At 40.1% G+C, this 60,948-nt stretch overlaps 3 protein-coding genes across 4 annotated transcripts; 2 read left to right on the top strand and 1 right to left on the bottom strand.

Annotated features, from left to right (window-relative positions):
- The first annotated feature begins 2,852 nt into the window (after positions 1-2,852).
- On the top strand, positions 2,853-3,299 carry LOC102709342 (uncharacterized protein YpeP-like). Its single transcript, XM_015833103.1, has one exon. The coding sequence runs from the start codon at positions 2,853-2,855 to the stop codon at positions 3,297-3,299; it is 447 nt and encodes a 148-aa protein (XP_015688589.1).
- A 1,950-nt stretch (positions 3,300-5,249) lies between these two features.
- Positions 5,250-8,130, bottom strand: LOC102709627 (calphotin-like). The gene is made up of 5 exons (XM_006648571.1): positions 8,083-8,130; positions 6,113-6,406; positions 5,819-6,013; positions 5,617-5,745; positions 5,250-5,552 (listed from the first exon to the last, which is right to left on the bottom strand). The coding sequence occupies exons 1-5, from the start codon at positions 8,128-8,130 to the stop codon at positions 5,250-5,252; spliced, it is 969 nt and encodes a 322-aa protein (XP_006648634.1).
- A 24,998-nt stretch (positions 8,131-33,128) lies between these two features.
- On the top strand, positions 33,129-37,542 carry LOC121053580. 2 transcript variants are annotated; one of them, XM_040521134.1, is made up of 3 exons: positions 33,129-33,389; positions 36,362-37,240; positions 37,357-37,542. In XM_040521134.1, the coding sequence occupies exons 2-3, from the start codon at positions 36,427-36,429 to the stop codon at positions 37,410-37,412; spliced, it is 870 nt and encodes a 289-aa protein (XP_040377068.1). In that variant the 5' UTR covers positions 33,129-33,389; positions 36,362-36,426; the 3' UTR covers positions 37,413-37,542. The 2 variants fall into 2 exon arrangements, with proteins under 2 accessions (XP_040377068.1, XP_040377067.1); XM_040521133.1 differs by lacking the exon at positions 33,129-33,389 and adding an exon at positions 34,780-34,822.
- The last annotated feature ends 23,406 nt before the right edge of the window (positions 37,543-60,948 follow it).

Raw genomic sequence — 60,948 nt, forward strand, 5'->3', positions numbered from 1 at the left:
ATTGCCAGATCTTCCGGTGGCAAATCCAAGCGGCGGTCGAACAAGGTCGCATCAAGTTCGAGGAGACCAAGAAGCCGAAGAAGATTGACGGATATCCGTTCCCCGTCAACATGGTCTAGCCTGAGTTCAGCTATGGGTCAAGCAGTAGCTCAAGGAGACGTCCAGGTATTAATAACATCACCTCCACTTCAATGATGAACAGGTACCATCGGCGCTTTGAGAGGAGCCAAAGGCATGACAGGCCATCCTGGTACGATGATCATTGGGATTGCTCGTTCTTCCAATACTGCTGGGAGGAAAGGATACGACTGCCATCCAAAAGAGACTGCCAAGAATGCAACCCCGAAGAGCAGGATTACACCAGCCGACAACCACGACCCAGGAGGTCAAGAACACCACCACGACGCCACGTGCCAGTACATGACAGGCTGGGCCCTCGGGGACAAAGCTACGAAGATTAGGATGAGGAGGAGATCGGCCAGTACTACGACGATCAAGAGTGGCTGCCGCCAATGAAGCCCAACCAATGATGTCCCAGCGGCTTATTCACGAAAAATCAGAAGAGACGACTGCAACGACTCCGCCAACGTGAGCTTGAACAGCAGCAAGATGAGGAACAGCCGCCGGCCCCCAAGAAGACGTGAAAAGAATGGCGCATCAAGTCAGAAATCCACAAAGCATCGGCCAATGTTAATATGGTAGTTATCCTACCAGCAGAATTCAGAGCCAATTGGTCTGACGACGAAGTACAAGAGGCAACAGCCTAGCTCGTGCTGCCCTCACAACCAGCTGTCTTCGAAAAGCTGGAAGAGAAGGACCATCGGCACCTTTGACCGCTCTATATCCAGGGGCATGTCGATGGAAAGCCGATGGCGAAGATGCTAGTCGATGGCGGCACGACATTAAATTTAATGCCGTACTCCAGTTACAGAAAGCTGGGAAAAACCCCGGAGGATCTTATCAAGACTAACATGATGCTCAAAGACTTTGGGGGTAACTCTTTGGAAGCCAAGGGGTGTATCAATGTTGAACTTACGGTCGGAAGCAAAACCCTGCCGACTATGTTCTTCGTCATCGATGGAAAAGGATCCTACAGTCTACTGCTTGGCCGGGACTGGATCCATGCCAACTGTTGCATCCCCTCCACCATGCACCAAAATCTGATACAGTGGCCTGGGGATCAAGTGGAAACGGTCGCAGCCGACCGATCGGTGAACATAGCCACAACGGACCTTCCCACCTGGGAAGCAGAAGGCTATGAATGCATCTCCGGGAGACCTGGTCGGGGGAATTCCTAAGCTATCGGACACTGGGATCCAGTCGATACGTGATCAGGAGTCCCAGTGAGCACCTTAACTAGAGAAGTTGATGACCTAGATGGCAAGTTAGGCCAAAGATTTATGTCGGCCGATAAGTTAGAAGAAATGGACATAGGACCTAGGGACAGGCCGAGGCCGACATACATAAGTGCAAATTTGACCCCGAAATTCCGGGAAGAATTAATAAAATTATTAAAAGAGTATGTGGATTGTTTCGCATGGGAATATCATGAGATGCTAGGACTAAGCCGATCGACCGTCGAATATCGGTTGCCGATTAAACCAGGTTATCGACCCTTCAAGCAACCACCAAAAAGGTTTAAACCCGACTTGTATGAACTGATCAAGGCAGAAATCACTAAGCTATACGATGCCAAATTCATCTGGCCTTCTCGGTATGCAGAATGGGTATCCAACATCGTCCCGGTACTCAAGAAAAACGGCAAACTACGGGTTTGCGTAGATTTCAGAGACCTGAACAAAGCGACGCCGAGGGACGAATACCCGATGCCGGTGACCGATCAATTGGTGGACGCAGTCAGGGCACAAGATGATAAGCTTTATGGATGGCAACGCTGGTTATAACCAGATTTTTATGGCGGAAGAAGACATCCAAAAGACAGCCTTCAGATGCCCGGGAGCAATCGACTTGTTCGAATGGGTCGTTACGACATTCGGACTTAAAAGCACCAGAGCAACCTACCAGAGAGCCATGAACTACATCTTCCACGATCTGATCGGATCCCTAGTAGAAATCTACATAGACGATGTCGTGGTGAAATCCGGAACCATGGAAGAACATCTAGGTAGCCTTCAGCGCGTGCTAGAAAGGACAAGGCAATATGGATTGAAGATGAATCCTACCAAGTGTGCCTTTGCTGTCTCGGCTGGAGAATTCTTGGGGTTCATGGTACACGAGAAAGGAATCGAGATAACCCAGGAATGTCTCCAAGGAATAAATGACACTCAACCCCCTGAGGATAAAACAAAATTACAATCCTTGATCGGCAAAATTAATTTCATCCGGAGATTCATATCAAATCTATCCGGAAGAATTGAGCCCTTCTCTCCTTTGCTGAAATTAAAAGCCGATCAAGAATTCTCGTGGGGGGAGAGTCACCAGGAGGCGTTCGGCAAGATCAAAGAATACTTGAAGAACCCTCCAGTCATTATGCCACCCAAAAAAGGGTACCCTTCAATCTTTATTTGTCAGCCGATCACAAAACTATCGGCTCGGTACTGATCCAAGAAGTAGAAGGCAGAGAAAGGGTGGTATATTAATTGAGCAGAAAGTTGTTGGAGGCCGAAACCAGATACCCAGAAGTCGAGAGATTATGCCTATGCTTATATTTTTTGTGCACCAAGCTAAGGCATTACCTACTAGCGACCGAATGCACAGTCGTGTGTAAAGCCGATGTGATAAAATACATGCTATCGGCCCCGGTCCTGAAAGGAAGGATGGGTAAATAGATCCTGGCACTAACAGAGTATGACCTAAAATACAAATCGGCCAAGGCAGTAAAAGGACAAGTAATGACCGACTTCATAGTCGAACACCACAAGGAAGCTGATTATGTCGAGGTCGCTCCTTGGACAGTATTTTTCGACGCGTCGGTCTGCAGGCATGGATGTGGCATCAGCCGGATGATAATCTTGCCTCGGGGGGCATGTTTTGAGCTCGCGTACACAATCAAGCCGTATCAGACCAATAATCAGGCCAAGTACGAAGCACTAATCAAAGGGTTGGAGCTGGTAAAAGAAATAGGTGCTGAGGCAGTCGAAATCATGGGAGATTCCCAGTTGATAATTAAACAATTATCTAGGGAATACGAGTGCAGAGATGACATCCTCAAAACCTACCATGAAGCAGCTAAGGGACTACTAGAGGACTTCAAGCTAATCACATTGACCCATATTCCTCGGGAGCAGAACACTGAAGCAAACTCCCTCGCCCAAGGGGCATCGGGTACCGACCGATGAATTTAGAAACCGAAGCAGAAATAATGCAAATAGAGATATAACGCAAATAGAGATAATAGAAGAAGCAAGCATATCGTGCGCAGAGGCCGATGACTGGCGACGAGAAATTATCGATTATCTGAAAGACCCGTCATCATCGGCCAACCGAAAACTTAAGTATAAAGCATTCAAATATGTTCTACTCGAAGGTCTGTAATATTACAGGACGATTGATGGTGTGTTGCTGAGATGCCTAGACAAAGAGGAGGCCAAAGTAGTAATGTACGAGGTGCACGATGGCATATGCGACACTCATCAATCGGCCTACAAGATGAAGTGACTGCTGCGGAGAGTGGGGTACTATTGGCCGACTATGCTGGAGGACTGCTTCGTATACTACATGAGCTGTCAAGATTGCCAAAGGTTCGAAAACATACAGAGATCCCCAGCATCGGCTATGAACCCGATCATCAAACCTTAGCCGTTCAGAGCCTGGGGTATCGATATGATCGAGCAGATATATCCTCCGTCAAGCAAAGGACATAAGTTCATACTGGCAGCTACGGATTATTTCACCAAGTGGGTCGAAGCCATACCATTGAAGAAGGTAACTTCGGTCGATGTGATAAACTTTATAAAGGAACACATCATATACCGGTTCGGGATTCCCTAGACAATAACCACAGACCAAGGATCGGTATTTATCTTAGAAGAGTTCCAACAATTCATCGCTGGTATGGGAATCAAATTACTCAATTCGTCTCCCTGTTACGCTTAGGCTAATGGGCAGGCAGAAGCTTCAAACAAGAGTTTGATCAAGCTAATAAAAAGGAAGATAGCCAAGCAGCCTAGTAGATGGCATACTTCGCTAGCCGATTCGCTTTGGGCTTATCGGATGGCATGCCACGGATCCATTCAGGTCCCACCCTATCAGCTGGTATATGGGCATGAGGCAGTACTCGCGTGGGAGAACAACATTGGCTACAGGAGGTTAATGTTGCAGGATCAGTAGACAACCAATGAATACTATAATCTCATGATGGATGAGTCAGAGGAAGTTGCCCAATCCCAGTCAAGGGCGCTAGAAAAGATAAAAGAAAACAATGCTCGAGTATCAAGGCACTAAAACAAGAAAGTCAAGTCAAAACCATTTAAAGAAGGTGAATTGGTATGGAAGCTGTTTTTGCCGATTGGATCTAGAGACAACGTCTTCCGCAAGTGGTCGCCGAATCGGGAAGGACCCTTTCGGATTGACAAGTGCGCACCTAGAAATGTATATATGCTAGAGGGGTTGGATGGAGAAGTGTTCGGGAGAGCATTAAATGGGAAATACCTAAAGAAATACTACCCGAGCGTATGGATAAACACTTGATCGGCCAAAGCCGATTAACGTAAAAGCCGGTACAATCAAATATCGCCTCAAGATGGCTGATGTTAACACATCGCCCTTAGACCAAAATTCAAGGCAGAAACAAAAGTTGTGGCACAAAAATAGAAGTTGTATTAATCAAGATAAAGGTTGCCAAGAAGCCAATAAAAGTATCAAGCTATACTGACAAGCCGATAACAGAAGAAAAGTCAAGAAATTACAAGCCCAAGTGTTTCTTGAGGGAGGCAATCGCACACCGGCGAACATCATCAACGTTTTGAATGATCTTCCGATCATCAGCGTCGGTGCCAGGAACTGCCTTCAGGGATCAGCAGCTGTGGATGCGGTTTGGACGATAGACTTCTGGGTGCATTCTTGAGCGATTATGGCCGATGGAAGATCTGCCAGCTTTTGTTCCTCCGCCAGTAGGCTCTCAGTGACCCTGGTCAGCCGTGCCTCCAGCTCAGCCTTTTCCATCTTTAATCTTTCTATATGGGTCGATATTCCCGGCGCATCGGCGCATCCGACTGGAGTTCATCCAGCTTGGTGTTTTCGGCCACAGCCCGTTCTCGGTCGACCTGAATCTGGACTTGAGCCACAGCCTAGGAAGTGCCGTCTGTCATCCTTTGACGCGCCCGGAGCACCGGAATTCTGTGAGACTCAATATAACCCGTAGGGGCTATAACATCTATCAGATCGTCAGGCAGTTTATCCTGGATTTCTTCGATTCTAGATCTGATCGGCCTGGCATCGCTGATCAAGGTATCGATTGGATAGTCCAATCTGGCCAGGATGTCTTGAAGCTGTGCTCGGAGGTCAACCGGCAAATCAATGGGTTCATCAGTATCGGCTTCGAAGGGATCCAAGTATTGGTCGACGTCAAAAGAAAAGAAGTCACCTAAGTCCTGAAATAAAAACGACGGATAAGCCAGGACAATGGAAAGGCAAGAAAATGTGCTCAAAACTTACTTGTGCCATGGGAACGACATCGATTGGCCGAGTAGGCGAGCTAGCAGGCAGGATAACTTCCTCCGTAATAGGTGCTGGCACTGGATCTGGATTGGCCGATGGAGTTATTGCGTCGGAAACATCAGGAGGCTGGTATAAGAAAAGAAACCAGGTGTTAGCCGGAGACAAAAGCTAAGGTGATGGAGAATCGTCAGAAAATTACTGGTGCAGAGGAAGTAACCCGCCGAGAAGGACAGTGAACCACCATCTTGTGCTTCTTCCCAGACTTTAGAGCCAGGCCGGCTGGAGAAGGCGCATGGGTCGGGCTCGGTGGTATAGGCACTGCCCCCGCAGCAGGAATGGGATCGATGGCATCGCTCGCCACCGGGATGGCATCGGCCGATGACTTGACAGGAGACTGCAAGAAAGAAAATCAGAGAAGCGATCGGTTGCATAAAGCAATAGTTGTAGTTCAAGAGGTAATTACTTGCCAACAAGGGAAAAGATAGGCGATTACCTTTTGCCTGACGTTGGTATCTGAATCATCGTCGGCTGCAGCATCAATAGCGGCATCCATATCAGCCGATGTAGTCTCCAAAGGAATAGCCTCTGTGGTGATCTTTAATTTTTTCTTCGGGGCTCGATCACACTTTTTGCTTCGTTTGGGCCTTCTCAGCGGACTTGGTGGGCCGGAGAGCCTTTTGATGTATTCGCTTGGAGAGGGTGCACCATGGCCTATGGCCGGTAACACGGACGTGGAGTACTCAATTGGCCTGCCGCTCCGGCTAATAGTAGGAACCACGGGAGTAGGCTGCAAAGCATAAGGATTAATATCATATGGTAATAAGAGACATCCGAATAGTGAATTAACAAGTTCTAATGGTTACCTCAGAGTCAGAATATTCATAATCGGGGTCGATCCGATTACAGAAGAAGCCCACTGGTGCCGAAAATAAGTGTTGATGCAACTCATCCCACCAGGAAGTGTAGGCGTCTAGCACAGAATTTCCGAAGGAAAAAGAGGTTCTGGACCCAAATGGGATAACTTCGGCCATTTTGTTAATTCTATCGAGTTCTAAGGCCGAAGTTACTTGGCCCCTTATTTCAATCCGGCCGAAGAAGAATAGGTCAGCTGGCAACTGGCCACATCCAAGCTGACGTGCTGCGAGGGCTGGATGGTAGAATTCATATGAGGGCCGAGCAAATCGTCCAGCATGAAAACTAACCGGTAACAAACACGGGGTAAGGGCAAAAGAGAAGTTTTCCGAGGAGCATTTGTCTGTCTGCACTTCATCTAGCCTAAGTATACTTGGAGCTTCGTAATCTTGATAGTCTGGATAAGCAAACCAAGTCTGTGCGTTGGCCTTTGGTCCTAGATAGCAGAGTTTGAAGATGTGTACCAATCGGACGGCCGACATCCGATGAACTAGGAAAGATGACATGACTTCCCCATATGACATACATCTCCGGGTTTCGGCAGGGTCTGATTCCAGGAAGAATAAGGAGGGGTAGCTGCGTTGACTGAAGGCAGACAATTCCAAAATTTTGGAGAGATATAGGCGCAGCCACAGCTGGAGAAACCACCATGGGCCAGCGACATGTCCAACTAGTTGGCTAGCCGATAGCTTGGAGTTTACTTGGTGAAGCATCTGGAATACCGCTCCAAGCAAATACTAACCAAGAGGGACGGGACTTCTGTCGGCTAGGCACTCTGCCATGTTCTCGAAGTTGGTGGTAGGGCCTAGAGTTTGTCCGCAAAACAAAATCTTTCTAGCCATAGGTTCAGGAAGGCGCTGTGCTCCCTGTGATCGGCGGTCCCGGAGTCCTTGCGGTGGGAGGAGATGTATCCTGACCAGCCTCCGACACCTTTAGTCTGCAGCCGATGCTGGAAGGTGCCCCTCAGGTTAAAAGGGTTTACAGGCGCCATGATGTTCAGGCCAGTTAACATTACGATGTTCATAACAGTGGGAGTCAGTATCCCGTGGCACGAATATGAATGCGTTCAGGGCATCGGACCAAAAGTAGGATGCTGCGGCTAGCAAGGGTTCATCATTTTCTATCTCAGAAAGGCTAAGGCCTATACAGTGGCCGATGTCCAATTTTTCCCTCTGGGTACCATAGGTCTTGTATAGCCGACTGTACCAATCTCTCCAACCGTTCAAGGGAGTAGGAAAGGAACGGAAAGACTGATTCCAGTCGGAGGTATTCAGTTGGGCATTCTTAAAAGGTATCCTATTGGCTTCGGGGCATATGATATCTATTAGGTCAGGGTTCCCCATGGGCCCAAGAAAGTAAAATCTAGGGTTTGGGCTTGGAATCATAATTTGGTTTTTAAGTTGCTGAAAAGAAAACAGTACGGAAAAGGAATTAGCTAGCAGGCCGATCAATAGAGGAATATGAGGAAAATTTGCTAATAGTAAACCCTAGGTTCAGAAAACAGGGTATTCAATGGCGGAAAGCGAAAATGGGGTCAGGATGAGAACATACCTCGGGGATCTCATACAGGGTATCTGGTGAAGAGCTCGTTGAAGCCATTGCCGCTGACGAGGGCTCGTTGACGCGGGAAGGGCTGTACCTTAAGGTGAAAGGGTTGCCCGAAGCGTGGAACGTGGCGGCGCGGCGATGGACTTGGTGATATCCTACGGAAAGGGCGAGCTCGAGAAAAGGGCGAGCGTGTCGAATGCGGGGGGTGAGGATCGCTAGAGCTCAGGGAAGAAGGAGGTAATGGTGAGAAATGCCTAAGTCTGGAAAGAGCGGAAACTGTACCGTTAGCACAGTGCGACGAAACAGGGGAGTCGTCGAGACTGTACCGTTGCAACAGAGTGAGCCGATGGTAGAGATCGGTTACAAAAGAGGAAATTTTGGAACAATGAATTATTCCAAAATTGGGGGGCATGTGTTAACGCTAGATTTTGCCAAATAGTCGTTATTGATTGTGTCGATGATTTGGATGTCGGCAATATATATGGGGTGGCTAGCGAGGCGTAAAGATCGATGGTTAGGATGAAGACACAAGGTTACCTAGGTTCGGGCTCTCGACTAGCGAGATAATACCCTACTCCTGCTTGGCGAATGTATTGGATTGTGGGTAGATCAACTAGAAGATAGCCGATCTGAATATGCCCCCATGAGGGTGCCCCTGTCCCTCTTATATAGTGGGGGATAGGGCTTACAGATAGAGTCCTAATCTGATGAGACTAAAATCTATTCTAATTCGGTTACAACTCGGATCCGGTATAGGCGGCATGTAATCTAGCCATAACCAAACTCCGGTTGATACAATACAGCTATAATCTTCTTCCTATTCGGTACCCCTACGACTGTATGTATACATGTAGTCTACGGATACCCCTAGTACAGGTATTCCACAGCAGCCCCCAGAGTCGTACATAGCCACGCAAATTGTCCGTGTAGATTATTGATCATTAGACGTATCTTCACACAATATGCTTGACGTTATCCGAATGCTTCCCAGACACTCCCCAAGTGATTCCGAGTACTCTGTGATGATTGTAGATGCTGTAGATGGCTCCGAATGGAAGTAACGAATAGGTGCATCGAAGATGCACCTATTAGGTGTAGCCCCCGACTCTATACTTAAATGCGTAACAATTAAACATAGAGTCTTTTCGAGACTGTATAAAAAAGGTTTAGGTGCATCGATAGGTGTAGCCAACAATTAAATATAGAGTCTTCTATGGATTGTTGCCCAAGAGATGTTTCTCAAAGTTTGGAGTTTTTCGACTCGAGTAACACTGTTCTGAGTGCCGTGTCTGAGTGGTACCTAGCTCTGGTTGCTCTCTTTGAGCGATTTGAACCTGAGTGGTTTGGAGATGGTTTTCGTGCCGTGTCTCCCCAGACATACAGCCTTCGACTATGTTCTGCCCGTGGGGTAGGTTACGCTAACTGGCTTAACCGTTACAGCTGAGTAGTTAGTACTAAGTATATTCGGGTTTACTCAAAGTTTAGGCACAGGCTAAAAAGCGCAATTAAGTGCCATGGTCGATATCGACCGACGCCTGCCCGAGTGCGGCCTTGGACCCATAACATAGGCGTACCGTCGATTCCCAAAATATGAGAAATCATGAATTTTATGTCACCATTTGGGCGAACCATAAACTCACAACGTTCTCGTCGACATGGTATCAACTATGCCAGCACCGAGTTTTACGCATCGGTCCGCTAGACCCACAAAGGGACATAGTAACACTTAGTCGGTTTTGGAGATTTTGAGCCGTTGAACTGTTTTAGTTCGGTAATTTTGGAGATTTGGTGCGATAGAGCACCCGTGCCGCAGTAGCCGATCTCGAGACCTGACTTAATGTAGTCAAAGCTACTTGGGACCGGTTTTTGTTGTTGCGGCTTTTGGTGATCTTCGGGTCGTTCGAGACTATGGCGAACAGCTTTAGCTCCATTCCACCCAATAAAATCCTTGAGAGGCTTCAAAGAGGTACCCGAGCGCGTGGCCGAGGAGGTGAGGGACATGGCGATGATCGCAGCTCGTCAAGCCTTCGCCATAATGAAGTCCCTTCGCCCCTAGGTAGTCTTTTTCACCACCGTCGAAGATTTTATAGCCAATTGCGACTCGGAGAAGGTGTTGGCGCTAGTGGAGGAGGCTGAAGCCGGTGCTGACTCCATAGTTTGGGCCTTTGACCTGCAAATAGGAAATATAGCCATTAGCAGTAATCTGTCTTTTACAAGACATTTGTTTGTCTGTAATGTATATTGTTTTGCTATTGCTTTAAGTCTTTATTCTGATTAGATCTCGCAATCTGAAATGAGCTGTGTAAACTTGTGTTGTGTACCCATCCCGACAGCCCCCGAGTAGATTTAGCCAGCGCAGAGCGTAGCATATTACTCGGTTTGATAAGTAGGGCATTGCCGCAAAGTTTGTTTAACTTTATTCAGATATTGATCTCATGATCAAAAGAGAGCTTTTAAACAATAGACTTTATTAGAAGAACCGTATGACATGATACAGTGTAGCCCCTCGACTGGCTTGCTGAGGGTGAAAACCACTCGGCATGGGTAGTCGAAGGATGGAGAAAGAGGAAACTTTGATAGAAAATGTACTAAGTACGAAGGGACTTAGCTGTTTGATATTGCATAAGTTGTCTCGTTGATGGCGATGATGACGGCCGACATGTGGATGCGATCACGATTTGGTGGTGGCGATTCTGATGTCGAAAGGAGACGTGGCCGATATGGTAAATAGATTACCACTCAGCGTCGATGAAGTTGATGCGTCCAACATGGTGGCGGTGCATGCATTCGGTGTGGTGATGGGATCACCACTCGGTGAGAATGAAGTCGGATGTGGCTGACATGGCGAAGAGATCTCCATTCGGCGACGATGATCTCGACGGTAACGAAGTTGATGAAGAACCTACGAACTTCTGTTGGAAACTAGGGTCATTGGTGACCACTCGTTTCGTTTTGACCAGTCGGCGGACTTCAACCAGGTTTTGTGTTAACCTGTTTGCTAGTAGTCTTTTACTGTTGTATGTTTCTTAGTCGTGAGATGAGTTGGCTTCACGGCGTGTGCCCATCCCGACAGCCCCCGGGCGGACTTAGCCAGCGCGGAGTGTAACGTCGTTTACCCGGTTCGGTACAGTAAGTTGGGTGTAGCCACGAAGTCGTATAACTGCATCTAGACGTCGATCCAGTAAACAGATGAAGAGCTCATGAGCAATAGATTAAATTTTCCTGATTCATGTCGCCCGAGTCGTCGTGCTGGTCGGAACGAGATGTAGAGACCGTATCTGCCGATGCGACATAGGAGTTTGACATGTTGTCACGCCCAGAAATTCCTCACACGAATTTCTGAACTTAATTGTGTATTAAATCCCTGTCCAGGACCAGCCAGGTACACAAAAAGACAATGTTGAGAAACAACTGAAAATTACACTTATTCTAGCGGAAATGCAGCGGAAAGAAAAAGGTAGACTAGCTCCAGCGGGTACGGCTCCAGTCCACAGCCAAAGCTTCGACGGCAGATCAGCTCACTCCTGAGAGGCACCTCCATCGGACTCAACTTCCAACTCTGGAGGGGGAAAAGTTGGGCAAGGCTGAGTACAAACCACCGTACTCAACAAATGACACGGACAAGAGGAGATAAATGATGCATAGGGATTATCAAGGGCAGGCTAGGGTTAGTTGCAGTAAAGCAGCAGTTAAACAAATAACAGAGATTAAAAAGAGTACAGGAAATTGAGTACAATAAAGGATAAGTAAATAACAGTTGCAAAATACCACAACACTGTCCAACGTTACACCACGTTGCAACAGGCCCAACCACTACTCAACGTTACACCACGTTGTAGTAGTCCCGAGTGAGAACCAATTTACTCAAGTTATTAAAGGTTTACTAATCACAGTGGAGCTGGGAGCTCGCCCGTAACCGTGGGCATGGCTATTCGAATAGATTATACTCTGATCAGAGGTGCACTACTGTACCCACAAGACACGACTCCACTACACTTGAACGTGCGCCGACATACCACCATGGTATACCGGAAAGGAGACCGTGATAGGACCCGTCACATAACCCTCCCTATTTAATCGCACCACACTTCAGGTTTTACCCCCTCCTTTACACCAAGTCGGGCAGTCCCCTCTTGTGCCTTGGTAGATCCAGAAGCAGCAGAGGCTTTCGTTACACCACGATTGCCCATCCATACTCCATCACGCCTACCCTTGCCTCGGTACGTCAAATAGTTCGAAGTCATGCTTTAAATCCCACCTTACCCATTTCGGCATGTGGTTAGCACTTAATTACTTCCAGGGTTTCCCGTGAACCGGCCCTTAATTGCCATGGGTGCGACTCTCAAAACCATGCACCCACAGCCCACCATTATCAATATTTTAGTTGACATTAACCCGAACTGGGTGATGGATCATTATCTCAGCTATTTAGAACTAAGCATGATTAAATGTGATCCCATGAGCTACTTGTTCTAAGCACGGCTAAGCATTAACCTAGGCCTAACATTAATCAAGTTACCCCTGGTCCAGCATGGATAAAGTTGGATAATCAACAGCATAATAATAAGGTTACCCGAAGAAAATAAATACAGTAAATACTTTAATTAAAACAATGCATATTTCAATAAATAAAGCGGGGAATTTGCAATAATGGGTTCAATATGATCAAAGATAAGTGTCACTTGCCTTGCTCAGGTCCCTGGGGAACTTCGGCGACAATCTCGAAGTAAACCGGCTCTTCGGCGGGGTCCGAATCTAAGCGACAAAGCACAAAAATAAATAAAACATGCACAAACTCTACTGAAACAGCAAAAGAAACTATTTTTAATGGATTCTTGACAATTTTATGAATTTTATGAAATTTGAATGGACCTAAACGGAGACTAGATGAATTACTTATGAATTTTAGAAGTTTTCTGGGTTTTTTAGCTAAACAGAAAAGTCCTAAATCAATTATTGCGCAATTAATGGGGCTGCTGACGTCAGCGAGGAGAGAGGAAGCGCTGACGGCTGACAGGTGGGGACCACCTGTCGGTGAGGGAGAGGGGGAAGGAGAGACTGACACGCGGGCCCAGGGAGGAGAGAGAGAGGAAGGGAGGGCGCGGCTGCGGCTGACGGGTAGGACCCGTCTGTCGGCGACCTTGGAACAGAGAGGAGAGGGAGCGGGGTTCGGCTGGGAGAGGGAGAGGGGCGGCAACGCCCGGGCGCGGCGGACGGTGACCGGCGGAGGGCGGCGTCCGGCGACGAGCGGCGCGAACCGGCGGGCGGCGTCGAACGGCGACGGCGACTTGGGCTGAGAGGAAAAGTGGGCGACGACGCGACGGCGGCGGGGATTTATAGGGTGGCGGCGCCGGCTAGGGCGAGGCGGAGGTTGGAGACCGAGTCGGGCGCGACGCTGTCTCGGCGGCGACCGTTGCGGCGGCGGCGCGGACTCGGACTCGGCGCGGCGCGGCGCACCGCGGGCGCGCGGGCTGGCGGGGGTTTGGTCGCTGACAGGTGGGCCCCACCTGTCAGTGGCGCAAGGGAGGAGGGAGCGGCAACGGACTTCGTGGGCGCGGCGCGGGCGAGCTGGGCCGAGGCGGCGACCCAGGCGGAGGGGAGCGCGCGCGCGCGGGGAGGAGGCCGGCGGCTGGCTCGGCTGGGCCGGCCGAACGGGGGAAAGTGGGCCGGCTCGGCTGGGCCGGCCCGGGAAGGAGGAAAAAGAAAAAGAAAAAAAAAGGAGAGGAGGAAAATTGGACTTCGGCCCAATTTGAGAAGGAAGGGAAAAAGAAAGGAAAAAGGAGGAAAAAGGAAAGCCCCACTTTTGCCGAGTTTTAAATTAATTTGTTTGGTCAAATTTTATACTTCTGCAATTTGAATTTAAATCCAGTTAGTCGATTTGCGAGCCTCGATTTAATTGAATTAATTCCTTTTAGAGGGATTTTTCCTGAGTTAATTAAGCCAATTGTTGTTTACGAATTTCTTCGATTTAAGGCTTAGGACAAAACTCCGGGTGTGACACATGTCAAGGAGATCCTTGACTGTAGTTGGCTCTTTGCGAGTGAATTTTACGATAAACGACTCATCTTTCACGCCTTTGCGAAAGGCGGCGATGACCACGTCATCCTTGATGTCGTGGATGGAATTGCGAGCCTCAAAGAACCGTTTGATGTAGGCCCGTATTGATTCGTTCTTCTTCTGTTGGACCTGGTATAGGTCGTATTTGGGCCGTGGTCTATCATAAGTACCCTGAAAGTTGGCTATGAACCGATTGTGGAGTTCTACCTAGGAGTCAATAGACTGTTTGGGAGTCTCAACAACTAATGTCTAGCTGACACATCCAGAGCGACTGGTAGATAGTTGGCCATTAATTTAGTGTCGCCGCCAGCCGCATGGATAGCCATGGTGTACACCGTTAGCCAAGCCTTGAGGTCGATGTAGCCGTCATACCTCTTGATACCAGTCGGCCAAGTGAGCTGGCTCAAGTTTTTGGTGATGGCCGCTACACTATCGACCACGTCGGTGTCTGAGCTCTCGGGTGACCGATGCCTAGACCCCCCACTATGGCTCCGATGTTCATGGTCCCGACGACGACCTTCCTGGCGGGCTTGATGTTGGTGTTCGACCTTTTGGCGGAGGTTGAAGCTATCTTCCTGGTAGACACGCTCCTTCTCGGCCTCATGGTCTTGGCGTTGTTTATCTAGTCGACGGATTTCGTCATTAAGGCGGCATTGCTTACTGGCTATGTCTTTCCTCTACTCTGGGTCGGGAGATGCTCGACACGATCTGTTATCAATCAGTGGCCGAGATCCGGATGGACTTTTGGAAACGTTCGATATAGATCGGGCTGACCTAGATGACTGAGCTTCCGACCATACCGATGATGTTCCCGAGTTGCACTGCAACGAGTGTTAGATCGCAGCTGTTGTCACCATTGCCTTGATCTTGTTGATGGTTTCAACCATCGGTAGATCTTGCTGAGGTAGCTGCTGAACGACATCGCCGAGTAGATCCTCCGCCGCTTGGAGGTTTTGTTGAGGGGTCTTAAAACTGCATGCCCCTCAACCTGAGTGTGGAGTAGATCGTGCTGCACTTTGCGCGGGTGGCTCCCTAGATGTTCATGAGGTTGATTCTCATGTTGGCGCCTGGCTTCGTCTTCAAGTCGATGGTGTTCGTCTTTCTACCGCCGTTCTCTAGCCAGCTTGGCTGCTTGCTCCTCTTGCCGCTTCTTCTCAACCTCGCCCGTGGTTGCCCAAGTGATGGTGAAGACCTCTTTGGGGGAAATGAAGCTTCTCGAGCTGCTGTAGGTGTCTGATGCGACGACTTGAGTAGTCGGCTTTGCATTGACCCCAATCTCGAGTGGTGGAGGCGCCGACTTAGGAGACTGTAGCTCGGTGTGGTGAGATCTAGATTGGATCCCATCTTGGAACAGCGCCATGTTGTTTGGTTTGAGGCGGCACACCTCCTCCTCAGGCCCAGATGAATCTGAACACGCGTAGGAGAGCCCACCACCCTGATCGGCAAGGAATTTGATGCCACCGAACTTGAAGGTTTGCCCCGGGACAAACTTTGTCTTCATGATCTTCGAGTTTGGGTCCATTGATCTCGTCGAAGACCTCGGAGTAGCTTCCCCTACCTGGCGCGCCAACTGTCGACGATTTGGATGTCGGCAATATATATGGGGTGGCTAGCGAGGCGTAAAGATCGATGGTTAGGATGAAGACACAGGGTTACCCAGGTTCGGGCTCTCGACTAGCGAGATAATACCCTACTCCTGCTTGGCGATTGTATTAGATTGTGGGCAGATCAACTAGAAGATTGTCGATCTGAATATGCCGCCCCCCACAAGGGTGCCCCTGTCCCCCTTATATAGTGTGCGATAGGGCTTACAGATAGAGTCCTAATCTGATGAGACTAAGATCTATTCTAATTCGGTTACCACTCGGATCCGGTATAGGCGGCATGCAATCCAGCCATAACCAAACTCTGGTTGATACCATACAGATACAATCTCCTTCCTATTCGGTACCCCTACGACTGTATATATACATGTAGTCGACGGATACCCTTAGTACAGGTATTCCATAGATTGAAACACGGTTAAAGACCGAATCGGATAAGAAAGCTCGAATCGGCTGGGGGCAGGAAGCTGGATGTAAAGGGATTGTAGTCGATGGAGTCCAAATCGAACGAGGATGGGAGTCCGATTGGGCTCGAAGCTTGGAGATAGGTTCGGTGTTTAGCTGTGAGTCGTGTAAATTAATTAGGATTTATCTCAAAGTTTGTTTAGGATTCTGTTATTTAATTAGACTCCGGACATTGTAAAGTTAGTTAATAGTGGATTCTTATCCGGTTAGGTTAGTTATTGCCCGGGGCTATATATATAAGTGCCCGGGGTCCTTGTGAATCATCTCTAGATCAATCTAACTTGGCGCATCGCCTCAAATCTTCGACTCACTAGCTTGCGGCGCAAGGTTTGTCAGCTTCGCAATGTAAGCTCTTGCGTGTCAAAACCCATCGGTTAACTAGAAAGGAACTGTCTCGGTTGAGTCCGATCTCCAGCCTAGTTGATCGGCAGGTTGAGTTCTACTATTACTTTAATCTGTTTTAGCTTGAAGTAGTGGTAGTTCTCGATCAAGTCATAGTGAGTTATTCTGCTCGATTTGTTCGCATGAGCCTGGTTGATCTGATTCTGTCTCGGTTTGATCCGATCAATTGGGTTTGCTGGGTTCATATTATCGGATTGGATTGAGGTCTTACGAGGGCTTATTGCTGGAGTTCTAGCCGGCATTATCTCAAGTAATCCATTGATTGATTCGTTAGCCTCATTGATTTTCATATTTCTATGGTTATATCGTATTAGACTACATACTGTCTCGGTTAGGTCTGATCTTTGTATTGCTGGTGTGATCCGTCCGTAGAAGTATGTCCGATCGGCTGAGATTAGTGAACTGGTTGATAGATTACGCTGCTTTGCTACCTTATTATTTGCATGTTATAATAGTCGGTTGATATCATGTATGGTTGTGCTTAGATTTGTACTGTCTCTTTTAGGTTCGATCTTCTAGATCTGGCGTAAATATACACGTTGTTAGTCGTTATTGTTTTATGAGGGTAATTAGCGTAGCATTCCAGTTTATATTCAATTCTATATCTATCTCGTATCGGCTGAAACTCCCTGTGTGATAAGTTCTGCAATGGTCCGATCGGCCGATTAATCCTAAGGCTGTCTCCGTTTGGTCTGATCTCTTAAGATTAATTGGTTGGTTGAGACATTCAGTATTTATCTTGCTCGTGATTAAGCCGATTGGGCATATTCATAATTATAACCATGAAATTCCTGTAAAGCCGGTCAATTAGTCTATCGGCTAGGGTACTGGAACGGCTACGGTTGATTGTTATTTTCAGCGTCAACACCATCTCATATAGACCAAAATACCCCTAGATATGGGACCCACATGTCAGTTCGATCTTCTTCCTCCATCTCCTCTCCCCTCTTCCCTGGTTTCACGGATCGAACGGAACGGCTACGGTTTTGGGGGTGCGAGATGGCCTCCGGCGGTGGAGGCAACAGAGGAGGTGGAGTCGGCGGTGAGCGCCTCGACAGTAAGGGATGGGTTCGCAGATCTAGAGCAGGAACGGCAGCTACTGGCGGCGTGCATGCAATTGTACCAGCAGCTCACGCCTCACTGGAGCGTTGACTTACCGCGCACTTCGAGACAGTCCGCGCGAAGCACCGCTTCATCAACATGCGCACCTCCCGCAGGCTCGAGGCGCTCCACCGCCGGGAGGGCTCCATCGACAGCTCCATCTCAGTCGAGTTCTCCCAACTCTTCTCTCGCTAAGAGCATGGCGAAGATGACCAGCTCAACTCCAGCTCTGACAGCGCTGGAATCGTCGAGGGGCTTAGGTCGCTCTGCACCAGCATGGACTCGATGGGGTTCTTCACCTTCCTGGTGGCAAGGCGCAAGGAGGTGAACGCACTCTGCACTGAGATGCTCACTCTGCACTGAGATGCTCGATGCATTCATGTGCTACATCGATCAACAAGGCAATGACTTCCACCGGCTGCTTGCCGTGGATGTGGCCACGAAGAACAGACTGGAGAAGAAGTTGAAAAGAGAGAACGGAGAAAGGAGAGTGGGACGGAAAAACTGACGGCGATGGCATAGGTTTAATTTTATAAAATTGTAGTGTCATATAGCCGATATCATGAATAGTAATCGTATTTAAATTGTCTTATAAGTATAAATCAAGGCTAATGCCAAGAATGTCTGGCTCTTAGGGTTTATGAAACCACAATTATCGTGATAATCACACGTATAACGTACCATCAAGATACCGTAGTGCGGGTTTTGGCGATACAGTTTGGCAAATGTTGCCCTAATTCAAAATTTTAAATTATTTTAGAAAAATCCAAAAAAATCATGGTGACAGTCATTTGTCCTAAACTTAGTGGTGAAGAAAATTTTTAAAAATAAGGCATGAATCAATTAAAAAAGTTCAAAAGATGAGAAAATTTAAGAATTGCACTGTCCTTGACACCAATATGGCTTGTTGCGGAGAAATTCAAAATCATCGCGACAATCGTGCCAAACCGCACTATAATCGCAGAAAATTTAAGAATTGCAATATTCTTGAAACCATGATTATTGCTGCATTCAAAATCGCGAGATAATCACACCAAACCACGTGATTATCATGATTGAAACTGTAATTATCATCGTCATACGTCTTCAAAATCACCGGGATAATCTTACCAAACCGGGAGATAATCATATCAAACCATGCGGTTTGAGGTCCAAAACTACGAGGATTATTATTTTTAAACTTTAAATTTGCACGAATTTTAGCGATAGATCGCGATTGTCGTCTCTAAATGAAACCCTGCTGGCTCTTGCGATTGTCTGAACCGGGAAAGCTGTCGATTGCTAGCATGTCACTGTAGAACGTCTTGTTGAAGCTTTGCGCAGCTTTGGGCCATCTCCATCCAATCCACGCCCTTTCATTTCCTAGCGAGTAGCGCGGCATGGAGCGAGCTAGAAGGATACGACAACTCAATTAGCTGCTGCTGCTAGGGATGTGAATCTGACATGTGATGTGAGGCAGTCTATTAACAGCAACAGGCAGCGTAGTGTCTTTAACATTTGGTTTGGCGTAGCTGCGTCAGGAAAGAAAGCATTTTTTCCATATTAAGGAGATATCATTTAGATACATTGTTTTCTGTACAAGAAAACAGTGGCACCTCATAGTATCTCATTAAGGATGAGAAAATTGCTCAGAAAAGATTGAGGGAAAGGGGGAAAGAAAGAAAAAAAAAAAGCATACGGGCGAGCGCACTTCCGGACATTCCAAAACAAGCGAGTATTGTGATAATTGTGCGTATTGTCGTGCTTCCGGTTCCTCCCGCGGCATGACCGACCAATGAAAACCGTGTGGTTTCTCGTGATAACCGTGGCTTGTACAATCCGAGACATGTAAAATGTAAAATAATTTGAAAAAATCTAGAAAAAAAAATGTAACAAGTGAATTTGCATACTAAGTTAAGGACTAGCATGTTACAAATATGACCAAATCTTATGAACCACTACCGAGATAAAAAATATAAAATAAATATAAAAAACTATAAAATTGTAAGAAAAATAGGAAATTAGTAGTTAACTACTCTCTCCATATTTTTTATATGACGCTGTTGACTTTTAGGTCCACGTTTGACCATTCATCTTATTTAAAAAATTATATAATTATTAATTGTTTTGTTATAATATGATTTATTATTATAGAAACTTTAATTATGTATTATAATTTTGTATATTTGGATATAAATTTTGAATAAGACGAATGCTCAAACGTGATTCTAAAAGTCAACGGTGTCATACATAAAAATATGGAGGGAGTATAATTTTGACAATTCAGATATGTTTTTACAAAAATATGGTCCTCCATGTTGCTACACAATATCAGATATTCTATCTGTCATCATGCATCTGCATTTATTTAACTAACAAATAAATCACGTATTTTTATCAAGAATCATGTGTATTTATCCTGTATACATATCAAGTTACAAATGTTACCTAAATTAATTTACAAAGAAAGCTATCCAGTGTGAATTAACAAGTAATATTTATAATATTGGTTTTCTATAATAACCTAATCAGACAATGTATAAACATATCCATACACATCTACAGGTCAATCTTATCAAAAATACCATCCTCATGTCTAGTTTTTCATATAAACATGTACCTACAAACAACTTTTACCTAATAAATTATTATAAATTTCCTTTTCTTCCTCTTTTTTTAGTAATAAATTTTTAATCGTTTGTAAATTTATTCTTTTCATCTTTTTATTACACCAAACTTCACTACAAATTAATCTCTAACACATACATTTTTTCTACTAAATTTTCTCAGAATTATTAAATTCTCCTCAAATTTAAACAAACATACCACAGTATACCGAAGCCGTGCATCGGCGGAGACCACGGTTACCATGGTTACCATGGCGGTAACCACGGTAACGTGAACCTTGGTTAGAGATAGCGGTTTGTTATGGTAGGGTTCGGTAATATCACATGATTCCAATTTTTAAATAAAAATGGTTGGGAATTGAAAAAATAATTAGAGTGATAGTTATGTTTTTCCTAAACATGGTGGCGAAGAATTTTTTAAAAAATAAGACATGATTCAATAAGTAAATTTAGCTGAGTTAATTGAGAAAAAAATCCAATCACACATGAACGGTTCATGCAGCCTAAATATTGTGGTTGTGGACTTTATTATATTACTTTTTTTTGAATGAGAACACAGTATAACGCAGACGCTTACAACACACGCACACTCTGAGAACGCACGCACGCAAACCCCCTATGAGCACCTCCGAAGACCCGAAGACTGTCCGACAGAATCTAGAGAACCACGAAGTCACCACAGATGCCTCGACATCGATAGGCATGTCTAAGGCCTTTATAACCACTGTGCTATAGGTCCTTTTGCTGGACTTTATTATATTACAACTATGCTATGCCAATGTTTTGCTATCTGTGAATCGTGATATATATTCACGTGAAATTATCAAAACGTCCATCTGTTAGCATAGATCATGCCATTTTTTTATTTTTAATTTGTTTACTCATAGATGTGTCAACTATGTTGTGAAGATATACTATCGAATGCCCATATTGATTTGTGTTTGCATTGTAACCATTGGGTTAGAACAACAAACCTACAATTGACTTGCTATACTTTCTTGGCCTACTTTCTCTAATTTTTCTATGATAATCGCATCCACCGCTATGGTACTACTGCTCTACTGCGCGGTTATCGTGAAACCATGATTACCATGAACTTTAAAAATCGTTGGGATAGTCATACCAAACCACGCAGTTTCACCTTCGAAACCGTGACGATGTCGTTTAGAAAAAAATTCAAATTCAATACGACGTGATTTTTACATGATTATCACGACATAGATGGAACCCTGGTGCACATCACGTCAGCGCAGACAGGCATGGCGGCCCCAGCCAGCAATAATTCGGTTCCGGTTGGTCGAGGAAGGCCTGCAAATAAAGGGAAAAGGCGAAGTTGCCAATTCAGCTGCTCCGTCCGTCCGTCCGTCGGTGTGGGTGTGCCGCGCGTGATGCAATGCTAAGCCGTGTTTAGTTCTGAAAAACTTTTTCTAAAAATTAAACATCTGAATGAAGTATTAAATATGTATGAAGTTGAACATTGAAACTAATTACATAGTTATGGATGAAATCGTGAGACGAATATTTTGAGTCTAATTAGTACTTGATTAGCCATAAGTGCTACAATAACCTATATATGCTAATGGCGGATTAATTAGGCTCAAAAAATTCATCTCGCAGCTTCTTAGCGGAATCTGTAATTCATTTTATAATTAGACTATGTTTAATACTTTAAATATGTATTCGTATATCTGATATGATATTTTTGTAAAAAATATTTACAAACTAAACGAGGCCTAAGAAAAGAAATTAAAAATAATAAAAATTCGTGCGAGGGAAGGGCCTACTCCACTCTACTCCATGTGGTGTCGTTGAGAGTCATGGGCCAGAGGAGAGCGAGCACGGTCGCACGGACCTAAGGCTCGGTTTTGTTTCCAAATTTTTTTCCTAAAAATATCGAATCAAAACTTTAAACACTTAAATAAAATATTAAATATATATGAACATTAAAATTAATTATATAGTTATACAAAAAATTATGGAACAAAATCTTTTGAGCCTAAATAGTACATGATTAGCCATAAGTGCTCTAATAATCAACATATGTTAATAACGTATTAATTAGATAAAAGATTAGTCTCGCGATTTTCAGAGCGGAATCTTTAATTATAATACGTTCAATACGTGTCACTGTGATCTCCCTCTCGAAAGCTTCTGGGAACTGAAAGCAGCCAAACCATGGCAGACGATGAAAGCACATGACTCATGAATCACGATGGATATGGACTGAGGTTATGGAGCTGAAGGTACAGCCATCCAGCCACCTACGCCTCTAGCTACTTCATCCCCCATCCATGTTCATGGCTGTGCACTCGATACGTCTTGGGAGAAAAATAGCCCTATGAAATACCACGAGGGATTAGGAAGGTGTAGGACACAAAGCATTACTGAAGAATATATCGATGATCGATCCACCACTCCCTTTTCTCTTTTCTGCACATTAGCCATCCGACTTATTGCGCATAAACCTTTGAAGGTACTTGACTTTATCAAAATGGCAAAGGTACCATGTATATGTTCTATTTGAACATAGAGTATCTCAATCCATATGTCGCATAAATTTAATACCGGTTTCACGGGCTCTTCAGTGTTATATGTTTTGATATCAGCACCAACCCTTTTGGTGTAAAGGTTTTATCGATGTCAGAATTAAATAATGTGTTGGCACTACTGAGTTTGTAGTTTTTTTTTTTGCAAAAAAGAACCATCTTGGTTCAATTTGAGACAATGCACCGAGCCACCGAGCAAAAAAACCAAAATTAATCACAAATTATTTATCATCACATAAACCGAATGAACACTCGGTGCACTAGGTCAATGTAAACACGTCCAACATAATATTCATTCTTTAACAAACAACTCAATTTAGGAGAACTATAGATAATTTGACTAAACTATCACAAAATAACATATTTAAGATAATATATCCCAAAACTACGATTTAGTAATGAAATTGTCACAAACTAAAGGTTTAGGACAAATTTCATAACAAAGCTATAAATTTTATAGCTTCAACACAAAAATTATAGTTCTAGAGGTTTAAACTATAGTTTTGTGATACTTGGTCTTAAATTTACAGTCTTGTAATAATTTTAGTGCGATCAAAGTATTTGTAATTCTGTGAAATTTACTCTAAAAAAATTAGGCGGATTCAACACAATCACATAATCAAAATATTACAAAATGAAGGAAAATAGAGCTTTGAGTACTCATCATAAAAGATAGAAATTTACAAAAACTTTAGAAGAGCAGTAGGATGTATAAAAAACTCGAGGCAAGGCACCCTATGTCCTCCTCGCTGGCTGATCTAGAGGCATTGCAATCACGCCTCCTGAGCTACCGCTGTGGTCGTCGTCGGATCCACGGCCCCGAATTCTCCCTTCCCTTCTCTTCTCTTCTCTTCTCTTCTCTTCTCTTACGGCCATCACCGAACCAACTCATGTCCGTCGCCTACTCTGTCACCCCTTCTAGTGGAGAGCTACTGCACTAGGAAAACGTGGATACATTTGTAATATTTAGGGAAAGATGGTCACTGCCCACCGGATAGATAGGGTAATGAGAGAGGCCCGAGAGAAGTGAACAAGAGAGCTAGGAGAGGTTAAGTTAATGGGACTGAGCTCTCAAGGTGTTGACTTAATTAGTAGTCTTTTTATTGCGGAGACCGACGTGTGTGCATAACTCGATGATTTGCCTCATTGTTTTGTGTTGGTCAAACAAATTGGTATTGGAAGTTTTTTCTTATGTGTTGGTTCGTCGAAAAACCTAAACCAATATAGGATTACTAGTGTTAATTTTTCCTCTCCTAGGAGATATAGTGGGGTTAGAAGGATGGGGCCTCAGGAGTGACTTCCCAAACCAGCTGTATTATAATAGAGTGGTACATTTGATCATATATATGTTTTGTGGTATGGTGCGGGCAATGAAAGAAGTTAAAATTAGTTAGTGGTTTTGAGTGGTAATTAACCTGGGTTCACGAGTAAACCAACGCAAGAGTTTCACATTGTTAGATAGGTAAACATTCATCTTAGCGATGGTCTCAAAGGAATCAGTAGGGTTCACAATTTCGCATAGTCTCGCACAAATTATGCACAATTTGAGTATTTCTTGAGAATAAGATCTCGAGATGTACTCCGCACAGTTTATTCAAAATTTGTCACGCCTTTAATGACACACATTTAGGAGTCAACCAACTATGTTTTATTTCAGTGAGTAACCCATTGGACAGCCTACTTAATTACTCACTCTGTTCCGTATTATAAGACTTTTTAAGTTTTTCTAGATTTATCCATATATCAATGTATATATTTTTATATATGTATCTATATGTATTATATTAGTACATAAATAAATTTAGACAAATCTCGAAAGTCTTATATACAACATGGAAAGGAGCGAATAGTTTATAAGTAGAGTCACGGTACACTGAAGCTGCGTTTAGTTCCCAAAAACTTTTGGGAGAGAGGTCACATCAACGTATATGGTCATACATTTGAAGTATTAAACACAGTCTAATTATAAAATAAATTTCAGATTCCGCCTGAAAACTATGAGACAAATCTTTTGAGTCTAATTAATCTGTTATTAGCACATATTGGTTACCGTAGACTTTATGACTAATCATGTACTAATTAATTAGGTTCAAAGATTCGTCTTACGATTTCCCCAATAACTGTACAATTAGTTTTAATGTTTATATATATATATATAATGTTTTATTCAGATCTTCAAAGATTTAATGTGATGTATTTGGTAAAAGTTTTTGGGGACTATATAAACATGCCCAGATGCAGTGGATCGATGTGTATGCAAGCAGTATCGGCCGGCTAAAGGCTGATGTGTCGTGTGGCGGAGGGACATGTCGTCCCCGACCCCGCGCCAGGCAAAGGTGAAATCAACCCGTCGGTCTCCAGCTCTCCACGCACGACGTCCCTCGCTCATTGGTCAGGGCCTGCCTAGTTGCCATATTTAGCCATTCACAGGCTCACAGGTACGTAGTGTGGCCTTTTACTCTTCCCTCGATCGGTTTAAAAATTAATAGAGCTACCTATTACAAGATTTTATCTATCATGTCAAATTTTACATACATATTATAGGATTTTTACCCATCCTAGAATGCGATTACTCAACTTATATAGTCCTAGGTAACTCACTTTACTCTTACTATATATGTAAGTTAATTGAAAACCTATCAGACTGAAAACCTTCTGAAGATCATTTTTGTTAAAACACATAGACACGTCCCTTGGCATTTATAAACCCTGGTATATTTCAAAAAGTCCATCTTCCAACTGGGGAGTTCACCAAAGTCTTAAAATCAATGTAAACTTAATATATATCTATCCGCCCCCAAAATATATCTTCTATTATTTAGAGAATATCTTACTCCATCCAAAAATATAACTTTTAGTATTTAGAATTTGTCTCAGAACACAGTAACTACTCTACCTGCTTTCTTAATTTGGTCTCACATACTTCCTCATATCAAAAATTCACAATTATCACCTATTTAATTTTAAGTAGTTTCTTATTTCTTGTAAAAACTTTAGAAGTACTTATTTGTCATTTGAGACAAAAGTAGAAATAGTATATTAGACAACTAATATTAGAGTCCGTTTCACTACCTTAGATTAGTTCAGTGCTTTATATTACAATTTGCACCACAAACATTTTGGCATAAATTAACCCCCTAGCTATTAATATGGCTCACCGGAACCACCCCAACCTTGTTTTAATTGGTGGTATTCCACATGTGGAAGTTGTTTTGACCGGTCAATTTTTACACTAAAAATTTTAGTCACGAAGTGCCTAATATATGAAGGTAACAAGTTTTACACTAGAAAATAATATACTTTTCGGTAATTTCTCAAGTCTGGTAAAATCACCCTATTTTAAAATATTTAGATTGGATCCATGGAAATCAAAATCATCTAGCTTAAAAATACGCTCATAATATTACAATTTTATCATGCCTTTTTGCATTACTAGAAACTACTGGTCAAAATATTATTTCAAAGGCCAGTGGTGGTGGTAACTAGTTAATCTACCACCAGCCCACTACTAGCTCAAAATTCTAACATGCACTGCCTATTCCCTCTGTAAACATAATATATGGTAACATGAGAAAGGCAAAATTTGCTACAGGGCATCGAAAAAACATGTAATTAGCCAGAGGACACCGTAAGATCACGAATTTACTGCAGGATACACAAAAATGTGGTAATTAGCTATAGGGCACTATTGCCAATTTTTTATTATTTTCGGAGTCAAAAATTTTAAAAATGACGAGATTGCCCTCGGTAGCCATCCCGTTATGCGCCCTCGCCGCAGCTGGGTTTCCGCCGTCGTCGCCTGCTCACTTGCTCCATAGGCTAGGGTTTGGGTGTGGTGCGGCACTGAGACCGATTGGGTTTGGTTTGACCGTCAGTGTAATGGGTTGGCCACTGAGGACAATCTTGTCATTTTTAAAAAATTTTACTCCGAAAATAATAAAATACTGACCGGAGTGCCATATAGCTAATTACCATATTTTTTAGTGTCCTGCAGTAAATTTATGATCTTATGGTGTCCACCGGCTAATTACGTGTTTTTTGGATGCCCTGTAGCAAATTTTGCCTAGGAGAAATCACAGACAAACCATGGTGTAAAAACATAACGACCAAAAACCTTAAATTAGTTCAAAAATTAAACAATAAAATTTAAAATAGATTTCATCTTTCCAATACGTGGATGTAATTTTTTTAATCCATACAACTTATTGGCAGGTTGGTATTTTCCTAATATTAATAACACACAGATTATAGGGTGATTGTTTTGCTTTTTTCATAGAAAACTTTTATAAAAAATTTACAAAAAATTATGTTAAAAATTTATTTTTCATAGCCAAACATATTTATAAAACATATTTAAAAATTATGTTAAATATTTTTCATAGACAAACATATTTATAAAAATTACGAATAAAACTTTTATAAACGTGTTCTTAACACTCTAAAAGCCTAAAATTAACTCTAAATATGTTAAAAATTTAAAATTTAGTTTATAAGCATAAACAAAAGGGAAAAGATCAAGCTGCACTTCAAGGAATATTGTTGATAGATCAAGGAAAGTCTATTTCACAGCCTGAACTAGCAAGATTGGTCTACTTAACCTCCTAATGTATAAAACTGGATATTACACCCCGCGAAGTAAAAAACTAGATCAAATGACCCCCTACAGTGGTTTTTTAGGTGGTTTTGCCAGGTAGATACTGACGTGGTAGCGCTATTGCTTGATTGGCATAAACATTGACCCATTAAACTCAAGTTGAACCAAATGTTTCTTTTTACTCATTGATCAACAATACTAAAAGTTACATATTATCACCAATGTGTAGAAAAAAATACTGAACTAGCTACCACCATATCACGGCCTCTTTCATACTCCACATGGCCAAAACCACTACCATGTCATCATGTACTTAGCAAAACCACCTATAAAACCACTCTATGAGTGTATTTGATTTATTTTTTTTACTTCAAAGGTAGAATATCCAGTTTCATACATTAGGGGTTAAGTAGACCAGCTCTGATGTTTAGGGGTGAAGTATACTTTTTTTTCCTCTAGATCAAAATGCCTGTCCTGTTCATATAGATAAACTAATTATTGCTTCATTCCCGCGCGCTGACCTAGCTAGTCCAAGTGCTCCAAACACTCGGCCTTGTTTAGTTTTCAAAATTTTTTTTCCAAAAATATCATATCGAATTTGTACATCTAAATAAAGCATTAAACATAGATGAACCAAAAAACTAATTGCATAGTTATCGAAGAAATTTTGAGACGAATCTTTTAAGCCTAATTAGTCCATGATTAGCCATAAGTGCTACAGTAACCAACATGTGCTAATGACGGATTAATTAGGCTCAAAAGATTTGTCTTGCGGTTTGTAGGCTAGCCGTGAAATTCGTTTTTTTCATTCGTGTCCGAAAACCCCTTCCGACATCCGATGAAACATTTGACGTAACACTTTTTCCAAAAATTTTCTCAATCTAAACACCAACTCAGTTAGACTTTCGATTGCTTTTCCCTGAAAAATTGCTTTTCCTTTACTATATTTCTTGTATGAACAAGTACACACTGCACGGTAAAATGTTTTTTTAGAGAAGGGTGTTTTTACCCGGCCTCTCTATCCACTCGGATATATGTAGTCATTTTTTTTATTCTAGAAACTCTGGGAACTTAGCTCAAGTAGAGGATCTAGCCCCTCAAATACCCAATCTGAAATTCAGGCTCCTATGGAGATTTGAACCTGAATCCTGTAGATCAATATTTTTGCTTGGTCAAAATCGATTGAAACCTGTTTGAGAAAGACTTTTTTTATCAAATTAGATTATCTACATTATTATATATATATATATATTAATTTTTTAAAATAAACTTAATAGAATGCTAAAGTGGATAACAATATTTCTTTAGAGAATATATTTTAAGCTCGAGAGAAGAAACATGCTATCCTAGAGTTAACTGAACCAATGGATCCATTATAGGATTATTTCAGTGGCTAGGAGGCTTGGGTCGGTAGGTGGTCGATCACACATTGTTGGGTCATGTCGGCGAAGTTCAGCGCATGTGCCCCTTGAGGGGCGCCTACCTGATGTGAGGGCGCGCAAATTGCATGGTCCGCCTCCCAGGATGCCTCACCACTCACGCATACATGCTATCCTAGTGTCGTTTCATATTATAACACATTTTAGTTTAATTAGATTTATCTATATATCAATATATATATATATATTTATTAACATACATATGAATTTAGATGGTATCAAAAAATCTTATAATATAGAACAGAGCAAATACTATGCTACTACGGGTCCGTTTGGTAGAGCTCTGAATTTCAGATCTTAGCTCTAAATTCTAACTCCAATGAGAGCTGCTTCTGTGGGAGCTGGAGAGCAGATCAAAACTGTTTGGCTAGCTTGATCTGCTCCAGAACTCTAAAAAAAAGGATACGGAGTATATTGACAATAATGCCCTTTGGATCATATGAAGTCATGATTAAGCCATAATTTAATTATATTTCTTTTTCATATAATTAAATATCGATTATTTTTTTAATTTGAACAACACAACTATATGATTACAAAATCCTATATGACAATTAACATATAATATAAATGTTTAGTGATAATATATAGTCCTACATGAGTGGCAAAGTCAAGTAATTATAATAAAATAACAAAGGGTAGTGGATCTTTTGGTATGGAGTGAAGCTATAGAGCAGTAAAAACTCAGCTTCACCCCTATAGTTCATTTTTTAGGAGTAGCTCCGCCAATTCCGCTAAAAAAAAAGTAAAATCTATATCGTTTGGTACAACTTCAACTCCATGTAAATTAGAGTTGAGAGCTGTAGCTGCCTTACCTACCAAAACACCACCGTCCGCGTAGATAGCGTCATCTGTTACTGCATGAGCGTACAGTATCACACACTAAACAGTGTGCTGCTCACATACTCATATGTACAGCAATATATACGCATATGGTGCCATGTGCTAGATGGGGCCTTTTGCAGTGGTTCTGGTGCTTTTGTCATTTCTCTAGTGTGCTAGGATTAATTTTTATACATAATATTTGAAACAACCCACAATATGAGAAAAAAAATGATCTGTATAACTTATATCACTAGTTAGTAGTTACTATGCATATGTCCATGTCTCCAGGATATATTATATATAGTTATTTAATTTTTAAGCTCATTATAGACGGATATATATATATAATGGATGTTTCATATAGCTGTCTCATTACTTCATTTCTTCTAATTAATTCTATAATTTTGAGTTACATTTCTCATGTCTTTTTTAATATGGAAACCAGCTTGCTCCATTCTTAATGTTGATTAAAAAATACTAAAGAGACTAGGGATGTTTGGATCCCCTGACTTTTTTTTAAGTCCCTGTCACATCGAATGTTTGGATACTAATTAGAAGTATTAAATATAGACTATTAATAAAACTCAACCGGTATTCTGGACTATTTTGCGAGACGAATCTATTGAGCCTAATTATTTCATGATTAGTGAATGTGATGCTACAGTAAACATTTGCTAATCGTGGCTTAATTAGGCTTAAAAATTTGTCTAATGAAATAGCCTAAATTTATGCAATTAGTTTCGTTATCAGTCTATATTTAATACTTCTAATTAACGTCCAAACATTTAATATGAGAAGAGACTTATAAAAAGTCTCTAGATCCAAACAGCCATACTAAGGTTTTCTAGTATAGCAGAAGCTTGCGTCAGGATTCAGGATGTAAAGTTGAGATCTGTGTTGACAAGTCTTCCCTTCTACCACTGGGAGCATTTTCCTCTGCAAAAATGTTTCTCTGCCGGGGAAGACTTGTTAACACATCTCTTAACTATCGGATCATATCATCATATGGACAGAGAAAACTTTTATCCTACACAGTTAATAAAAGTGCTTTTCTGACAAAATTAGCCATTGGTCATATACCTATCTCCATTAAAATATAAGCTAGCATCCCTATAGTTCAAAATTGAATTTCTAGCACTACTATGTATCCCATAAATCACTTTACATTCAAATTTCTTACTACCTCCATCCTATAATAACTTTATTTTTTGTTTTTCATGTCCAACGTTTGACCATTCGTCTTATTTAAAAAATTTACACAAAAACTTAAAAAAATTAGTCATGCATAAAGTACTATTTATATTTTATCATCTAGTAAGAATAAAAATATTAATCGCAAAAAAATTTCAAATAAGACGAAAAGTCAAAACATTATATCAAAAAACTAAAAAATGATCTTATTTCAGGACGGAGGTAGTATCATCTTACTGTGATAATTATCAAGGGACTCCAAAGTTTTTTTGCACTAACCTTAATAACATCCGGTAAACAACCTAAATATTTAAAATGAATGGCTTACGTCATAGTGTAAGAAAAATTCTAGGAGACAAAACTATTTGCATGTATAAAACTCGCAATTGACCCTTAACTTATACGTTTTAGCAAGGAAAAAAATAAAAAGACTCACCAAAAACCCACAAAACCTTTGTCATGTCTTAACTACGTCAAAGGCAGCCTTCCTCCTTCCCCCAGTGGCAGATCTAGCCAATAAGATTAGAGAGATTTTAACAAGTTAAATAGAGTTTTAGTCCCCCTTTGTATTGATTTTTACCGTAAAATTTTAGTAGGAGTCTTCATTGAGGCTTCAATGGCTTTAACGGATGTAGTGGGGGCTCGAACCCCTGCCACCCCCATGAAAGTTCCGTCTCTGCCTTCCCCTCTTCCCATAGGAAACCCGCATCGCGAGATAATAGAACAAAAGACTCATAGGAAACTCTTGGCCTATATTGCTAGAAATGGGGCCACTCTAATGCACATGACCTATTATTTAGTATTTCAGTTTGATAATTTCTATCGTTTTGGATAATAGCAGGGTCTTCTCATGATTCTCCATTAAAACATAAACTAGATAAGTAAAGGTTTGTTTCTATTAAAATCATATATATCGTCCTAGTAATTTCAAACTGTTTATTTTAAAAGTTACTAATAGTTAAAATTTTGAAAGTTTGACCATACTCTTATTCAAAACAACAGGCGTTATGAAACTGAAGGGAGTAAAACTTAATGACTTAGTTTATTTTACTTGCCTATTCAGATCTTTCCTCATCTTTCCCATCAAGTTCACATGAATTTCATGTCATTGTCATGTGCTAGCAAATCGAATCTGTGACTCCTGTAAGCATCGAATGGTATACCTCAGATATATATGGGGCTCCCTAATAAGCTATCACTGCATTTCTTCCATGGTAGCAATTATATGTATCCGATTGTCCTACTTTGTGTCATTGGTTGTGTGCATTATTGTTGGAAAGGCAGGAAGTAAATCTCGAATAGAAAAAAATGTTCTGTGCAAAATCCTTATATATACCTCGACGAGAGATTTGATTTGTTAGGGTGAGTTTGAGAGTGGGTGAAATACCGTAAGAAGAAAAGATAGCACTAAATGAGGCATCTTAATTATTAGTTAATGATAAATTAAGTATTAACTAGTGTAGACTTGAAGAAATGATTAATATGATTTTTAAACAAGTTTTAGATATTTTTTAAAAAAACACACCATTTAGTAGTTTGAGAAACATGCTCACATGAAATAAAGGAGTTATGTTTCTTCTCTCTCCCTAATGAACACCATCTAATGAACTTTTCATTCTTAACAAAGTTCACCAAATCCTTTCATTCTCAATAAAGTTCACCAGATTTGAACATCTCTAAATCACAATCAAAGAAATTCAATTGGATCCGGCATTTTCACTATGGGACAAACCCACATAACATTTTATAGGGGTGTTATCAAATATTTGCTTGAAGATCGTTAGCTATAACAAAAGGAAAAATGCTATGCATATGATCTTTTTTTTTATCTTCGTACTATCAAACATGATGGCATGAAGGGCAGGAGAGAAACATAATGGTGTTCATGGGCCCTAAAGCCCAACGAGAAGAGAAACATTTCATCGTTACAACTATAGTTACATCATTTATTACAACTATTCATATGTATCGTAGTGACACCCCTTACCTATATGTTTGAATTTGTAAAATTACTGTTTTTTTTTTTGAACAGAGGGTGTGAGAGGGAGCAAAGTGCATGCTCCAAATTAAAGCGAAAACAGTGGTACATGACAAGCTAGCCAACCATATTTGTTGGTTGTGACCTCACAGGAGGCTATTGGGATGGCCTACGTTATCACTGCATGCATGCCACCCTATCGAATTGAAGCTTGTTGCAACTTGCAGTTCCACACACACACAGACACAGAGGGTGAATTATTGCCCAGGTGCCATGTACAAGTACAAGTACAATAATTCTGCATCTATATAAACCGGGCAGAGGGATCGAAGGGCGACGCAAGTCTGTGAGAGAGTAGTGTTCTTCTATCTCACTCTCTCTATATATATATCTTTCACTAGTTCGAGTTCAGTGCAGTGTCGATCGAATATAATATGTTCATCAAGGCTAAAGGAAGAAGAGAGAGAGTACAGCCTTCTATTAGCTAGCTCACATTTTCTAGGTATGATCTCTTGTGACAAGGCTGTACCCTCTCTCTTCTTCTATTAGCTTCTTGATGCTTGCTTGCAGCTTCAGATCCCTAGATGATGATGATGATGATGATGATCTCTCTCTTCTTTTATGGTGTGCATGCATGGTCAGGCACCAGGCTGTTCATACATCATGTATCTATCTTGAAAGATCAAACTCATAGTACTCCTTATATTTAGCCCATCATATCTTTTGGTTTATGCGTATGCTTCTAAACCAAAATTTAAATTTTAAACTTAAATTTGATGTTGATTTTAAGGCTTTTTCATCGTAGTTTATCTTCAAGTGTTTACTTTTATATTGCTAAAAATACTTATATAAAAACTCTATTCATAAATTAGTTTTTATTTTTGTTTGTAAATAAGCCGTTTCACTTTTTATTTAGAAAAGCGAAAGGACGAAGGCCTAAGGTTATGTGGCCAATTAGTTTTCTTTGCTTCCGTTGTTCTGTTCCAAATACTACTATTTTCTAATCACAGCCATCTCGTCTGCTGCACATAATTGAGTTTTATATATGCAAAACTAAAGAGATAAAATTGCTGCACCTTGGTCTGCACAATATTTATGTTAGATCTTTTCCGCATGCAACCGCAAGAATCTGAACTATATGTTAATTAAGTGGTGTCCAATGATATATGTTAACAGACCAGCGTCTCTCTCCAAAAAAAAAAAAGTCGGGGTTTGTCTAGAAGATTAATTAGCTCTATTGTTACTTGATCAGTTCATGGTATATATATTCCTTCTTTCTTCTCTTTTCAATTACGAAATTTTTATTTTTATTTGCCGCGATTTTTTGAAAAAATATTCTACTAGACTATTTGAACAATATTAATTTATTATATTTATAAATGCGTTTCAAAATATTATTTAAACTGAAGCAGTATATATAATGTGATGGAAGTGGAGCATAATATGTCACCATATAGTTTTCTCGAAAAGGGTTGCTAGATTGACACAATTGTGTGTCATGTTGTCTCATGATTTTGTTGGTTGATTTATCGGTTAGCCGATATTTAGGAAAGGATATAACCACCGTAATCCTATCCGTAATCCATCTCTAACTCTGAAATTCGTAACCCTTATGGGCCGTAACTGCGATCGGTGGTTACGGGTCAGAATCGGATTAGGAAAAGCCCTCGAGGCCCACCAGTGCTATATAAAAGAAGAGGAGCCCACGGGGACGCTCGTGTCGCTTATTCTCTAAACCAGAAATTCGAAATCAAGTTCTCCCGATCAAAGAAGCGCTGGAAGGGTTTCGTGTGGCGATTCCAGGGCAGTGCCGTTGGAGACCCGAAGGTCGGAGATTCAAATCAGATCACCGGCGACCTAATCTTGCCGGAGACGAAGGAAAGAAGACGGAATTGAGGAAAAGAAAAGAAGGGAATCAGATGGCTTCACCTGCAGGTTATTTAGTTTCCCGCATTTGAATTAATCGGTGATCATGTGCTGATTAGGGTTTAAATTCGTAATCTATTGTTTATGATTGAATTGAATTATCTAACATTGTGGTATCAGAGCAATCCTAATCGGATTTGATCCCATCACTGATTGATTATGAATCAATTGATTGTTTTTCGGTCTGTTAATTAATCTAATCGGTGAAGGATTCGAGTTAGCTGCATACACTATTGTTGATTCGAATTCCAAACCGAGAAATCAAAACCTCAAACCCTAGATCAAATTACAGTCAACCAATCTATTCGATCCGGCTTCGGATTGAAGAAAGCTCACCGGAGCAACGCCGGTCGTCGCCGTCGCCGTCAGGTGGGCTTCTCCCATCCGTGCGTGCGCCGGTGCCGCCGCTATTTGCGCCGGGGATCGGCCGCCATCCACCGCCGCCGCCGCCGAGCGGGCTTCGACCCATGCGTGGGTACCGCGCGCCGGCACAAGGGCGCCGCCGCCTCCGCTCTCCTCCTCCGGCCACGCCGGCTCCGCCGTGCGTGCGCCGTCACCGTCGTCGGGTCTCCGCGCCGACGGGAACGGCCGGCTTGGGCTCCGCCGCCTTCGGGCGAGCTCGCCCCCCCAGCCGGTGGGTGATGGTCCGCGCTTCCGGCGCGCGCCCTCTCCGCCGGACCGCCGCGCCGACGCCTCCGCTCTCCTCCTCCGGCCACGCCGGCTCCGCCGCACGTGCGCCGTCACCGTCGCCGGACCTCCGTACTGACGGGAAACGGCCGGCTTGGGCGCCGCTGCCTTCGTGCGCGTTCGCCCCCCCAGCCGACGGGCGACGGGCGTGCGCCCTCCCCGCCGGACCGCCGCCGCCATCCAGCGCCGGGCGCTCGCCGCCCGCCGCCAGAGAAAGAGGAGAGAGAGAGGAGTCCGAAGAGAGAAAAGCGGCTAGGGTTAGGGTTTCGGTCGCGGGGTCTTTTGATCTCGTCGCACCAAATCCTGGCCGTCCGATCAGATCAGACGGCCACGGGCCGAGCGCCCTTATTCCTGGGCCGCCGCCATTATTTGGGCCGTCGGCGCTCATGGGCCGACTCGGCCGTGTGGGCCGGTGCCCCTACGCGCGCGTTGCCTAACGGGCCGGCCTCTCGTGGGCCGGCCCGATAAATGGATAGGCTAAAAAAAAATTGATTAATTATTTTTTTTAATTCCATAAATCAATTTATACCCTGTTTGGGCTGTTTAAAATTGCAAAAAAAAATGATAAAATATATTTTATTGCTTAGAAAATTATTTCTAGTCAAATGGAACCAACGGGAAGTTTGCTAGAAAGAATTTATGATGTTAAGTTATTTATTGACCAACGTTATTTATGATTTCACGTCAATTTAAATTTGATTATTTCTTCCTTGATTATTTCTGCCCAACGGTGATATAATTAAGGATTTATTTTATTTTTCCAAGTCTTTTCTGTCCAACGGTGATTAGATTTGGAGAAGTATTATACACATATTATTTTATTTTGATCAAATGTTTTATAGTATAAATTGTCATCTGCAGCTTTGTCACAGCTCAAAAGGATTGAGCCACTTGATGGGGCTAATTATGCTGAATGGAAAAACAACATGCTCCTGAATTTGGGGCTGTTGGAAAATGATCTCGCACTTAGAGAGGATCCACCCGTGGAGCCAAAATTAGCTGACTTCATGGATGAGAATGATGAGGAATACACTAATCTCAAGTGGGCTTATGATGAAAAGTGGCCCGCTTGGGAGAAATCAAACAGAGTGTCCCTAATGTACATCAAGAGCAACATCTCTCCTTCTATTATAGGGGGGATTGCTGACTTTGACAATGTTAAGACGTACCTGGCAAACATTGAATCGAACTACAAGGCGTGTACCAAAACCTATGCCAGTACTCTTATCATGAAAATGGGCTCTTCTGTCTATGATGGAAAGAAAGACATCCGACAACACATCATGGAAATGTCACACATGGCTCATCAACTAAAAACGATGGACATGGAAATTTCGGAAGCCTATCTTGTCCATTTCATCCTGAACTCACTAAACTCTGATTATGATCCGTTCAAAATTCACTACAATACTCAAAGAGAAAAGTGGACCATTTCAGAGCTTATCTCCCACGCAGTGGAAGAGGAAGAGCGTCAAAAGGCCAAAAGGCAGAAACACATTGACCAGCTCAACCTCGTCAACTCTAAGGGCAAGAGGAAGTTCCATCAAGGAGAAGCCTCTGGATCAAAGAAAAAGGGCAAGCCACCTCATCCTCCGAAACAAGGAGGGAGTAAGGCTGCGCAATCAACTGCTCAACCTTCAGCTGGGCCAAAATTCAAGAATCCTCACTGCACTTTCTATGATAGTGATGGACATTGGCACAAAGACTGCCCCCGCTTCAAGGAGTGGTTGGCCCGTAAAGGTATAAATGAAATTAATGAAATTTCCAACGTTAATGAATCCCTATATATTGAGTTTTCCCGGAATTCTTGGTGGGTTGACTCAGGTGCCACCGTGCATGTTACTAATTCATTACAGGGATTGAATGGCGTCCAGACGCTAAGAAAAGGGGAGCACATCCTAAGAGTAGCTGATGGAGCAGAGATTGAAGTGGAGGCTGTTGGAGACCTCGCACTCAAGCTTCCCAGTGGCTACAATTTAATACTTAATAATGTCTTAGTTGCTCCTTCCGTTAAAAGAAATCTTATTTCAGTCAGAGTCCTAGCAGAGTCAGGATATGACTGTTATTTTTCCAAGAGAACTTGTTACATTAAGCATCTAAATAAAGTAATTGGTCTTGCCTTCGTGCGAGACAAACTTTACTTGCTCTCTTTGGATCATACTGTGATGAATGTCATAAATGCCTGCAATGATAAAAATGAGACTTCATCGAAATTGTGGCACTGTCGCTTAGGCCACATTTCTAGGGGGAGAATCGAACGTCTCATTAAAGAAGAATTATTACTCCCCTTAGATTTTTCTGACGCTGATCATTGCATAGATTGCGTTAAAGGAAAATTTGCTAAATCAATTAAGAAAGGAGCCACTAGGAGCACGAGTCCACTAGAAATAATTCACACTGATATTTGTGGACCGTTCCCAGTGACATCTGTAGATGGTTTTGATTCATTCATTACATTTACGGATGATTACTCCCGTTATGGATATATTTACCCCATAAGCGATCGTTCTGAATCTCTCGAAAAATTCAAAATATTCAAAGCAGAAGTCGAAAACCAGCACAACGCAAAAATTAAAATAATGAGATCAGACCGTGGTGGTGAGTACTATGGGAAACATGCTCCATTTGGGCAAAGTCCTGGTCCATTTGCTCAATATCTTTAGATTCATGGGATTATTGCACAATATTCCATGCTTGGGGAGCCTCAACAAAATGGAGTGGCAGAAAGACGCAACCGCACACTCATGGAGATGGTGCGGAGCATGCTTAGTCACTCCAACTTATCAAATAAATTATGGATTAAGGCATTAAAAACGGCTGCACACATACTAAACAGAGTTCCAAGCAAGTCCGTGCCGAAAACTCCGTATGAACTATGGACCGGAAGAAAACCGACATTAAATTATTTGAAAGTATGGGGCTGCCGTGCAGAAGCGAAATTATTCAACCCCCAATTGAAGAAACTAGACCCCAAGACTGTGAGCTGTCATTTTATCGGTTACCCGTCACATTCTAAGGGATATCGATTTTACTGTCCAGACCGTGTCACTAAATTTGTAGAAACCAGACACGCTGTCTTCTTGGAAAATTATGAAATGGGGAGCTCACAGGAAAGGGAAATTAATCTCGAGGAAATTCGGGTGAGTGTTTCTTCTCCTCCGGAAATCCAAGAGAATAATGTCCCTATTTTTCATAATGTACCACAAACTGTAGTTCCCACAGTTGGCACTACGGCTACTGCTGAGGAAAATATTGAAACCCATGAAAATAATGAGCCTCAACAGAGTCCTGTGATACATAATGAAGAAGAGATTCCGCAACCTAATCCTGAACTGTCTGTGGTCAATAATGAAAATCAAGAATTAAGACGATCACAACGGAACAGGAGATCTGCCATCCCTGATTATTATGAAATTTACATGGGTGAAGATATTGGGAAGGTAGACGACCCCACCTCATTTAAAGAAGCCATAAGCAGTAAAAATTCATCCAAGTGGGTTCAAGCCATGGAAGATGAACTCAAATCAATGAGCCAAAATAAAGTGTGGGATCTAGTAGAAATTCCTAAAGGAGTAAAAACAGTAGGCTGCAAATGGGTCTACAAAACTAAATTGGACTCCAAAGGAAATATCGAACGATTCAAAGCAAGGCTTGTGGCAAAGGGTTTTTCGTAGAGAGAAGGAATTGATTACAATGAAACATTCTCTCCTGTCTCTAAGAAAGACTCATTCAGAATTGTCATGGTGCTAGTGGCACATTATGATTTAGAACTCCATCAAATGGATGTGAAAACAGCATTTCTAAATGGCGACTTAAATGAAAATGTTTACATGGCTCAACCGGAAGGTTTTGTTGTGGAAGGAAAGAGCCATATGGGATGCAAACTTAAGAAATCCATCTATGGACTTAAACAGGCGTCAAGGCAATGGAACCTTAAGTTCGATGAAATTATCAAGAAATTCGGATTTAAGGAAAATAAGGTGGACAACTGCATTTATACCAAAATTAAAGGTGGGAAATTCATTATACTAGTACTCTATGTAGATGACATTTTATTAGCAAGCAGTGACAAGAATCTGCTGCGAGAAACCAAGGAATTTTTGTCATCGAAATTTGATATGAAAGATCTCGGTGATGCATCATACGTTTTGGGTATTGAGATTCACCGAGACAGGTCCAAAGGGGTGCTAGGTTTATCACAGAAATCATATATTTCCAGAGTATTGGAAAGATATAATATGAGCAAATGCTCGACATCACCTGCTCCAATTATGAAAGGGGACAAGTTTGGTTCATTCCAAAGTCCGAGAAATGAATTGGAAGAAAAAGAAATGACTAAGGTACCATATGCTTCAGCTGTTGGAAGCTTAATGTATGCTCAAGTTTGTACGCGACCAGACTTGGCGTTTGTAACCGGGATGCTTGGTAGATATCTGTCTAAACCAGGTATGGACCACTGGAAGGCAGTAAAGAAAGTATTACGTTATTTGCAAGGAACTAAACATTACATGCTCACATATAGAAAATCTGATAAGCTTGAAGTTATAGGCTATTCGGATGCTGACTTCGCAGGGTGTTTAGATACCAAGAAATCTACTTCTGGGTATATATTCACTCTTGCGGGGGGAGCCATTTCATGGAAAAGTACTAAACAAACACTGACTGCATCGTCGACAATGCAGGCAGAATTTGTGGCATGTTATCACGCAACGGGGCAGGCTGTATGGCTTAAAAATTTTATCCCGGGATTACAAGTGGTTGAAAGCATTGAAAGACCACTGACGATATACTGCGACAATGAGGCCGCAGTGTTCTATACGAGTAACAACAAGTCAAGTGAAGCTGCCAAACACATTGACATTAAATACCATGTTGTGAAAGATAGAGTACAGGATCAAACAATCAAAATTGAATACATAAACACTAAATCAATGCTTGCGGATCCGTTAACTAAAGGCTTACCTCCCAACTTGTTCAAAGAACATGTGGCCAACATGGGATTGTGTAATGACCTTGAATAAAGATCCTGGAAACCGGGGCAACTAAGTTCAATCAACACCCGCTTAATTAATCAAGGGTTTATTCGTATGATATTGTGAACTATAAGTCTTGTCGTCTCAATGATGCGAAATGTTGTTGTGACACATTGCTTTAGGGAGCTGTATTGTATGATGAACTCGTAATTAACCTCTAAATCAAGGGGAGAATATTGGTTGATTTACCGGTTAGCCGATATTTAGGAAAGGATATAACCACCGTAATCCTATCCGTAATCCATCTCTAACTCTGAAATTCGTAACCCTTATGAGCCGTAACTGCGATCGGTGGTTACGGGTCAGAATCGGATTAGGAAAAGCCCCCGAGGCCCACCAGTGCTATATAAAAGAAGAGGAGCCCACGGGGACGCTCGTGTCGCTTATTCTCTAAACCAGAAATTCAAAATCAAGCTCTCCCGATCAGAGAAGCGCTGGAAGGGTTTCGTGCGGTGATTCCAGGGCAGTGCCGTTGGAGACCCGAAGGTCGGAGATTCAAATCAGATCACCGGCGACCTAATCTTGCCGGAGACGAAGGAAAGAAGACGGAATTGAGGAAAAGAAAAGAAGGGAATCAGATGGCTTCACCTGCAGGTTATTTAGTTTTCCGCATTTGAATTAATCGGTGATCATGTGCTGATTAGGGTATAAATTCGTAATCTATTGTTTATGATTGAATTGAATTATCTAACAGATTTTGCTAACGAGACCCATCAGAGTGACTGAGGCACTAACTGATCTTAAGATACTTCTAATATATTAAATAAATTATATAATATCATTGACTTTTTAGAACATATCGGACCATTCATCTTGTCTAAATATATAAGTTTTATATATATATATATATATATATATATGACTTGTAACCATAACAAATTAAATACTTGCTAAAAAATCAATAATGTTATTTGGTATAATACGGATGGAGTATGTATTTACTAGCACAATATTGTCATACTAAGTTAATTATTGCATTACTTCAACATTGTGGTTATAAAAGTGTGAAACCTATACACGGTAAATATTAAACTTCCAGGAATGTTGCACAACTTTGATTCTACTCACAAATGTAAGTTTGTCACTGTGTATGAGTAATGGTGTGGCGTAGGATTTTTTTTTAATTATTTGAAGGGGAGAGAAATGGAAGAGAGGCAAGTGTTGTCCGTTGATTACGGGGCAATTTGTTAGATAACTTAATAACATATATACCATTATATGCACTTTATATAGAATTAAATAAGTATATGAATGAATTGCAGATATATAACTGAATATTGCCAGGGCGGATCCACTGCTGGACGAGCTCATCGGGTGGGCATGCAATGAGATTTGAATAATTTTTATAAACTCCTCTCTCCGTTCTATTATAAAACATCTTATTTATATATTAATATTTGAATATTTTATCTATATAATAATATATATATTGTTTATATATATGTCTAGATTTATTAGCTAGTATTCATACATGAATCTAGATACGTAATGTGAGGAAGTCTTATCTTGTGAAACAGTTGTAGCACAAATAAACATAGTAAATACTTTCATCTAGGCTCTTAAACTTTTCTTGAGGCTGTCACTGCAGATGGCCAACTGTACAAATTACCGTGCATCCCTTAATTAGAAGAGTTTCAAACTCGTCAACAACGGCTCGATTCTTTGCATTGTTGATTGAGGATATTTTAGAAGAATAAATGTTTATGAGAAATTAAATGAACCCATACATAGAACTGTAGGTACAACTACCATACATGTCACTTCATATTTATCTGGTATATTATATATCACCCACCAACTAATATATAGGATTATATATGGAGTTGTAAATCTACCACCGCCCACTCCTATTGGTAGGTGACAAGACACGTGACGGTCACTAATTAATTAAACAGATTCACGTAATTAAACAGATTCACGTAGAAAGTCCATTCCCAAAGCTAGAAAGAAAAAAAAAGAAAAGAAAAGCATTAATTAGACACTAATCTTGGAAAGAATTGGTTGTTTAACTAATAATATGTATGCACTACATAAATCTGGTTCCATTCAATTACGAGTTATAAGTGTACATTGGAGAAAGAGAATATAACCAAATGAATATGATGTATGGCCTAACCAAACTAGTTTATTTTTATTGTTCCAACATCATTGTTCAACAAAGTTATCATATTATTCATGCCGTCGAAAAAGTTCTTAATTAATTTATGCCGTTCATGTTTAGTACTAATCAACTATGCAAATATATTGCCATCGATGGATATAAATTCTATAAAATACAATCACAAATTAATGCGTTTTAATTTTCTTCCCTTTTTAACATCGTTAATCGTTAGCTTTCTGTCAAATACGCTTGCAGGTTAATATTCCAATGAAAATGTTCTTTTACCCGTACAATATATTAAGCACTACTTATACCGATAGTGCACTTGTTGGGTGTGAAATGGTTATTTTTTTTATAGGGCTAATGGAGTGCATTTGATGGAAGGCTAACAAAGATGACACTACGTACGGGAAGAAAAACATGCATGTGCGATGGAAGCTTGCGGACAACCTACAGTGGCCAGTAGTGCTGCAGCAATGGTGGCGATGTAGTTGACATGGAGCATCGCAACCTAGGGTGCTCCTGCAGCTAGCGATGGTGGTGATGGAGTAAACGTGTAGCATCACAGTTGACGAAGAAATTGCATATGTGTGGATAAGAGAAGAACCTAAAGTTACCCTGGTTGGGTTCATATCGACTTTTTCTTTTTAAGTTTCCGTCACATCGAATATTTAGACATAATTAAAAGTATTAAATATAGATTATTAATAAAACCCACATCATACTCTGTACTATTTCGCGAGACGAATCTATTGAGCCTAATTAGTCCATGATTAGCGAATGTGATGCTACAGTAAACATTTGCTAATCGTGGATTAATTAGGCTTAAAAATTTTATCTAATGAAATAGCATTTATTTATGCAATTAATTCTATTATCAGTCTATATTTAATACTCTAATTAATTAACATCTAAACATCTAAAGTGACAAGTGATTAAAAAAAGCCTCTACATCCAAACAGCAACTTAGCGTTGCCATCAAAGTCTTTGGGAGGAGAGGCATGGTGCTCTCCACCACCTCGATCTGTTGATGATACCCAAGAGGCTGACATATGAGCTCATCGAGGAGGAGCTTGTGCTAGACATTAAGCCACTAAGCAATCACCGTTGCCCACCTACATATGTTTGGCATCTTTTCAAGATAATCGCACAATTTGATGTGGTTTTCATTTCAATTTCTTTTTTCATGTGACTTTCATGTGAGTCCTATGATTTTTTATCGCAGAATTCTGATGCACGTGTCATATCAATATGGGTGAAGTATAGATAAAACCATCGATGGTAACATAATACAAGCATCATTTAGGAAAAAAAATCACTTCCAAAACCTTTTTGGGCAAGCAAAATGAGCTGGTTTTGAATGTTGTGGGAGTACTGTTTGCGTTTGGTTTTATCGCCTATGAAGGTAAAATCAGACCTTAGGCCATAATCGAGGGACAAGAGATAGACATTTTCCTTTCATTAAAGGTAGACAGCCCACGGCCCAAACAATGTACTAGTTTTGTAAAGAAATGTGATGGGCCGGACCGAAACTAGCTAGTGCAGTATAACCCATCCACACAGGCGCAAACTATACACGGAGAAAATTCTTCTTAGATCTCAAATAAAAAATTACTCATAAGTAATAACGTTACACCTCGTCGCGAAGTGATGGCCCTTTTGGCTTTTTTTCATGAGAAAGTTAAACGATATATTTATAAATAAAAATAATTTATAAATAATTTTTTATATACATGTTGTTAAAGACTAAAAAGTAGAGATTAAAATATAAACTATAACGGAAAACTATAAAAGTCAACTGCAAATAAAAGTTAAAATTTTAAATTTTGTTCTATAGAAATAACTAGAAGAGAAGATGAAGCTGGAAATTTTTGTAACTATATGTTTACCCCCATAAAAGATGCAAACAAATTAACGGTAGCTTTTGTGGAAAACCGGTGTACTATTTGACAATTATTGACGTCACTGTTTTGTTGAAATTAAGCATAAGTGAAAGCATTTTACTAACGATTAAAAATAACTTTTAAATAAAACTTTTATATATTTATTCTTAATCTAAAAGCAAAGCCTAAAGAATAAACTATGATAAAAAAAATCCTATAATCAACTTCATATTTAAATTTTAAATATAAATTTTATTTATATGTATTAAATCATAAACGAAAAGATAGATAGGATCATGGAACACTGTGCATATTGATGCGCCTACCGTTACCGGCGCCGGAGGGCAAATGGCACGCGTCGTTGCCGGTGCGCGCCATCCATGGTAGCGACGGCTCTCCCATCCCACGCGGCGCACTCGCCGTCCGGTTCCGGTGTGCGTCATCCTGCGGCTCTAGTCAACATGCGCCGATCGATCGGTGTGACCGCGACGCCGCCGCCGTCACCTTTGACAGAGAGTAGTACATACTCGCTCCTCCCACAACGAATTAACTTTTTAGTTTTTAATATAATATTTGACTCATTGTCTTATTTTCTAAAAAATATGATTACTACTTTTTATTATTATTAGATAATAAAATATAAATAATAACTATTTTTTAAAATTTTTTAAAAAGTTTTTAAATAAAACGGATGATCATACGCTTAACACGAAAATTAAAAGATTGTCTTTTTTGGACGAAGAGAGTATATCTACTCCAACAGATGCCACATGTGCACATGTAGGCATTTTTTAGTTCCAAATTTTTTTAAAAAAACATCACATAGACGTAGTCTAATTATAAAATAAATTACAAATTCTACCAAGAAACTGCGAGATAAATCTTTTGAGTCTAATTAATCCATCATTAGCACATATGGGTTACTGTAGTACTTATGGCTAATCATGGTCTAATTAGACTCAAAATATTCGTCTCATGATTTCCCCTATAACCATGCAATTAGTTTTTATTTTCATCAATATTTAATGTTTTATTTATGTGTCAAAAATTTAATATAATGTTTTTAGGAAAACTTTTCGAAACTGAACGGAGTCGCAGCTTCAAAAGAAATCGGTTGTTGTCACGGTGAAGTAGACTTCTCTGAGGCAACAGTAGATCGAGACGGATCTTGTGTGCAAAGTCGTCGAGGTCATCTCCTCTCGGATGTTGCTTGCATCCATGAGGTCGTCTCCAGCAAACAACGCGTCTCCCTTCACCTGTGTCATTTTACGGATCTATCCTTGTGAATACGAAGGTGTACTCTCTAGAGATATATATTATGCAGGGATAGCCTTAAATTATGTCTTTACACGTCGCTGCTCGATCATTTGCATTCAAAGCTCGGTCATTAACTAACGAAAACCGTGGAGCCTGGGTCATCCTAACAAGGGCTCCCTCTGTTCCACGATGCAGACATTGTCTATATTTGCGCTTATATAGATACATTGATACTTTTATCTTTTCGTTTCTGCTTACGTTTAGAAGACAAAATTTAAATTTTTAATATTAAATTGAAGTTGATTTTGGTGGTTTTTTTACTAAATTTTATTTTCCAGCATATAATACGTATATAAAAATTTTGTTGGTAAATTAGTTTTTATTTGTAAATGTATCGTTTGGTTCTTCACAAGAAAAGCCAAATAATCACTCACTAAGTATAGCTAGTGGCGTATCTAGGATTTTATGTTTGGCTAATCGAACTTACATAGTTTTGTAAATACCGTAAATATATCATACCAAAATACAATACATTTAAAAGAATCATCAAAAAGTCACCGTCACATGTTATTAAAGAAGTTTTTTTATAGGATTTATTTTCCTTTCTCTCTATATATGGCTTGGATTAGAATATTTTAGATGGTCCCAGGACCACCCCTTAGATACCCCATTAAATCAAAGTTATACAAGTACAAATAATATATATTCATCAAATATAAATATAAAAAGCATGCTCATATGATGAGAAGAAAAGAGAAGAAACAAGAAGAGGGAAAAGAATGGGAAAGGGGGGAAGACGGCGGGCGTACAAGAGTCCACACGGCAAAACTAGCTTTGTTGGTCAGCGAATTCATCGCCCGTCGCTGTCCTGATTACTTGCTGCGGAGGTGACATCGATTCCCTGCACTGCATCGCGCCCCTCAAACGGAATGGGATCAGGCTGACATGTGGGCCCTATGGCTGTGGATCCCACGTATCAGCCTGCAGAAGTTCAGTACTGCCGTCCCACGTGTTAGCCTAACCCCCCTCGAACCCTCGTCTCGCGGCAAATGCGCCCCCTCCAAATATTTTGTAGTGTGACCCATGCATCCGCGAGGGACAGCATTTATTTTTCATCCAGGTTTTTGGTGTATATATATATATATATATAAATCACGGCAAAAGCGGTGAAATGAACAAAAAAAACTCCTACTAAATAAACTTTATCGATGTATGATAGTATTAGTGTTGCATCTGAACGAGCAAGGGTCATATTTTTGCTTTTTAAAGGAAAAAACCAAATGAGATATTTCCAAGTGAAACAAAAATTAAGAATAAAACTATTATATATGTGTTCTTAGTTCTTACTTATCTAAAAGTCAAGGTTAAAAAATAAAGTACGATGAAAAGAAATCCTAAAGTCAACTTCAAATTCAAAGTTTAACTTATAAACATAACTAAAAGCGAAGAGATGGAGTTCAAGGCTGCATTCTTTTATTGGTTTATTCTCATATTATTTCTCGTCTTTTACGGCATGCTTCCCAAACCGTTAAATACTATACGTTCATTTTCCCACTTTTCAAGAAAAAAAATAAAACAACGTATTTGCAAATAAAATATAATTTATGAATAAAATTTTTTATATATGCATTGTTAGTTATCTAAAACCTAAGGCTAAAGAATAAACTATGATACAAAACCACAAAACGAACTTCAAATTTAAGGTTAAAATTCAGATTTTGGGCTATAAATATAAGCAAATATGAAAAGATAGGGTGCTATGTCTTCTATGAAAAGTTTGTATCCATAAGTCCACGTCTAAATTTTTAACTTGTGAATAGTTTATTTGTTTATTTATACTTATTATATAGCTATCGAAAAGTCCGGTGGTTTCGGTGGCTGTTTGGATCCAGGGATTTTTTTTAGTCCTATGTCACATCGGATGTTTGGACGTTAATTAGGAGTATTAAATATAAGCTGATGACAAAAACTAATTGCATAGATAAAGATTATTTTATTAGACAAATTTTTTAAGCCTAATTAATCCACGATTAGCAAATGTTTACTGTAGCATCACATTCGCTAATCATGAACTAATTAGGCTCAATAGATTCGTCTCGCAAAATAGTCCAGAGTATGAGGTGTGTTTTATTAATAGTCTATATTTAATATTTCTAATTAGTGTCCAAACATTCAATGTAACATGAACTTAAAAAAAAAAAAGTGTGAAGTATGCAACCATGCCCTCATATGTGCTGCTAGGTGAAGAGCAGTAGGAACAGGATCAAGTCCACTCCAGTACAGTCTCTCGATCGTTTCAGCAAAAAGTGAGAGAGTATATAAAATTAGATGCTGATCAAGGCACCAAAATCTTGAAGATTTGGTTGCTTAATGACAGGCTTATGTGGCGGTTCTGCCCAGACCTGAACTGACTGACCGGTAGCATCTCTGATTTTTTTTCAGCGTTCAGACAACAAAGTCCTCCATGGATGGCTGCTAGAGGGGTCTTTCTGATGAGCAAATTGATGTCAACGTGTGGTTAGCTACACGTTTGCGGTGAGAATTGGTTCCTCTGATGCATTTGATCATGACCTTGACCTTGACCTTGACCTTGACCGGGTCAATTCTGCTGATGATATTTGTACAAGAAAATTGATACAAATCCATGTATAAAAGTTATTACTATGTGCTTCCTTCAGTTGTTTTATTTAATGTCATTGATTTTTAATCTATATGTGAGTTCTCATTTTATTTAAAGATTTGTATAATTATTAGTTATTTTTTTATGATTTGATTTATTACTGATAAAACTCTAAAAAGAACTAATAATTTAATGTATTTATACATTGAATAAGATAAATAGTTAAATGTAGAACTAAAGGTCAACCATGTCAAATAAAAAAAATTGGAAGGAGTACTAAATTACGGATTGAAGTATACTAAAAAATGGTTAATGTACATTACACTATTTTTATACTAATTTGAATCGAGTAATAAAGAACTTCTGTTTTCCAATATGTGTTTTGGTGTTGTTTATATATAGGTCCTCTTTAAAGTTAGAGTGGCAAGATCGTTGACAGGATCAATAATCACAATGCTGTTTACACTATCCATGAAGTTATATAGGTCGATATGGCTAGAGAATGGTACACGTGAAATCTTAGTTTATTGTGTAGTATATGTAGGAGGTCTGTACGTATGGAAAAGTAGTAGTCCAAATTTAGCCGAACTAAAAAATAGTTAGAACAAACATGTAAGAGAATATTAATAATAGGATTAGGGCTCCTAATTAAATTTAGAGGGAGTCCAAATCATGGTAGCAAACAAAGAGAGGGCAAGTAATTATTAAAAAAACACCTCTCTTACGAGACATTATGGTAATAAACTTTATATTGTAAATTTGTAATCCAAAATCCAAAGTTTGTGCACCCATGGAACTTCTTCCTGTTTCATGAGTTTCCGTAGTAATCTTTCTAGGGTGATTGTTTAAAAAAAGAAAACGATGTATTTGCAAACGAAAAATTTATAAATAAAACTTTTGTACACATGTTTTCAGTGATTTAAAAACTAAGGCTAGAAAATAAACTATAATAAAAACCTTAAAATTAACTCTAAATTTAAAATAAAAAATTAAAAATTTTAACCTATAAATATAAGTAGAAGTGAAAAGACTATCGTGATTATGGCCGTGTTCGTTTGATTGAAAAGGAGTGCTAGTTATCTACAGTAAAAAAACATAGTAATAGATTAGTGCATGATTAATTAATTATTAATTGTAAGAAAAGTAAAAAGATCGATATGATTTTTTAAAGCAACTTTTCTATAGAAATATTTAAAAAATATGTTGTTTAGCAGTTTGAAAAGTGTAGACGTGAAAAATAAGAGAATACGAGGGAAAGGGATAGCCGAGAGGCACCAATTTTTGGTGTCGTCAATTGTAAGGTACACGTTTGCATGAGAATGGGTTCTGATGCGTTGACCTTGACCTGCATTCTTGTCTGTTGTTTAATCCTGATCATGTAGGTGCGTGGCCATTAGCCCACATTGCTGACCCTCACCCACCCCACCATATGCATCTTATTACCGACCATTGATATGATAGTACAGTGGATATCTTGGCAGCACACAGAAAAATCCAGATTCTTCCCTCTTACACCTTTTATCCCTCCGCCACAAAACAAAAACATTAACTAACAGACAAACATATAGCACTATATTTAATACATCGTTTACTTATATTTTGTATTTCTTGCTTGTAGATCGATGCAACTTTTTTTTTTCTGTAAATCAGGTTACATGTATCCTGAGAGCAAATGCACGAGTAATCGACGAACGAAAAAGCAATGACCAAATTTTTGTTGAGCTAATGATACTATGTATGACGATTAATTTGATGTAGATACATATAGACGATTGTTGTGTCAGTTTTGTATATGTCCTAAGAGCATGTGCCGTAGGAACATCATCATACTGCCTCTGATTTCCAATATTTATCATTAGTTACCATTCACTTTATAACTTTATCACTTGTATATAGAAGTTAGACATATTAGTAAATTTACATTGTGCTTTGATATCAATATATAGAATTCATTTATTATAAGCTAAACATTCGGAAGTTACAAATGGTTAAAATTAAAATATCCATGATCAAAATGATAAGTATTTGGAACCGGATGTAGGCCGTGTTTTTTATAGGTTTACTAACCAGCACAGGAAACATAAAAGTTGATTAACATTTCATTAATTAATTAATTATTAACTAATATATTGAATAATATATTGATATGATTTTTAAAGTAACTTTAATATAGAAATTTTTTTATAATAATACGTTGTTTAGCAGTTCAGAAAGAGTACATATAGAAAACGAGAAAATCCGTGTTGCTAACACCACGAAGGCGGTTGTAGTATATGTACTCCCTCCTATTTTTTATATGATGTTGGTTAGTATATTTAAACATAGAGGGAGTACTAGAGATGTATAAAGGGAAGATAAAGTGGATAGTGCCAACCTCAATTGTTACCAACCGAGTAGGTTATGTTTTTTTATTGATGAATGGTGAAAGATAAAATATTATCTGGTTTTTATAGCAATTTGATGGCACAAACAATGTAATTAACTATCACTACTTTAAAAAATCTACTTTAAAAAACTGAGATGGTGAATTTCTCCATACACACTTTTTAAAAGTACAATGTTTAGTAGTCTGGCAAGCATACGTGTAAAAGCCATAAAAACACATTCAGAGGAAAGAACACAGATGGATCTCTGATGAAACAACGTGTATGTCGGTGAAATGAGTCCGGGGGTATACTGCAGAAAGAGAACATATCATCCAACACATTACCATGTACTTTTTGAAGGTCAAAGTCGCAACAAAAGGAAGCTTTGACCCTCGGGCCTTACCGCATGAGGGTGACTGCGCCGGATCCACATGACCCGCCCCGGGGAGCCTCCGGCCCATAGGTTAAAGAGGCAGCCATCCTCACTTGAAGGGGTCGGGCCACCCTGACCCTTTGGGCCCTCAGTCTGCGTACCATGGAGCCTAGCGCATGGCGCCCTGCTGCCCAGTATAAATGTGCCCTACCATCCGCATGGTGCCACATTTAATGTGGTGTGCAAAGGGCACGGTAAGTTGCCACTGGATTGACGGACGTGATGGCAGACCGGAAGCATGTCAGAGGCATCCGCCTGCCTTGGCAGGGGATAGGACTCGCGTCAGGCCCGTCCCGTCAGCCATTACTGAAGATAATTTTCCTGCCTCTCCTCTCCATGGGAGAGAAGGTGCCTCATTCTCGAGGCAACCCATCATTTCTCCCATCGTGCCTTGGATTCGAAGGAACCTAGGATACAACATTTAAGGCGAGGAGGACACCGGCCGCTCCACCCATGTCACAATGGGACGTGGCCCGCACCCGAAAAGGCACGCGTTGTCACCGCACGCCTCGAATTTTGACATGCATTAAATGCCCTTGGTTGTGTCTCTTGTTTGGACCCTAGGTCTTGATTTCAGGCCCTTGTAGTATAAAAGGATGCCCTTGCCTTAGGGGAAGAGTAGAAGACAATAAAAAAAAGACTCATATGGGACTTAGTGTGCTTGGTCACTAAGCTTGACTGGGGTGTAATCTGTTGCGCCCCAAGCAACTCATCACAGGATTAGGGTATTACGCCACCCAGCGGCCTGAACTTGTATACATCGTTGTGTTGATTTGTTTCCCAAGGGGCCTGACCCCTCTCGTTTAGACGGTACCCTCACTCTCGCTCACTCCCCCGACCAAAGTAACAAAGGGGGGCCTCGCGGCTTCCCGCTAAAGGAGATTCACCCTCCGACATTGTCCTATTGAATAAATTATTTGTTTGGCTTGCTTGTCACAAAAATGCAAGAAAGAATTTGGGTGGATCAAGGTACAATGAAAGAAAAAAATAATTTTCTTATTACAGTAGATCCCATCATTAGCTTCTTGTGGTGGCTAGGGGTGAAAACGGGGCAGATATTTCCCGCCCGCCCACCCGCCCATATTAATTCGGGACAAATTCAGGTCAGATATTCGGGTACTCGGGATTTTAGGCGGATCCGGAGCCGAATCCGGGTATTTTTTGGCAGATATGAGATCGGGTTCGGGAGGACAATACTCGATGGATACAGATTATCCGGGATATATTGCGGATACTATCCAGATAATACCCAGATTAATATCCGATTTGATGTTCGACCCATCAGCTTCAAGGCCCAACAGGTCAACACAACACAGAAAGACAACGACGCACGCACGCGGCCTCACGGTCACAGGACACGGTCACACGGGACGGCATCACCTACTCATTGCGTCACGCACGCAGTCGACATCGACATCGACACAACCCACCGCTGCCAGCCTCTGTCCGGCCTCCGCCTCTTGTCGGCCGCCTCGAGCCTTTGCCCTCCGGTTCGGCGTCCGCGTATCTCCTCTAAGGCAACATGCAGTACCATGATTTTCGTATAAATTTTCGTACCCGTAAGTGTTCGTATCTGTTTGGTACGTATTTTACGTATTTGTATCCGGTATTATCCGTGATTGTATCCGTATTCGATAGTATCCGTATTAGATCCGAACCCGATTGCAAAATGTGGGTTAGGATATGGGAAAGGTGAAATCCGACCGAACCCGACCCGTTTTCACCCCTAGTGGTGGCACTATTATGTGTTGAAAATCTAATCACTATTCAATATACTTTAATCCTGAAAAAATAAGATACCAAGCATGATATCTAAATATAGTGATATAGTAGTAGTACTAAACATAAATATGCTAATAATGGGAAAAGCATCAGCTAGTAGCATGTTTAACACTAGAGTTAGTAATTTGAAATACCCAGAAAACACACTCGGGCGAGATGAGGTATTATCGGTGTTGTTGCCTCCATTGGTGAAATCATTCTTAGCTCCACCAGTGCCATCTCCTCCTCCCACCGTCGCCAATGCCTCCGCCAATGGACATGATGTAGTTGAAGAAAAGGTCGATACAGAGAAGGAGTGATGAGCATGAGAGCAAATGCACTCCCAAAAAAACTTTATTCCTACCTACTCGTGCGGGTACTCAGCGAGGATGGTTCCAGATGTATGCTCTTTTTTACAAACAAAACACGCGAGAGGATAGAACCAGGCAGATGTAAGTAGCGCAAGAACAGAAGGATTCATGAGTCTCTGGGAGGAAGAATGGAATGTGGAGTCGCAGCTGGAATGCATCTAGTCTTGGGTATGAGAGGATATATATATGCTAGAGAGAGGTTTTTGGGAGGAGTCAATGATTGAATCTCTGTTTGTTACTCCCTTGACATGCGTCTGAATCAATAAACTTGATTTGGTGCATCAATCGACTTCATTTCATGTGTGATTCGTCAGTTATGGCTTTCATTGAAAAGGATAAGGTTGAGAAGATAGCCTAGCCTTGGCCGGCTCGGCTCAGCTCAGCGCACACATGCATGTGGCAGTCTGTCTATCCTCTCAACCAGTCAACGTGTGCTTTTTCGTAAAACTCTATTTATGTTGAGATTCCTCTACGCCGATTTTCATGGTGGTATTAATCCTCTTTAACATTAGGTGTGGGCTAATGGACTTTAATAGGATTGAAATGGTGTTTAGCCCGTTAATATAATACTCCCCACCAAGTTTCATAGCTCACAGAAAATATTTTCAATTATGAACTTGTTTGTTATATCCATGTTTTGATAAAGACAATTAAGTTGAACTTTCACCTGGAAAGTGAGCTTTACCCCACTAGAACGGAACATTGGAGCATGTCTTGAATTGAAAGTCTCACGTTGTCAGGTTTTACTCGAATCCTTAACTAATACTGGGTTGTTGATTGCATCCTCTCTGTTTGGAGCGTACAAGTCATAATCCAGACCCTTTTCATCAGTATATACGTATCACTCAAATTTCATAGGTTGTGACTAGCTGTCAAACTCACATAGGCGTGTTCCTTCTAAGATGTTTAAAAGGATAACATTTCCGCTTTAAAAAAAGCCACTCGGATCATATTAAGATTTGAATCAACCTGCCATACTGTTAACGCTAGAATCTGGATAATTACCGTTGGAGATTAAACCATGATTAAAGACAGAATCGGACAGGAAACAGTGCAATCGGACAAAGATTAATTGGAATGCGACTCGGATATAGCCGATGGAGTTTAAGTCGGATGGAACAGAGTCCGATTGGGCCTAGAAACCATGCAGGAGGATTCGGGCGTAAGTAGAATCCGTGTAACTTAGTTTTATTTGCATATTAGAGTTTGTTTAGGATTTTATCTCTATTTAGAGTCCGTGTGTAATAGATTAGTTATTAGATATGGATCCATATCCGGTTAGATTAGTTATTTCTTGGGGTCTAAATAGAGCACCCCGTAGCTTTGTAAAATCATCAGAAAGTCAATTCACACATATTCGGTGCATTGCCAATCTTTTCGACAAGAGCAAACTCTTGGCGTGAGGTCTGTTAGCTTCGTAATGTAGTTCGTGCTAGTCATCTCATCGATCGGCTAGATAGGACTGCCTCAATTTAGTTCGATCTCCTATTTAGTGGTTCGGTGAGTTTACCTATGGCTTGTTATTGCTTTTGATATGTTTTTTGTGTTTGAAGTAGTAATAGGTTATCGATCAAGGTTTTGCGAGTTCTTTATTCGATCTTTTAGTTTAAGTTTGGCTAACTTGGTTCTGCCTCGATTTGGTCCAATCAATCTTGTCGGTTGAGTTTATATCAGCAGATTGGGTTGAGTACTCGTGAGGTCTTATCGCTAGATTTCTAGCCAACATTATTTTAAGTAATTCGTCGGTTTACCTCTAAGTTTATAGATCTTCATGTTTTTTATAGTTATATCGCATTAGACTACATGTTGCCTTGGTTTGGTCCAATCTATGTTAGTTTGGTCTAATTTGCCTATAGAAGGTTGTTTGATCTACAGGATTTAACAAGCGGGTCGGCGGATTACGTTGGTCTGATAGTTAATTTCCTGCACCTCGCAATATTACATCGATCTCATGCATGATTTTGTTTAGATCTGAACTGTCTTGGTTTAGTTCGATCTTTTAGGTTTAACACGAGTATGTATGCGATCGTTTATTATTGTTTTATGCTGGTAATTAGTCTAGCAATCTAGTTTTACTTTAGTTTATGTGTTTAACGTCTTATCAGCTGCTGACTGCACGTTCGATAAGTACTAAATTGGTCCGATCGGCTGATTAATCTTAAAACTGTCTCGCTTAAGTCTAATATTTTAAGATAAGTTAGTCGGTTGAAACTATTTAGTGGTTATCCTACTTATAATTCAGTCGATAAGACATGTTTTCGCATGATATCATGAAATTCCTGTAAAGTCGATTGTTTAGCGCATCGTCTAGGGTTCTGAAGCGATATCGGCCATCCGACCGATAGTGACTTTAGGTTTAATAGTTGTTCCTGTCTTTTTCATATCTTGTCAGTTATAGGATTAAACTGAGTGACACATCTGGTTTCTAAGATTTAGGTCCTACACTGGAGCGTTCTGAGAAGTGACTTTCAGGCCTTCGTGTGTGACACATCAGCAAGCACATTTTTGACGTCACTACATACATAAAGGGAGAGAAGTTCAAAGAAATGAGCTTATTTGAGGATCTCTCCTCCCAACCACCTAATAATTTGTTTCACTATCCAAATTCAATTCATGTGATCTCCAATCACATATGACTTAGGCCCCATTTGGTTTAGGTGACTAATCTATTAGTCCCTCCACTTTAGTCTCCTTTAGTCCCTAAAACCCAAACATGAGGGACTAAAAGGGACTAAAATTGTATTAGTCTATTAGTCCCTTCCATAGGTACTTATTGGGACTAAAACTTCCGTTTACACCTATCCCCTAAAAAAAATTTCTATATATGATGCACTTTTAGTCTCTTTTAGTCTCTCTAACCGAACAGTAGGGACTAAAGATTTTAGTCCAGAGACTAATTTTTAGTTCTAGGACTAAAGAACTAAACACCACCTTATTACTACTAGCGTGTGACTTCAAGTGAGTCGCAAGCCCATCTTGCTCGATGCACTGTCACTACTAGAAAAATAACTTATTGCCACCAATTTATTACAACGAAATATAATTTGTGACAATATATTATATTATCGCAATGATAATTTTTCTGTGGCAAATAATAATATTTTGTTACAATGATTTACAATCATTTTTTATTCAGTATTTTTGTTGCGATAAGAAATGAGCTATCGCCACAAAAAACATTACTATTGAAAAAAAAACATGTTCTATTGCCACAATTTTAATTTATGTGGCAATTTTTATAGTACATGATACTTTTCACTATTGTCTATTGCCACGATTAACAAATTGGTTGCAACAAAAAATAATTTATTGCTTTCATCATAGTCCATCCTAAAATATATGAGTCTGTTAAGACAGAGGAGGTAGTAGCTCATATGGACAACTAAAGTTAGTCATAGTAACTACATGCCTCTCTTAAACTTGCCATAAGAAGCAATGCTCATGCTTGCTTTCTAGCAGAATTATTTTAATCTAGATTATTAGAAATAATCTAAAACAAAATAATAGAATATTGTGATACTATTATAATCTAGAGCCCAGAGGACTACAATCGAATAAGCTTCTATAAGGGTATTTTTTTTAGATTATTGGGTGGCTAAAGATCCACTATCATTGATACTTTAAACTAATTATCGACATAGTCATCTATTAACTATTTTAGCTTATAGTAATCTAGCTTATAGTAATCTACAATACAGTAATCATAAGTTTAACAAACAACGCCTAGTAGGAACGTAATAAAAGACCAAAATTCACCTCATTATATTTTTTAAAAAAAGAGGAAGGTAATACTCCTGCCGTCCCTAAAAGAGAGTAAGACCAACTAAATTTCTATAATTTACTAAATCTCGTTCTCGTTGTTTTCTCCCCACCTTTTTACTATGCACTTTAATAAATAGAACAATAACCTTTTAATCTACTACTTAGTTTTATTTGATTAGTACAAGTAGACTCTCTTTTAGTGATGGAGGGAGTACTGTTGAGTGGCTATTTGAAGTGTATTCAAGGGACACTCCCTGTGGTAGAACCACTCAACCCCATTTAAATCCTAGATTTGACAATAATGCTTCTATTTGTGGTTAATCATTCGTTGGGTGATGCATTCATTGATATCCAGGTGCGTGTTCATAGACTCTAGGGATGAGTGTGCACATGTTATGAGCGTTCCTGTTTGTACTGTGTTGAAGAAGAAAAAAATTGTGATTTATCATACATAAGAAGGTAGGAATTAAATTATTTGATGGTAAGTTTAAACTTTATGAGTTATTTGTTTTGAGACGGAACGAGTATACTAAGGGCACGTACAAAGGTGCCTATTAGCTGACTCTTTTCGTCATCACGTAAGCAAATTTAGTAACGTGGAGGAAAGAGAGAAGGAGGAAAAAAGGTATTGTCATGCATGACAACGGCTTAGAGTCGACTCTTAGCATTTATTAATGGAAACGTTCTTGCATGGCGATGTATAAGAAACTAGCTTAATAAAAAATATTTTATTGCACTAATGAAGAAACCATACTTAACTCTACCTTTGTACGTATCATTATAAAATAGACTCTTTTTACTGACATGGCTTGAGATAGAGCCCACAATGAGCTCTACCGTACCGTTGAACATACCCTAAGCGTAGAGAGGCAATAAGTTACCGTTTCTACTATCTTAATGAAAAACTCCTAAGAATTAAATCTGTTCATAAATGATAAAGCTAACGTGTTGTGTCAATGAAAAGTTGTTGACCTTTAGGACTCGCAAAATTCTACAGTACCTGAAGCTCGCTCCACGTTTTATATATGACGCCGTTGACTTTTTTTTTTTCATGTTTGACCATTCGTCTTATTTAAAATTTATATCCAAATATGCAAAATTATAAGGCATACTTAAAGTTTCTATAATAACAAATCATATTATAACAAAATAATTAATAATTATATATTTTTGAATAAGACACAAATCATCAAATGTGGACCTAAAAGTCAACGGCGTCATATAAAAAAATATGAAGGGAGTACCACGCAACGCATTTCCGTCTCTTCAAAAACAAAACGCTGACCAAACTTCATATAAACTCATGGGAAGTATCTAGAAATAATGTTTGGAACTCAACAGCTTGAGGTAATTATTGTATACAAATGGTGTTATCTTTTCGTTTCTAATTACACTTACAAGCTAAAATTTAAATTTACAAGCTTAAATTTGAAATTGTATTGTTTTCATTGTAGATTATTTTTTAGTAAAAAAGTTTTACTTAAAAATTATTTTTTATTTAGAAATATGTCATTTCGTTTTCTCTCAAAAAGCCAAATTATCATCACTAAAGTAAACATGAGAATATTACAACTTGGGGAGTTATTTTAAAATTTCAGGTACATAGCAGTTCTTTTCGGAACCTTCCACTTGTCACGAGAGGGAATATTATATTCAGAAAGTCAAACAAATGGCTAAACAAAAAATGTAAATAATATTAACTACTTTCCCGACAGATTGCTTGATTAGGGCCGGATTATAAACGTGTTTATAAAAAGCCAGCCTAGCTGACTAGCTGTAACTACCAAATTAATTTCAAGATCACCAAACCTTTGAAGTGTTCTCATTACCAAAATCATACTCTTCCCCTCACAAGAAAACAAAAAACAAATCGGATTCCCCTTGCAAGTAGTGCTTTGATCGATAATCAAACTGTATGTATCGAACCGGACAACAATCAGCCGGATCACCTCGTCCTTTTTATTCCTGTTTATGTTTATAGATCAAAATTTAGATTATTAATATTAAATTTAGCGTTAATTTTATGTTTTTCACTGAAGTTTATTTTCTCGCATTCGCTGTTAAATTACTAATAACACATATATAAAAGTTTTATTTATTAATTATTTTTGTTTGTAAACATACCATATAATCACCCTTGACGTATACATATCTACTCGCATCAATATCAAAGAAAGGCTCAGAGAAAATACAATATAATAGATTGACCTCAATCATTAACGGAGATCAAGTCTGAGTCGTCCGAGTGTAAAGTGACCGATCGACCTCATCGTTACGTAATGAAATTATCCTAGAAATGAACGGGTTAATTTGTTCTCAGATTGAGCCTGATTTTGTATTAAGTAGCCAGTTTCGTGTACTTTGCGCTGCCTGATAGATTAATTTTGGGCGTATATTATACGCATTAATTAATTGTGGACGGTTGTCAGTTAGACGAATTGATCCTCTCGCCTACCCTGACTCGATCGTGCGCTGCACGGCCTTGGAATATTAGATAGGATTTAATTCATTAATTGGTAGATTTTTTTTCGCTTTTAAAAAGGGTAGGGTTTGTGACAGTTGACTTGGGCGTATAGTTTAGGCTATGCTATGTACATTTTATATTATAAAAGATAAATCAATGGGTATGATTTGTGTATATATAAATTCATTTGTATATATATATATATATATATATATATGAATTTATCTAAATCTAGGAAGAAATAGGAGTGGGATGACCTATATGCGACGATTAAATGATGGATGTGTGATGAATAAAAGTGAGTTTAAGACAACTATGTGAGGTCACAAAGGGATAATTAAAATTTAAGTTAATAAATGGATTTAAATAAGTTTCATTAAAAATGCTGATCAAGAAAGTTTGGGAAAAAAACCTACTGTTTAAGACAGCTTGGTAATTATGCGTTATGATAATATACATCTGTCAGCTAAAAGAATACAAACAGTCTAAAGTGCTTTATTATTATATAAATTTATAATATGATTTATTATTATAGAAATTTTAAGTATGCTTTATAATTTTGTATATTTAGATACAAATTTTGATTAAGATGAACGGTTAAACGTAAATTTAAAAGTCAATGGCGTCATATAAAAAACATGAAGGGAGTAACATTTTCATCCATCCACACCGGTGGAGCCAAGGGGTGGACCACCCCGACCACCCAAAAAAATGCCGATGACCTCTAATACCGCAAAAAAAATGATAATTTTGTTTATCGGTATTCATGCAAATTATGCATCATAATCATTTTTTATTGAGCGTGATGTTTTTTAAAAGTAAAAGAAGAAGATATAATGAATACTTTTATAACCATAAGAAGAAAGATAGTACGATAATATTAATTCTTTAAATTTTTTTAGCCATATAATCTTCTTTGAACCAAAATTTTACTTAACTACTATTTTTTATGTTTTCAGATATTTTATTCATATATTCCGGTGCACTTTTAGTCTATTCTATTATCTATACTCGCATTATATATATATATATATATATATATATATATATATATATATATTATAGCATCGCTATATTTATCATGTTTAGGAAAAAAATTTAGTCGGACCACCCATATCCTAAATCCTACATCCGCCACTGTCCATCCACTCATATGAACCAACCATGATTGCCCATTATTTAATTTTTCTACCTTTCCCGTCTCACCTATCATATCCATGGATTCTCTTAACCTTAATTTGTCGGAATAACTCCAAATATTTCATTACGTATGCATTTGAGATTATAGATCGGTTAGCAATTTCCCTTCTCAGAGTTAGTGTAACATAAAAGACGGGAAGGGGAAGACGAGCAGAGATAAATTAAGTTGAGTTAGGTTTGGGTTAAGAGCATCCCCA

Source organism: Oryza brachyantha, chromosome 2 (assembly GCF_000231095.2).
Source record: "Oryza brachyantha chromosome 2, ObraRS2, whole genome shotgun sequence".
Classification (NCBI taxonomy): Eukaryota; Viridiplantae; Streptophyta; class Magnoliopsida; order Poales; family Poaceae; genus Oryza; species Oryza brachyantha.

Coding starts and splice junctions, on each gene's coding strand:
- LOC102709342 (XM_015833103.1), top strand. CDS start 2,853: ATGACCGACTTCATAGTCGAACACCACAAGGAAGCTGATTATGTCGAG.
- LOC102709627 (XM_006648571.1), bottom strand. CDS start 8,130: ATGGCTTCAACGAGCTCTTCACCAGATACCCTGTATGAGATCCCCGAG. Junction 6,407..8,082: donor CCCTGTATGAGATCCCCGAG/GTATGTTCTCAT, acceptor TATGCTTTGCAG/CCTACTCCCGTGGTTCCTAC. Junction 6,014..6,112: donor ATACCAACGTCAGGCAAAAG/GTAATCGCCTAT, acceptor TCTTTCTTGCAG/TCTCCTGTCAAGTCATCGGC.
- LOC121053580 (XM_040521133.1), top strand. Junction 37,241..37,356: donor GGAGTGGTTGGCCCGTAAAG/GTATAAATGAAA, acceptor AATTCATTACAG/GGATTGAATGGCGTCCAGAC.